The sequence below is a fragment of the Solenopsis invicta genome, chromosome 8, assembly GCF_016802725.1.
Source record: "Solenopsis invicta isolate M01_SB chromosome 8, UNIL_Sinv_3.0, whole genome shotgun sequence".
Taxonomy (NCBI): Eukaryota; Metazoa; Arthropoda; class Insecta; order Hymenoptera; family Formicidae; genus Solenopsis; species Solenopsis invicta.
In genome coordinates, this window is record NC_052671.1 from 17,165,602 (window position 1) to 17,237,690 (window position 72,089).

At 30.0% G+C, this 72,089-nt stretch overlaps 4 protein-coding genes across 6 annotated transcripts; 1 reads left to right on the top strand and 3 right to left on the bottom strand.

Annotated features, from left to right (window-relative positions):
- Window positions 1-20,697: 20,697 nt before the first annotated feature.
- Window positions 20,698-31,963, bottom strand: LOC105197183 (histone-lysine N-methyltransferase E(z)). 3 transcript variants are annotated; one of them, XM_039452612.1, is made up of 12 exons: window positions 31,699-31,963; window positions 26,958-27,271; window positions 26,633-26,884; window positions 26,342-26,558; window positions 25,014-25,037; window positions 24,709-24,809; window positions 24,459-24,636; window positions 23,645-24,019; window positions 23,079-23,369; window positions 22,824-23,006; window positions 21,290-21,455; window positions 20,698-21,208 (listed from the first exon to the last, which is right to left on the bottom strand). In XM_039452612.1, exons 1-12 carry the CDS (start codon window positions 31,832-31,834, stop codon window positions 21,148-21,150), a joined length of 2,298 nt encoding a protein of 765 aa, XP_039308546.1. In that variant the 5' UTR covers window positions 31,835-31,963; the 3' UTR covers window positions 20,698-21,147. The 3 variants fall into 3 exon arrangements, with proteins under 3 accessions (XP_039308546.1, XP_039308547.1, XP_039308548.1); XM_039452613.1 differs by having other exon boundaries at window positions 20,947-21,208; window positions 25,014-25,034; XM_039452614.1 differs by lacking the exon at window positions 25,014-25,037 and having other exon boundaries at window positions 20,947-21,208.
- Window positions 31,964-37,368: 5,405 nt separating this feature from the next.
- LOC105197181 lies at window positions 37,369-50,924 on the top strand. The gene is made up of 3 exons (XM_011163430.3): window positions 37,369-37,789; window positions 40,435-40,544; window positions 46,938-50,924. Exon 3 carries the CDS (start codon window positions 46,986-46,988, stop codon window positions 48,900-48,902), a length of 1,917 nt encoding a protein of 638 aa, XP_011161732.3. The 5' UTR covers window positions 37,369-37,789; window positions 40,435-40,544; window positions 46,938-46,985; the 3' UTR covers window positions 48,903-50,924.
- A 10,220-nt stretch (window positions 50,925-61,144) lies between these two features.
- On the bottom strand, window positions 61,145-63,141 carry LOC120358383. Its single transcript, XM_039452488.1, has 2 exons — window positions 62,922-63,141; window positions 61,145-61,533 (listed from the first exon to the last, which is right to left on the bottom strand). The coding sequence occupies exon 2, from the start codon at window positions 61,531-61,533 to the stop codon at window positions 61,165-61,167; it is 369 nt and encodes a 122-aa protein (XP_039308422.1). The 5' UTR covers window positions 62,922-63,141; the 3' UTR covers window positions 61,145-61,164.
- Window positions 63,142-65,234: 2,093 nt separating this feature from the next.
- LOC120358505 lies at window positions 65,235-68,664 on the bottom strand. Its single transcript, XM_039452924.1, has 5 exons — window positions 68,575-68,664; window positions 68,371-68,509; window positions 65,998-66,154; window positions 65,795-65,891; window positions 65,235-65,569 (listed from the first exon to the last, which is right to left on the bottom strand). The coding sequence occupies exons 1-5, from the start codon at window positions 68,622-68,624 to the stop codon at window positions 65,530-65,532; spliced, it is 483 nt and encodes a 160-aa protein (XP_039308858.1). The 5' UTR covers window positions 68,625-68,664; the 3' UTR covers window positions 65,235-65,529.
- Between the last annotated feature and the right edge of the window lie 3,425 nt (window positions 68,665-72,089).

The following is a 72,089-nucleotide window of genomic DNA, read 5'->3' on the forward strand; positions in this document are numbered from 1 at the left end:
CACAATATTATCAAGTTTGAACTAAAATAACTAAATCAATGAAGAACTTTACCTCAATGTTTAACTCTGCGTAGCGCAGACGTTCGTAACACAGCCAAAGGGTTACCCAACTTAGGTTAGGCGCTGCAATCAGTATTAACGAATTGCCCCGGTGCTCGGTATTACGAATAGCCCCAACATCAACTGTGCGCATTATTGCGTATGATAGACAAAAATAGACATCATACAGCAAATAGTAAACACAAAATGTTTCAAATGCGTTCAACTGGACACGATACATTCAAAGTTTTCAAAAATCCTTATTATCTTATTTAAATTTCGAAGAAATGCCGACTATCAGAAATTACTTCGACTGTCGCAAAACACATTTTTCACTACTATGACTTCAATATGACGCCGTTACCAACAAATCTTTGTTAGCAACATCGTTACATTAGGACGTGTTTACAGTATTTAAAGTAAATTTTTAATATGTACCCATAAAAAGATATTTCCAATTATTGAATTACTCCGTCTAACGATTTGCCTCGGTCTCCCCTATTACAAATCGAAAAATGTGAATTTATTTATGAAACTTACATGGAATGTTACGTAGGTATATAATTATTTTTCAATATAGTCACTATTCAGTTCCTTACATTTAGTGAACCGCGGGAACAATTTTTTTATGCCCTCGTTGCACTCGTTTCCCGCCAACTTCTTCGACCATTCGTAGTCCGCGTTTTCTACTTCCAAATCGAACGAAAATCGTTTTCTACTGAGATGCTCCTTTAGACAAGTGAAAAGGAAGAAATCAGAAGATGCAAAGTCCGAACTATAGAATGGATGGTTTAAAATATCCCACCCAAAAAGGTTGGAATGTTTTAAACCATCCATCTCACTGTACTGTAACTTTCAAGCAACACAACTCGAAAAGTACTTAATAAAAATAAACTTTCTTATAGTGTTTTGGAAAAGTCTTGAAATAAGCTACAAGAATATGCAATAAAAAATATAGATTATTAGAGAAGTATCGATACCCTTTAATTACAGAACTACCGATACTCTAATGTTGTATTTTTTATTACGTATTCTTATAGCTTATTTTGAGACTTTTTCAAAACACTACAAGAAAGTTTATTTTTCTTAAGTATTTTTCGAGTTGTGTTGCTTGAAAGTTATAGTACTCCGTAGCTTTCAAGCCTCACAACTCAGAAAGTATTCAACACAAATAAACTTCCTTGTAGTGTTTTGAAAAGGTCTCGAGATAAGCTACAAGAATATGTAATAAAAAGTTGGTAGTCCCGTTTAAAAAATTGAAGGTGTCCTTCACGTAATCTTCAAGCAACTATTCAAAGTTAAATTAATAACACCATCTTATAATGTAAATAATATAAATAATATATTAAATTAATATACATTTTCTTGTGAAAAATTCTATTAACTTTGCAAAAAAACCATTAGAACTAATATTGCATAATATTAAATTCGAATAGATTTCTAATCATTTCTAATAGTATTTTTTAGAATTTTTGATAGAATTTTTAAAGTAAGAAAATAGTGTTATAATACAATTTAAGTGTACATATATAAATAACATAAAAAGAATGTAATTTTGAAATTTAGATTCAAAAATAAACTAATGAAATGCACGTATCAACGTATTATATGTTAATTGTTAATTTTATTAAAGAAACATGCACAATTTATCTCCAAATTATGTCAAAATGTTATATTTCTTATGTCTTTTACATAATATTTGTGTATATTACTTTGTAATTTATTCATTTTGTATTAAATTAGCACTTTGTGCATATGATTCGACAACTTTATCCTATAAATTTTTTCTCTTTAAAAAATTAAAGTCACTAGAATTAATTATAACACTTATATACAATTGTTTTTTAAACTAACATATACATACTATTTAAAAATGTTAAAGGGCACGTAAGAATTATTGAATAATTTTTTTGTACTTATAAAGAAATAAAAATTAACCTAGTAGCGTCATAATTCAACGTATGTAGAGAAGATGCCACAAAACAATAATGCATGTATTATAAAATAGTGTAAACATAAAAATTTTGATTAACTTTTAGGACATGTAAAATGTGTTATATTTAATACAATCATTTACTTTGCAGACAATATTGTACATCGTAAAGATTACGTTTTATATCTTTCATAAAGTTCAAAAACAGGAATATGTGTGCCGTTACTATTATGTTTTATAATGATTTGATAATAATGTTACAAATTTTCATAACGGTAATGATAAGATCGATGGATTGGAATAGTCACTTTTGACAAGTTACTCGTTATCATTACGCGCTACTTATTGAAGAAAGTAATTCTTAAGATGGAAGCATGAATTTTTGCATAAAGTATAAGAGAATTAACTAATCAAGGTCCTTTATTTCTATCTTGGGAAGAGAAAGGATTCTGATTGGCAAATTCTCTTATGCATTATGAGTTATGCAAAAGTCTGCACATTCTCGGCTTTAATTTCGTTACCTAATGAATCAACTAACGAGTTACTTTTTTACAATGAGTAACGCGTAATGATAATGAGTTGTCAAAAGTGACACAATTTCAATCCTAGCATTACCATTGAGAAAAATTGTAACATTATTATAATATGATTATTATAAAAATATGTAAAAGAATATAAAAACGATAATTTGTTACTTATAACGTGTTTTCTGTTTCTGCTCGGAAACTATCCATTATTGATATCTATGATACTTTCTGTTCATCACATTAGAAACTTAGAAACTATAATTAATATATCATACGTGAAAACCACCTTAATTTACCAGGATTCAATTTTTCTATATAATTAATCCGCGGTTCAGTTTCATAACTATATGTGTTGAAAAATTTAACTGATACTAATTTCTCCGATAGGTACATTGTAAAAATATTACACAATAATGGTATAAAGATAAAAATTTTGCAATAATTACACTAAGATATATCACAATGTAGCAATTTGTTGAAATAAAATTTTTAAATTATATTTGTCAAAGATTAGAAAAATTTAAATTTGAAATATATATTTTGTAATTATTTAACAAACCATTTTATTCTTTATTATATCATATAAAATTTTTCTATCCATTTTCCATTTTTCCTGAATATGTAATATTTTATACTGCAATATTTCTATACTATAATTTAAAAATAATTGTTTATTTTTGTAAGCATATACGAGGTGTGTTAGAAAAGTAATGAGACTGATTCTTTTGTAACTATAAATTTTATTTTTTTACACTTCAAAGTTGTTCCCTTTAAAATAGTGCCCTTGGGCAGTTACACAGTGACGGAGACGTTGTTTCCAATCTTCATAGCAATTCTGGAAGGCTTCTGCTGGAACACCTTTCCGCTTGTCGATTACGCTCTTTTGGATATTATATAAAGTACAAAGTGACGCTCTTTTAAATGGTTTTTGAGCCGGTAGAATAAAAAAAGTCACAGGGACTAAGATCCGGCAAATAAAAGAGTTGAGGAACTACAGGAATGCTGTTTCTTGCCAAAAATTCATTGATGGAGATTGCCATGGTGCAGCATCCCTTGTGCGTGCAATGCCTGGTCGTGCACGTGCCATCTTTTTCCTGAGTCTTTTAACGACTTCCCGATAAAAAGTTTGATTAACAGTTTGTCCTGGAGGCACAAATTCTTTGTGGACGATCTCCCGATTGTCCAGAATATCCAGAAAAGCGTAACCGACAAGCTCAAAGGTTTTCCAGTAAAAGTCTTTCAGAACTGCTACGAAGACTGAGAACAACGCCTCCGTCGCTGTGTAACTGCCCAAGGACACTATTTTGAAGGGAACAACTTTGATGTGTAAAAAAAAGTAAAATTCATGGTTACAAAAAATCTATCTCATTACTTTTTTAATACACCTCATATATGAATTAATTATATTTCTAAACGTTTTATACATAATATAGCTACAAAATTTTTTTTAATTACTAAACAATTTTTTCAACTTTAATTTTGCAAGTATACCAGTAAGTAAGATAATACACTATGTTTTGTTATAACCTTGTCAAAATTAATTGGACAAACAGTTGTTAATATTTTGTAAAATATTTTGTAAAAAGTCAGTACTTTTAAATCTATTTTTATAATAAATGTGCCTACAAATTGCAAGTTGTTATTTTTATACAAAATTTTGTCAAATTATTTAATAAATGTCATTCTATCGAGACTTATTTGATTACAAAAAAAATGTAATTGTTTAGAAATATGTACTAAAATGAATGAATTCATGACGATTCCAAGAATGTTAAAAAAAGATGAGAGGATCGGTTGTTTATCTAGCATCAGTATCTGGCATTATATTGGCCGAGGGAAGTCACGATCGCAAGAGATCGTTAGAATTGACACGGAGTGGCGAGGGCTACTGGTATCGACAGGCCTCAACGATCAGGCCGTCAGCGTCTATCACGGTTTTGAATCGAGTTCGATGTTACATTCACAAAATCTCCTTACGGATGTGGACCGGCGGCGTGCAACGGGAATTTCATCAGCTGATGACATTATCGCTTACGCAAGCATTATGGTACAATCAATAGGATACGAATATATTTTAACTGTTTAGCAGAATCCGAAATTAGCTTGCATAAATGAGAAAAAAATATCAATCGTTATTTAGCAAAATACTATTGTAACAATATCTGCGATTATTATTTTTTATTCAGAACGGTACAAAGGAGTTAATTTGTGGAATGTACTTGGTTACACGAAAACTTTTCAATGCGGTACTAAATTTTTGTAGTTACAATGGTTCTCCCCTGAGTTTACTTTACTTAAGTTGTTGTCGCTGTTGTGAACTTTTCTTTCTTTTTTATTGAAGTTTATATCGCTTTAAATAGTAAGTATCAATTTTCACACAACAGATGTTGTGTGAAATGTAATATTTCTTTTTGTAATGTAATATTTTTTTCTAATATTAGAAACAAGTATTTATACATACATTAATCCTCAAAAGCTACTGTGGATGAATTTTTGCTCAAAAATTAATTCTAGTACAGTTTTTGTTATTAAATTTTAATAATTTAAAATAACATTTAATAAAATTTTTTGCGTTAAAAGTGTCAGTTTAAGTGCAGAAGTTAGAATAACTAAACTAGCACTATTCTAATACAATTTATATGTATGTATAGCAATTTATTAAATAGGCTTTACAAAAATGCAAAAAAAATGAATGATAGTATAAGAAAAAATATGAGTGGCATTATAGAGTTACGGTATTTGGGCTAAAGGCTCATTTAACACATTAGTGATAGATAAATTCAATAGATGTATCGAGAAGATAAAACATGTATATAAAACATTTTTTTTTCTAAATAATTACAAAATTACAATTTTTACTGATCTTCACATGTGAAACAGTATCTGAAATAATTTTTCTGTTACTCGTTTAAATAAGAAGAACATGACCAAAAAGACCTGATATAATAATTAAATTATAAACAAAATTCTTTTATAGAATTATTTCAAAACTATATTCTTTTATTATTATTTATTATACGCATCTTCGACGTGCATTCTTTTAATTCTATCATTACCGATTGTTTCGATAAATATTGCCATATACTTCAGTGGTTGAAGTGATTAATTATAAGACATCCGCCCAGAAAAGTTAGGAGGTTTCAGATTCGATCCTTGGATGAAGTGTTATTTTTCGCAACAGAATTTTTACAATGAGAAGGAGGTGGATAATAGATATCTGTTACCATCATTATAATTAAATTATCAATTTAGCACTGTGATATTATTATTTTTGTTCAATTTAAAACTATGTTTCAAGACTACGCCAAATAAATTTTTAGTCTTGTTTGTTTACCAAAGCTAGATCTGTATGTCAATATTTCTTGTATCAGTACAAAGATTCAGATCAAATAAAGCATATCTTTAATTAATATTGTTTTCACACATCTATCTACCCTTTTCTATTCATTTCAATTCATTATTTTGAATAAATGATTAATGTAAAATAGATATTAAATTAATATTGATAAATGTTAAAAAAATAAAAAGTAATAGCTGAAATAGGACCGATAAAATTGTCAAATAAAGATATCATGATTCTTTCATAAAGCTGAAAGAGCCATTATCGATCAACAACAGATCTTGGTGTTTAATAATTTTTCATATGAATTTTTATACAATTACTAAATCAAACTGCTATTTTTGCGATAAATTCTTTACAGTGTTTTAAAGACTTGTTAGCATTAAAATATTATTAAATTGCTTTATAATTTAAAGGGGGATGGTAAGGTTTAAAATTTTAAAAAATCTTTTTTTTCTACATTTTCCAATAGTATGATTTTTAAAAATAATTTCTTGTTTGTTTTTTTTTTTTAAATTGGCACAATTAAGTTTAGTAACGAGATTCTGTAACTCTTAACGACAATCTCAATATCGTTATAGAGAAAAAAAGGATAATATGGTACCTATTTTTATTTTATTGAACAACTTTGTTTATAATTAATATTTTCTATTGAAACTTGAACAATTATATTCGTCAGAGTGTTATTTGACAGATTATAGACTCAAAGTAATGAAATATTTATTATTTAGGACATGATTTATAAACATCTAATACACTGTATAATCGGTGGAAGAAAAAAAAAGTAGTTGTAATATCACTATCCATAAAAATAATTTTAAAAAATTAGTTTAGTTTAAAAGAAACCTTGTTACAAAATTATTTATTTTTATTTTTCATCGTTTAAAATTTTCCTGATTTAGAATTTTCCTGCGTTCAAAAGCTTTAGAAATACCATTAGAAATTTTATTAAAAATATCATTTTATCCCTGTTTAACATTAAACAATAAGCATAAAATGATGTCTCTAATGTTTCTAAACACCGCTCTTTAGAATGACAATCGATTTATCGAAGAAATATTTCGATATAAAAATTTCGCTTAAAAAACCATATTAACAAAATTGCATGTTATTGTTTTAACTTTGTATAACTCGAAATGTGTACGGCCAAATAAAAAGTTAAATAACACAAAAACACTCGAGTGTATGTACCTTCGTGTGATAATACACTCAAGTTTAAGAATAATGAGGAAGTATGAGTAATTAAAGATTGAAGGTGTACCTTGGAAAAGTTTGGAAGTGCTCAAAAATAAAAATGCCTTATAACAATTGTCAGTCATTATGTATTGGCATATTAGCATCACTAAAAAACGGCGGGATACTAAACGAATAACTCCATAAGCAATTGTTAGAATACGTTACCTAATAACGGAATAATTTATATGAAATAAATATTAAAATTTCGAATAAATATTAAATAATAGCCGTGTTGTTGACAGTAGCCATAATACCCTCTTCTCCTCTATCATTAAAAAAAATCTTCAGAAAATTATAAACTTAATTTAAGAATAAAAAAAAAAGCATTTCTCCCCATCTCGCCCGACGAATAAGACAAAATAGGAAGAAATGTCTTTTTTTATTTAGCTCTAAAAGTTATGCATTATTTCTTCTGACCACTTTCCTCAATCCGTCTTACGTTGATAATTTCTAACCATCCTACAACATAAAGAAAAAACGATGAAAATAGTGCTGTCCTTCAAAGGAAAATTAATTCCACTTTGCTGTTAGGTAGTATTAAACAAAAGCTAAAAGTAAAACTTTAAAAACGTAAATACAAAAACAAAATAAAAAGTGTCTTCCATCAGATGGTATAGCATCTTATATTTTATAATATTGTTTCGTAACATTTTGTAACAATTAATGTTTTTTATAACACAATATAACATAATCTAAGAAAATATTACATTGTATTGAATGTCTCAGAACCACTTATGTAGTCGAAAAATTAATGATTTTTTTTTTGTCGATTTATACACCTTAACTGATTTCGTTGTTCTGCAGCCAATAAGTTTTTTTTTCAATTCATTCATCAACCGGGACACTCGATGATATTAGTTTTCACAGATGAGATTATCAGACACAAGTCTGTTTAGACAATATCCGATTCTCCACGTCGCTAATTGGCTGTCTAAAGAAAAAAATTGCGCTGTGAATGGTTGTGGTCAATTACCAGACAGAATGCGCTGTGCATATAATTAGGTACTCTACTTTCCTTTGCAAAACATCTTGCCCCTTCTCGTCTAATCAAAATGATATCAATTTTCTAAACACCGACTTTAGTTTGTAATTGTGTTTCAAATAATCGGCGCATAGATTGTATGTACTGGTAATTGTTCACTGGTAAAAATTAACACGAAAAATTCTTTACAGTTTGTCTGGGAAGAGATTTCATATATGTTTCTAAAGCATTAATATTACATATTCTGATTTCGTAATTGTGTTTCAAATCCGATTTCAAATACACGGCATGCAGTTGGAGATTTTAAAAATTAAAAATTATTATTCGGCACTAAAAACCGCTGACACAAGTTTTCTGATCCCATGATGAAAAATATTATTAGGCACTAAGGTTCTGTTGTCGCAGATTGCGCTCTTTCACTTTTGTTCTTCTTTTTAAATAAATACCTCCATAAATCATTATTTTTAATAAGTAATTTATATGAAATAAATATTAAAATTTCGAATAAATGTTAAATAAATTTGTTTTCCAATCATATTCAATGTAACTGATTAATTAATGTAACATAAATATTAAATTAATGTTAAGTAGTATAAATGTTAAATAGAAGCTTTTTTAATTAATCATTGTAAATAAATTTTAATGCCAAATAAATATGAAATAAACGTTAAATAAATGTTTAATAAATGCTTAATAAATAGATATTTTCATAAATAAATTGTACAATATACATATAACTAATAAAAAGAAATATTAAAAAAGATTTAAAAAACATTGCCTACTGATTGAAATATTACATATTGTATTTAAATAACATAAACTGTGTCTTAAGATATAATATTATTACTGTTATTGAAATTAACGCCTATTATGTTAGTTTTATCGTGTATAATATACATTGGATATCTGATTCACAAGAAATAAAAGATTCGTATTTTTTTTTTTTAAATTCTGTTTTCAAGTCTACAGAAACAATAATCTCGGCATAGAATAAACATAAAATAATAATTCCAATTTCGAAGAAATTTTCAGAAATGTAGGCAATGATTCAACGAAGTTGGGGCTCGCCGTTGTGTATTATTTCAAGTTTCTGATCTTTCATCTGCGCGCTGAACTTTTCATATAAAATAATCTATCTGCATTTCGAATAACATTTATTTTTTGCGTGCAATAATCCTCCATTTCTGCAAAGTACTGAACTTAAAAATAGTATCATTGTTTTATTTAATCGTCGTAGAAGTCTCATAGATTATTGAAATGTGGAGAGAAATGTGTAGAATAAATAATATATCCTCTTGTGCACGATAGAAGTGGAGGAAGCTCAACTTCAATGACATATTCTAATAACGAATTAAAATTAAAGGTCCGTGGAGCTTTGATTTCTTATTGTAATGTGTAATGTGATGTTTTCGATGTGGTAAAGCTATGTGATGTTTATAGCCGCTATTTCGACATTCCGAAATTTACATTTTCGCTATAGTGAATGTATAGCGAATAGAGTTTACAACCGTTGTGTCGTTTTACATTAAATCAAACTGGCAGAAAATCATTAAAAGGTAATACGATCATTAAAGTACTGAAAGCGACAATCGAGGTGAAACTAGTAATTCGTTTCGCCAATAGGATTTTCAGTGATCTTCTCATTAAATTCTCATTGAATTTTATCTGTTGGTTCGTAAACAGTTTGCTATCTAATAGCTTTATTATATTTTACCAAGGTGTTTTGCCGATACTGTTACTTCAAATATAACGTAGTTTTATTTTCTTCATTTAATATAATAACTGATGTATTATTACAACATCATGTTATATTATTAATAAAGTATTGATAATGATATTTTCACCTTCATATTTTCACTACTTCCGAAGTGCTGAAAGTCTTGATTTTTTCTAGCGTATATATCAATTCTGAAATATTCTAACAAGAAAAATTTAACTCAAAAGTTCAAAAAGTTATAAAACTTTACAAATACATAGAGGATATCCATTGTGAATTCTAATCAACTATTTTTCTGCTATTCAAATTCACCCTGAAGGGTTAAATTCAATTTTCCTAAAAGTTGGTCCAGTTCTTGTTTTTGTTTTATAGTTAAACAATTATTAACATTTAAATCAGTCTTCTAATCAATAAATTTCATTAAAAGAAATAAATTTTTTTCATAAAATGTTGTATTATCTTTTGTTGTTTAATAATAAAATGAAAATAGAAAAATGAATCAATTTTCAGAGACTAAAAAAGAATTTATTAAATGTCAAAATAACTTCTAGGTGTTATTAAAGTTTCATAATTTGAGAAATTTTTAAATTCCAAGGGTCTTTTCCTGTAAGATTTTTAAGATTTCTTATTCTACAGTTTTCGAAAAAAAACTTATAAATTTTAAAACAGTTTAAGAGGATGCTAAAGTGGTGAGATTTGCCGACTAAACAAAGCCTTACACACATAAAATTTACAATATATACATATAATTATGTATAATTATATATTTTGTATATAATTATATATAATTACGTATAAACAATATTTTTTGAATATGAACATTTTTTCCCCAAGATAATTTTAAAATATAATATTAATATTGCAATAATCGAATATTTTTTGAGCCATAAATACTCCACATACATCCAAACCATTTTTGGCTTGCTATATAAAAATCTAGAGTACTGTGGAATGATATCGCTAATATCATCAGTATATGTTAATGGCACTGTTAGTGCTATCATCATTACGATTACTAATACAAATGCTGCACACAAACACAGAAATAGAGACAAGTAATGAAAGGATTAAGTCGCGTATAAAGCACTTTATCCGGATAAAAGCATTCGCTTTGTGCCTGAACCATAAAGCTTCATTTAACGAGAGCTGCTGTTGCTACTGCTGCTGCTGCTGCTAGTCTTAACTTCACATACATCGCTTAGCAGCTTCTGGAATTACGTGTTTTCACGTGGCGTGTGTGCACGATGACGTTGCACTCGTAACCCGCTCGTAACAATCAGGATTTGTATAAACGCATGCTGTTTCTCGTTATTATTTCCACGTACACGTCATGATTAATAACCGGCCGAGCGAATGATCAAAATAAACCGTGGACCGCACGAGAATTTGGAACTTGGCTCTGCTCTCCGAATCGTCTTATCGTAGCACCATTCTACACACGATGACAAAATTAGCAGCGAGAAACGTGTGAATTGTAACGTTTCCAGAAAATTTAAAAACTATTCATGATGTGAATTAAGATACGAGTTAATCTTTGCAGCTATCTAAGAAAAAATGACTACCAATTAATTGTTATTGATTATTTGATAATAGTTAAATTATATTGTCTTGTGTAAATTATATATTTATAAAATAATTTTGTGTGCAAAATAATAATTATCATCATAATTAATTATAACTTTGTATTAAAATAAAATATTGAATCATCAAAGTGCATTTATTAGAGGAGAAGAAGATATTATGTCGACAATATGGCTACTGTCGACAACACGACTACCCCTATTATTTCCGTTATTAGGTGACGTATTCTAACAATTGCTCATGGAGTTATTCGTTTAGTAGCTCGCCGTTTTTTACTGATGCTACTATGCCAATAAATAATGACTGACAATTGTTATAAGGCATTTTTACTTTTGAGCACTTCTAAACTTTTTCAAGGTACACTTTTAACCTTTAATTACATACACTTCCTCACTATTCTTAAACTTGAGTGTATTATCACACAAAGGTACATACACTCGAGTGTTTTTTTGTTATTTAACTTTTTATTCGGCCAAAACACATTTTGAATTATACAAAGTTAAAACAATAACATGCAATTTTGTTAATATGGTTTTTTAAGCGAAATTTTTATATCGAAATATTTCTTCGATAAATCGATTGTTATTTTAAAGAGCGGTGTTTAGAAACATTAGAGACATCATTTTATGCTTGTTGTTTAATGTTAAACAGGGATAAAATGATATTTTTTATGAAATTTCTAATGATATTTCTAAAGCTTTTGAACGCAGGAAAATTCTAAATCAGAAAAATTTTAAACAATGGAAAATAAAAAATATATAATTTTGTAACAAGGTACTGTGTTTCTTTTAAACTATACTAATTTTTTAAAATTATTTTTATAGATAGTCATATTACAACCACTTTTTTTCTTCCACCGATTATGCAGTGCATTAGATTTTTCTAAATCATATCCTAAATAATAAATATTTCATTACTTTGAGTCTAGAATCTGTCAAACAACACTCTAACAAATGTAATCGTTTAAATTTCAATAGAAAATATTAATTATAAACAAAGTTAGTATTCACTAAAATAAAAATGGGTGCCATATTACCTTCTTCCCCTCTATATACTTTCTTGAATATACACCTAACAATATAAAATTGACTTTTTCTTGATAAATGTAGATACTGACAAATTCGAAAGCCACTTATAAACGTGAAATGTTTCCAAATAATAAGCTTTAAATTTATTTCATTCAACAAATTAAGTTCACCTTTTGTAAAAACAAATTAATATATAATAATATTTATCGTCTGTTATAATAAGAAAAATATAGTTTACTCTTCTGAATGAAGAAATCTTACAGATGCTAGTTAGTATCAGTAATATTAAATTGATTGTCAATTTAATTTTGTGATATTACTTTTCTGATTCAATTTAAGAGCCATGTTTAAAACCAAAACGGTCCACAGTTTGAAAAAATTACCACAAAGATTTTGTTATGACCATATACTGGCCTTCCTTTACTGTATTACATACAATCGCAGTCTTGGTTAAAATATTAATTATTGTATAAAAAATAAGTTTTAACTATTGTACAAAAAATAAACTCGATAAATGGCAAGTAAAGAACTCTGAGTCTTATTCTATGACAAAAAAGGTTACACGCTGATCTAGACCTTCTTGAATTTTCCATGCGTGCCCTTCGCGTGCTAGTGTAAAAGCATTGTCGAGGAGAATCAACTTAAGAAGGTGAAAGTACAGAAACTTTGTTCTCTAAAAGAATCCTAAAGAAATTATTGTAAGACTTTATTTCATGAAGTTATAACAATTTAAAGGTCGACAATTTTAGATCTATGGGTAACTTGCTTCTGACAAACAGTATATTTCCTCCTTTGTTAAAAATTTCTTAGTGGACATACTGAGGGATAAGCTTCGCGAAAGCAATGTGTGAAAGTTAAGCGGCCTTACTTTTTCAAGAGTTGCCTTTATTAGAAGCTTGCATGGAAAAGGATACAACACAATAACGTGATTATGAAACACGTAGAAAGACGGAGGATCATATTCACATATCATCGCAAAACATTGATGGTGGAATACTGATATAGCGCTTGCAGTCGCGAATAGAAATGCGCTTTAAATCCACAGAATTTACGCTCGCTCGTTCGTTCCTCGCGGAATATCTCACAAAAAAAGAAAAGAAAAGAGAAAATATCTGGATCAAAGAGTCACAAGAATTAAACGCAGTTCTACGCGACATGTTTAAACAGATTCTCCTTGCCGTCACATTTATTGCGGTTTATGTGACGTATACTAATATATCTATATAAACATATAAAAAAACAAGTATTTTTATTAAAACAAAAATTTATTGAAATGAATACGTTTGCGCGTGTTTACGTGCAGTCTCGTAAACGGAGTAGCAAACGTGTATAAAATTATGCGAGAATGTTTTTTAAGACAAGAAACATTTTGCGAAGCATTTTTAACAAAAGAATATTTCTTATGATACTTAGAAATAGCACAAAATCGCTTTCATGCAATAAAACTTAAAACAAGTTTGTTTTTTATTTGTTTATATATATTCATAGTATATATTTATAATATATTATTTATAATATTTTATGTATATTTATAACATTTAATATATAATAATGTATAGGAGAGAAAGGGCTAAATCGGATCGTGTTCCAAATAGAACCTTTTTAATTTAAATGAATACGGTTAAGTATAGTTGCGTGCCATTTATAATGTAAAAAAATCCTTATAAGACACCAACCATGTGACAGCAGTTTGACAGTTCTCTGTCATAACATTCGTAGATCACATGCGAATGTATTTTCATTTAGCTTGTAAAAATTTTTAAAAAAAGAAAATTCTTGTAAATCATTATTTAAAAGATACTAAAATTTTGAAAGATAATTGGTTTAAGATAAAGAGTGTAGAATTCAAAAATATCAATTGTTTTGCAATCACTTTTGCGGTTTATTGTAAAATTTGTTCCAAATTTCGAAAGAATTCGTGTCCAAGCCGGACTTTTTACGTAGAAATTGCAACCTGATTGTAATACTGGTGATCGACCGACCAAATCTGACCCTGGAAATATTAAATTAGTAAAACATTATGAGTAATCAGACTCGGAATAATTTAATTTATTGATTTCAACTCTAATTATATAATAATGATATCATAAACATGACCAGCAAACATTTAATTATATAAACTGATACCAATTTCTTTCTTTTTTTGTTAGTAAAACTTTTACCTAATATTTAAAAAAATACATTAAAATCTTTTAAAATTCTATTTAAAAGTTGATAAAAATAAAAGTGTTTAATTTGGACCAGGGGTTGATCCGATTTGGAATCAGTGATTCCAAATTGGACAGGAAAAAGCATTCCATTTTACACTTTACATTACAGTTCAATACAAGTGAAAGATACATCAAAATGGTTTAAGGTAAAAATGAAGAGAATTAAATTATATTTCTAATGGCACCTTTGGTTTTGTAATTGGATTTTATTTGCGCCTTATAGACAGCAAAAATTGCAAATAGATCCAACTTACTCCAGTTTCCTCTAATATTATAAATATTATAATATACTATATATACAGTGGCGTGCAAAAGTTTTCGGCCAATAACATTTTGTACTCTAATTTATTTATTAAAAAACAACCTAATAAAATTTTCATAATTATTAGGTATGAGTATAAAATATAGTCAATAAAATAATATAGTAAAACAATGATAATTATAAAAATTTTATTAGGCTGTTTTTTAATAAATTAGAGTACAAAATGTTACTGGTCGAAAACTTTTGCACGCCACTGTATTTATAACGTTTATATTTATAACATACTATAAATTTTAAGTCTGATTAGGCAAAATTCTATCGGTTTTTGTTACTTTCAACGCGTCAAAACTTACACACACACACACGCGCGCGCACGCACGCACGCACGCACGCACGCACGCACGCACGCACGCACGCACGCACGCACACACACACACACACACACACACATATGTTAAATTTAGTTTATACACCCTTGAAAGAAAAATTGATAAAATGTTTCAATGAATTGATTACTATGTTAATGACTGATAAGAAATGTCATTGTTATATAAACTAAATTTAACAATCTTGATGCTTGGCTATTCCATTACAGATTGGTTAACTTTTCATACACGAAAAAAAAACATGTCACCTATAATTTTTTGATTGATATTTTGCAAGTTTTGCAAGTTTTGCGATATTTGATAAATTGAATTAATTTTTACAAATAAACTTTCATGCGAATTCGTAATAACGCCTAGAGATATTTTAACATATTGTTTTTATTATTAATAAAATTATTAAATAAAGTTTTTATTTTTTTATAAAGCATAAAGATCATAATTTTCTAATATTTGCATAAATTGCATTTATATTTTTAAATCTCATTTACAACAGTGATGTATCTCGTTTAAACTCATATAATAAGAATGTTTTTTTTTTCGTTATATTTTTATATCATCAAAAGAATAATTATTATCACAAATATATAATATTTATATAAATGATAAAACTCGTATATTATTGTATATTACGTAGTTTCGACTGTCATATTAAGCTATATTTTAATAATTGTGTATGTTTATAATAAATTGGAAAATGATAAATAATTCTTTCTAAAAGAGAACTTGTTGCATATCCGCGTACCGTATCATGGTTACGTATCAATTTAATGATACGAAACGGTACGTCTTTACATCACAGTATCAAATTTTTGATACAACAAAGCAGCACTCCTCGTCTACACTGTATGCAACGATAATACGATACGTGGATATGCAATAAGTCCGTATCCACCTTTAGATGTCACATAAACTCAATGCAGTTATGTTGTTTGCCTGTAATACATTTTTATTGCTATTTTTTCTTCCTCACCTACATCAGAAAAGCTTTCTCAGTAATAAGTAACGTTTTATAAACTTTAACACCTTAGAATGTAGAATATTAAATTTGAATTTAACTATACGTGTATTTTTATTAATATTAATATAACTATATGTATCATCTATATCTAACATCTGTAATCGTTAAATGAAACAATCATACGTATCTATTATTTAGAATAAAATAATTATACTTATGTAACAAATTGCAAATGTAATGTAAAACATGATACAAACTGCAATTTCAATGCTAAAAATTGAGCAAAACAAAATTATGAAAAAATTATGAAAAATATCATATTTGTTTATTGTAATAATTTTCAATTAGACCCGGAGATTATCAAAGGCACCATGATTGTAAAATATTGACATCAGTTCTTTTTTATATGCGACCGTGTGTTGTATAGAAAATGTTAATTTACACACACACACACACACACACACACACACACGCGCGCGCGCGCGCGCACTTAAATCTACGGTAATAAAACAATCACACGCGCGTGCACATATACACACATACGTAATTAAATATAAGCATATAATTACATAATGCATAAATGTAAACAAACAATTAATATGTAATGTAATTATAAGTAAACATAAGTATATAATTCTATATAAAATTTAGCTAAAAATGTTTTCTTCTTTTTGTCTACGTTCTATATATACAAAAAAAAAGTAAGATTTGAAAAGTAATTTTTGTATCGTTTATGTATGAATAGAGAATACAAATAAAGAAAATAGAAAAAAAAGTACTTATGGACATATATATAAATATAATAATTAGTATACATTTTATTTATATATTATATATTTAATAAATATTATTTATGTAAACTTTTTTCTATCGGATCATATTTATAAAATTATTATATAATTATTATACACATATAAATTTTATTATTTTATATACATAGATACTGCACAAATTACAGCACATTGATAATATCTAATTATCTTCAAAGTTTCTTAAGAAATAATTATGATGTGGATTAATATTCTCCTACAATATTTAACATTAATCACAGTTTTAATCTTGTTTCTGAGAGTGAGTAATTAAGATCAAGGCACTATCATTACTTCCTGCAATTTTAACACGGAGTGTTCCTGGTAATTAGTTACTTTTTCAAAAAAATTACCTTCCTCCTCCATAGTCGCGGACGAGATTTCTTCAGACTTGGCCTCAATCCAAATTGGTTTCTTCCTACGAGTCGAGTATCATCGACGGAGAGACGACGCTTTTCACGCACACTTCATCTTCTTCGCGACATGCTTATCCGTTGCGTGTGTTACACGTTTCCGAATCTCCCGAATTTACTGTACAAGAAAGCGATTCGATTTCGCGTTACTCGCTCTCGTGCATATTGAATTCCAAAGTGGATCGCAGGTGAATCCAATACACGCGTGTAAATATTTACCCCCGATGTCGTATCCAATTAAATTTTAAACACGCGAATTTTCGCGATTATCATCGCTAGGCGCGCAGCTCCCCGTTCGACAATATCATTATTAATCTTTCGTTCGTTCCCGATTTACTTTCCTTTCTTTCTTTTTTGGCAAGAAGAAGCGGCAAAAATGTTCACGCAACTGGTTCACGTAACACGTACAGGTGAGAAATTGTGTCGCTGGTGCAGAATTAAGCTTTTTAGTTCACTATAAATCAATTGCGAATTAATTCCCGAGTAGATTCAGAGATTGAAATAGTTACTACTTTAAATGTAACCAAAATTTAATTTAATATTGCCGTGTTATTTTTAGGAGATACTTTAGATCTGCCGAACCGAGACTTTCGACAAACTTGCCGTCCAACCGCTTTCGCAGCCGCGAAGCTTGCAACTGGTGGCCGAATTCCCACGTCGAGATCGTCGAGACGCTTCCCTACAATCCCTTCGCGGTAACTCCGTTGTAAGCTGCGCGAAAGCTCGTCATTCGTGACGCTTTAATCCAGGCGTGAGAGAGCCTCTTGCAATTTTCGCGCATTTACCCGTGCCTTTGACGCACATATAATACCCTTTCATAATCACTACATTTAAAATTAATTCGTAATTAATTAATAAGATACGAAAAAATCGATTGTATCAAGCTGAAAAAATCTGATAACATTTCACAATTATTATGTACCTTTAATTATTGAAAAAATTATATGTGGAAATCCATACGATTTTCTATAACAATTTGAGCCAAAAATCTAAGTCCTATGTGGTAACATTATGAATTACTACGATTTTTTATAGAGATATGTATCAAAAGTATAGATTGCGTTGATTTTTATGTATATATAATTGTACAAAGAAATACATGTCAAATATATCTACATATATAATTATAACTGTTAATTCACGGTACTCTCAAATTTTTATTATCCATTCAAATTGCGTAGACTACCAAGTCATAGGACACCAATATTGATTGATCTCTAATCGTACGAGAACTAGTACTTTGTAATGAAAGCTTTCTGTTAATTAATACATGTCCATACCTAGCTGTGATAAATTAGTTCAATAAATACGTGATAAAAAAATAAAATATTTGTATATATAAAATGTAAAAATTAGTAAAAACTGTAATTATATATATATATATATATATATATATATATATATATATATATATATAAAACTAAAACATATTTTTTATAAATGAATATAAAATGACAGTTTTTACTTATTTTTACATATAGAATAGCATAAACAATTTTTCTGTTATTCGTTTTAATATATTAAATAACAATAACATATAAAATATACAATGATATAATATAGTCAATTCTACCTTTTATATACAAATCTAATTTATATATATATATAAAACAATCCATATATGAATTCTTATTTATAAATGTCCACGTGGATTATAGGACTAGATTTTTGGCCGCAAAATTTCGATTACATGGAATCCCAAATGAATTGGGATCTACATGGTTTCCTATAGAATAAATGTATATAAATTTTCATGTACCGTATGAATTTTCATGGATTTTGAATATTCTATAAGGATTCTTACGTGGATTCTCATATTTCTACAGAAATCCATTTTCAATATGGTTTTATTATGCCCTAAAATTCGTAATTTGATCTTACACGGTAGAAAAACATTTTATATTTGTTAAAATTGGTCTTTGTTAAAATTTGAACATATTTAAGTTAATATAATAATTTGAATATTTTGTATTAAAGTGATATTTATTTTTTAATGGTAAAATAATAATTTACGGATGAATAAACAAATAATATAAAACAATGTACTTTTGATACATAAATTCAAAGATAAATAAATAAAATATACGTGTAGTTATATTATAAATGTTAATTTTACTACAGAAGAAAAATATTTCCACAAAAAAATATAACTTTGTTTTACTAATTACATAATATTTGTATTACTTTCTACTATATTTATCTTGTGTTAAATTTAATACAAAATCCTTTTCTGTGTAACATACAATATAGATACAATATAGATAACAAATAAATAAACACAAAATGTAATGTTGAAAAAAGAATTACAATTTTTGATAAATGAAATTTTTATATCTTTTAAGAATTTTTTCTATAACTCTAAAGAATTTTTCATATTTTAATTTTACGAAAATTAAAAAAAAAAAAATAATTTAAACCTCTTTAGATTTTATAAATTCTTTCAAAAATTATAAAAAAAATCTTGACAATTTTATAGAATCACAGAAATCATATATTATATATGCATTTAGATACATACATATACGTATGTAAAAAAAATTGTAGGTATATATATATATACACACACACACACACACACACACACACACACACACACACACACACACACACACATAAGATTTTTTTGTACAAAAAATATTTTCCCCACACTTTTGAAAAGCATTTCCAATTCATATAAAAAATCTATGAAATTTTTTCTATAAAATAATGTTTACCAAAAAATTGATTTATTATACGTTTTCTGAACTTATTAAATAACATAAACCTCGTACAAAATAATATCATAATGTTAATATCAACAATATTACAATATTATAGATATCAATAGAAAATTTTTTGACTTTCAATTTTTTATTTTCTTTTTATAACTTTTACTGAAATTATAAATTGTGTATGTTATTTATTGTTATATTCTCCATGTTTCGCACAAAATACAAATATTTTTTTTCTTTTTATGAGGTACAGTTTGTAAACCTGTGTTGTAACTGCAATTTGACTATGGCCATTAAAATTACTTTAATTCCTTGGTTAATTAATTAAAAATTAATTAATCAAATAATTACATAATTTTTATAAAACAATTACTATCTATATTCTCATGACACCGCATACACATATGTATATACATGAATAAATATGCAGTCATTTTATTTTATGTACACAAATTGTAACAAAAACATTCGTCCTTGTAAATATAAATTAATATAGGTTACACAAAAAGAGTACAGAAATGGCTTGAAATATTTTTTAACAAATTATACAGATACGACTAAAAAATAAGATTGTTAAATACTTTCAATAATATATTTGGAATTATCTCAGTCTGTTTACAATAATGTTACAACACAAACTGATTTACTTATCTATTAATTATCCATCGTATACTTATATTTTACAATTTTATTGCTTTTCTCATTTCGCAATATTATAATAATATTGCTACAGTACTTTCTTATATGTTAGATTATGATAATCATATAAAACTAATATATAAAGAAAAAAGGAATTGCAAACAGTCTATTAATGTTATAATACTAAAAGATTTGTTCTATTTTTATTACACAAAATAAAGACATTGATTTTAATTAATTAAACAAAGAAACATATACTTCCATTATATTAACAAATGAATCAGACAAGTGTTTATTTTGTATTTATTTAATCTCCAATGTTTCAGTAGTATAACGTATATGTGTTTTATATATATGTATGTATATATATAAACCCTTAAAGAAATTCCATTTCTCGCTCGATACCAACAAATTTAAGTTGCTCCGTTGGTCCATATCTAAAAATTGTTACATTATTAACGTTACAATTTATACAGTTTCAAGCATGCGATGTATCAATTAATATTACAATAATATACCTGTAATCAAAAAATAATTCTTCACCAGGTTGGATTGCTCTCTTGGCAAAAATACCTATCCTGTGGTCACCGTTCACCATCATTACTTTCGCATAACAATTAGGATTTATCGAATGATTAGCGAATCTGATTTTATTTCCTTTTCTTGTTGCATCAACGACAAAATCTAAAAAATTTGCAAAATGGTTCGTATTAAAATTAAAAATAAATATGGATAAAAGTCAATAACGAGATGTCAAATATAAAATGCACATATGTATATATATGCACGTATGTATATATACATACATATATATATATATATATATATATATATATATATATATCAATTTTAGTCCTGTTTAATGTTTATATAAATATATTATATATAAATAAATTATATATATGTATATAATTTATTTATATATAATATATTTATATAAATATTAAGCAGTACTAAAATTGATTTAACCTCTCACATTTTTCAACAAATGATATTAGAAAGAAAGGGTTAATAGGAGTTAACGTGATAAATGTGCAATTCTTCTTAAATTAATTTCAACTAGCATTAAATCAATGCATTTAAACGTTTCGATTATAAATTTTTGGTTATCTTCACTAAGGTATGTTGAAATTTGATGCGGCGATCAGTCGATAATTATGTCACTAGTAATTGTATTAAAATTAACGCTACAATTACCGCGCTGACTTCTATTAGTCCGTTCTGATATCATTTAATAAAACAAAACATTTTAATTTCATTAGGAAAAACCAAAAGTAAAAACACGCTTTTGAAATGTAGTTGCAAAAGGTAGTCCTTTGTGTTCATATTAAGAATCCTAAATCTTAGCTTCAAACACATTTTAGTTTTCTCAAAAATTAATAAAATATAAAAATAATGAAGCTATTGGATCCACTAACTATTTGGCAGTATGATAAATCTTAAAGAAAGCAAGAAAAAGATTAAATATCATAATTTTCCAAGCTTAATCAACTTTTCTCAGTACAAATAAATACAATATGGATCAATGCATTTTCATCACTACAGTACTGATTAATCTCGACAGTACTGATTAATAGCGTTAACTCGGATAACCTGTATTCGCATTAATCCAATTTGTATCTATATACATCAGAAAAAATCAATTAAGCCCGGAATATAGTAATATTTAACTTTTTTCTTCTTTTTTTAGTTTGATTATTCTGCTAATCAGCAGAATAGTCTTGATTAATTAATCTAATAATAACTTTAAAATTTTCTATCAAACATTTTCATTTTCAAACATTTATTATCCATTTTTTGAAACTAAGAGTCTGAAGCTAGGATTTAGGATTGTTTTATATGTAGAACTACCTTTTGCGACAAACTGCATTTCAAAAATGCATTTCTGGTTCTCCTCTTGTTAATCTGGTTTAATACATAAAAGAAATAATAATTGTTCTAATTATTGTTCATGCTATTTGTCTTTGTTTTTGTTTATTTAGAAAATATCTTTTAATTTATCTTGTTCTTAATTATTTGCTCTCTTTATGATTATTAGTACATTGTACTTACCATTATTGAGATTGAAAAGAAAACTACACATATATTTGTCGTACACCTTTCCTCTTCTATCGGCTTCATCTTGACTGATAATTTCGCCGCAGTATTCCGAGATAAATTCATTCTTTGCCGCTGACTCTTTCAGGAAAATCCCCCAACCTGCTACGTCTGAGGGTGCCATCAGGAGATGCTTGTCTACAAATATTTTTTTTAATGTATCTTTATTATTTCTAACAAAATAATACGTTTAAAGTTTATTATTCTTACGAAGGCCTCGTTGTACGCTGACATTCTTGCAGGATATTTTAGTGATATGAAATTGATCAGCGCCACACGTTTGACAAAGATCCGGGTCACATTCTCTCACTGCCAAATAACACGGGCATTGTTTCGTGTTGCACTGAGCTTTACACCTACAACCAGGAAATCGATTTTGGCACTCGCTACTACACTGACAGAATTTCTCGCAAAAGTTCTGTGCCTGTATGCAGGGACACGAGTTGTCACACTGACGGCCCGGATGATCACAAGGCGCAAAATTATGCACATGATTAGCACCTGTCAAAATAAATAATTAGAAATCGAAAAAAATCGTAATTTGACCTTAATTGATATTTATTAAAAAATGTCATTATTGATATTCGTGGGTTTAGTGTATTCAACTAAAACTTTAATGTATTTTAAAGTTAACGTAATTAAACTTTTTTTTTATTTTGAAGGTTGAATTGCAAAGAATAAAATTATGTAACTTAAAATTACCTAAGATAAAAAACATCTACTAGCCCTTTGAATTATCATAATTAGATTAAAATTTGTAAAATCGATTCATGTACCTGAATCTTTCTTAAGTTGTATCTTTCTGCAGTGCATGGACCACAACCGGTGCTTTTTCTTCTTTTTTCGCGGTGGTGTGAAGTCCTTCAGATTTTCTATAGCAGGAATATCCGAAGCCTCTTTTTGTGCAAATTCATACACCTCCTGGCAAGTTTTTGTTAACATTATTTGTGCTAATGCGCACGGATTACCAGGCAAGGCTTTGTGAAGAGCTCGGAACAGGCTTTGTTCCGAGCCCGTCCATGAGTATTCACTTTCTGTCTTAGTTCGTTTGCCAATTCCTAACAGTGTGAAGGGTGTCTGATTTTCAGGTTGTGCTTGATCCTCCATCATTTCTTCGGACTTAGGGTTTTTATTAACGTTTTGTTTAAAATCTAATTTGAATAATAAAAAAAATTCTTAGAATTTTATTTAAATATATACATAATATCTGTAGCAAAAATTTTAATAAAATTCTGATGATATTTTGTAAAATTTTATGTTTATTTTAGTATATTTTAAATTCATCAAAGTTTCATGAAAAATTTATAATAATTTAATAAAATTTCCTTATTTTTCCATTAAATAATATTAATAATCCTTCGTATAAATTTTGTTACACTTTTATTAAATAAAATATCCATTTTTTATTAAATTTAAAAAAATTATATATTTACCCAACTAAACAAAATTATATATGTATATATAATAAAATTTTGTTACATATATTCTCGAAATTTCAAATTTAATAAAACATTAAGTTCATCAAAATTTCATCAAAACTTCAATAAAATCTTTTTACCAGGAAACTTGATAATGGATTATAATATTAACCTTGACAACTGCCTCCTTGACCGTATTTATTACTATCGTTGCTATCCTCGCTGCTCGCTTCATTTCCAGAATCCACACTTGCTTGTTTTCGTACTTTCCTAGGACCACCGCGTTTCTCGTCGCCTTCTTCTTCTTTCGTATCCGCTGCCTGTGCTGCCAGCTTTTCCTTCATCCCATCCTACATAAAAAATTAGAATATCAACTTTGTATTTCAAAAAGACATTGTGCTGATATATAATGTGTAACATACCAAATGCATGTAACATTCTGTCCCGCAGGGTTCCGAAAATGGTTTTAAATCGGGTCCTTTCCGTTTCAGCAAATTTGGACCTGGATGGCAAACTTGAAGACCTACAAGCAACATCATAAACTTACTATGAATGTACTCTCGTCGGCTGATTCTGTATAGTGTTGAATGAAGAAAAATTTAGTAGACAGCGATGAACGATGAATGAAATATGATTGCAGATGAGCCCTTGACGATGCCTCTGTGCTAAACAAAAAAAAAGCTTCCGATCGATAATGCATTAGTTTGTATGCAATGTTGTTCTTTACCTTGCGGCGAGGTCCCCCTGGCTGCTACGATAAATCAGGAATCATAAATTATTGTAATTAATAAACTTTTAATTTAGAACACTTAAAATATTTTACAACACTTTAGTAAGTTGTATTTCAGCGAAGTATTCTTATATTATTAATCTACTTTATTTCTAAAAATACTATATTATTATTATAAATAAATAAGCAGAGTTGGGCAATAACTAGTACAAAAAATTAAAAATCAAATAATAAAATTAAAAAGTTAATAATTTTTAATCATTTCTTAATAATTTGAATTAGATTATTTAAGTGTAATCATACAAATAAGTAAAAAGCCCCAATTACAGTCAATACTACGGTTAATAACTTTTAAATTAAATTTAAATAAGTTAATTTTAAATGACTTTTAAAGTAATTATTTTTTATTAGCGCAAAATCAATATTTAACGAGAAATATTACTTTAAAAAAATTCTTATTTGAATAGGTGCACAGACTTTTAGACATCATATCTTATATGCTTTCATTTGATTGGCTGATATTGCTGTGACTTCTATACCCGCTACACTGTAGAAGAATCACATTAGTTAATATACATCTCACTGTATGTACATACATACGCGCTGCTCGAACATAACTCAAATATTGTGAAAAAGCATTTTAGTTTTATCCCATAGTTTTGATAATAATATACAATGTGTAAGAAAAATCAGTATCAACTGCTTCGTTCTACTCACATATAAGGTATGACGTCGTGACTAATAAAAACGCGTCATCAGATTGGCGTTAGGAATTCAAATTTTCCCTTTCTTTGATTGAATACATTTCATGTTTAAATAATATAAAATTCAAAAATTACTAATTTTTAGAAGAACTACGAGTTTATTTACTCAATAAAATTTCAAAATTTAGAAAAAATATTAAAACCAGGTTGAATTAAATTCAAATAAGTTTTAACTTCAACTAGTTATTTTTAAAACACCTAAACTTTAAATAATTAATTTTAATTATTAATTTATAATTTTAAGTTAAAAATTTATCTATGTAAAAGAAAAAAATAAATTTTCAAAAATTATAAAATTCTAATTTAATACAAGTACACTGCTTTTTTAAATTAATTTTTAATCTAAAGTTAATCTTAAAGTATCTTTTAACTTTTTGTTTATGCAATCTTAAATATAACTAAATTAATTTTATAAGCTATTAATTTAAAAATTTGGTCTTAAAACATTTTTAACTTACCCAACCCTGATAATAAGTACCACAGACAATATTACTTTTTAGGATTAATGCTTCACAAAATACAACTTAAATAATTAAGAAAGTTTTATAACAGTATACTCACGATGTAAGAAGCAGTCGTACTTGAAGCATCTTCTGCAGAACAAAGTATGAAAAGAATGCATTGTTTGTTCCCTAGGTACACTTCTTGCGTTTATACCATCTATATTAGGCGTACATTCTGGTGGCAAAACATTTGGATCAGATCTTTCAGTCAATTCAATATACTTTTCTTTTAATTCTTCAGGTCGTCCTTTATCGGGAAACATGCTCGATATTGCCTAAAAATAATAATTATAGAACAATTATGTTGTAGGATTTAACTAATATTGATTATGGTATTTAATTTATTTACATTAAATATATGCATCGATGGAAATGGAGTAACCGCTGTCTTCCCATATTCAGTTTTGTCTAACTTTGTTTCAGATTTTATTTCAACATCCTTCTTCTCATTTTCTTTTTGATTTTCTCTTTCCTTTAAAGGTTCTTTCCCTTTCTTTATTTGTTCTCTGTCTTTATCATCTTTTTCATAATTTGCTAGAGCATTCACTAAATCAACGAAGATGGAGTCGTCCATAAAACCTGATTCTCTGTCGCCGTGCACCTGCAACAATAAAATTAGTGACAACAAAATTTATTGCGCAACTACTAATGCAAACTTTGACTATCCTCAGTACCTTGCCATCATAATTTTTTATAAGCTCTTCAATAAAAGTGCCATCCTGATCCAAAATCTCATCGCCCATATAAGGAATGTTATGCAAAACAGTTTCATCCTCTACCATAAAGTTTTGCTGAATGGGAGCCCATGTATACATGGTTGGTATAGGAGTCACTGCATTAATTATTTTTACAGGACAACTTTGCACATCGCCGTCAGGACTAGTAATTTCAGCTTTTTTCATGCAGGAAAGATGGGGTGGAACGTCTTGCATTGCTAACCACATTGCTTTTCCATCTGTCCAGCGTTTTTGTTCAGCCATAAGAAGATCTGTTCAATAAATAATCTTAAATATTTGTTACAATACAAAGTTGCATGCTAACATTAACAAGTAGCTATTATCATTTTTAGTATTACAATAGTACGTTAAACTGATAAAAAAATTAATATAGAATGTAAAAAAATAGATAAAACCAGAAATTTAATAAATTTTTAAAATGATATTAAATATAAATTAATTTAAATTTATATACATCTTTGTAATTTATTAAATTAAATTAAAAATAATCACTTAATAATAAGTGAATTCCAGAAAGGAAAAAATGCTGCAAAAACATGCAAATCAATTCGTTTTTTTTTTTTTTATATCATACAATGTGTGTGTATTTTGGTTCAAACGATTTAAAAGCAGTGATTCCAATCACTAATAAACAGTGCTCTGGAGCCCCCCCCCCCCCCGGAAGAGTCTGATCAAGAACGTAATTCATTATAAGGAACCAAATAAAATATTTATTGCGGATTTATATTAACATCAATTAAATAACTCAAGAATTGGAACAAACATGTTCATATACTAGCAAAAGAGAACGTCCTGTGAAATTGTTGCATGACAACACCAAGTTACACTTGTTTCTAAGACAAAAGGCATTATAACAAGTCTTGACTGGGATGTCTTATAGCGCCAGCGTATTCACCAAATATAGCTTTCGGATTATTACTTGTTCCGATCAATGCAACATGCTTTGTCTGACATGCACTTTTAATCAGTAAATGAAATCCGAAAATGGTTTCATCATATTCGAAGACAGCATTTTTCCAAAATAAAATTCGTAAGTTACCCGAAATATAGTTTGAAATTATAGAAAGTAACGGCAAATATTTTAATGGTAACATACTGAATTACTTTCTTTGAATTATTTTATTTTAAAATAAACTTTAAATTTAACCGAAAAATTTAAATTATTTATTTGAATAATTAATAAATATGCTATAAAGATTTATCTATGTCTGTATATATATATATATATTTCTATTTACTAATCTAATGAATAAGTTATAAATTTTTATAGTTACAATAATGTTATAATAAAAAAATCATACAATTTACTAATTATATATATGTGAACTTATTTGTGTGTGTGTGTATGTGTGTGTGTGTGTGTGTGTGTGTGTGTGTGTGTGTGTGTGTGTGTGTGTGTGGGTGTGGGTGTGGGTACACATATATACATACATACATACATACATACATACATATATACATACATACATACATACATACATACATACATACATACATACATACATACATACATACATACATACATACATACATACATACATACATACAAATACAATTACTTCAGATTATAGAGAAAATAAAGATTAAAAATAAACATATTTGCTATTATTAAATTCATTTTCACATGCACTTAATAGCAACATTTTCTAAAATATACTAGAGAAGATCTAATAAAAAAAATTATTTTATATTAAAAAGACTGATAATTTTATTTAACCTAGGATCAAGATTAGAGAAAGTTTACAAGATCAACTTTTTCTTAAATAAAGTGTTTTTTACAGGGTGTTAAAAAAAATCATTTATATGGTCGGCATTTATATGGTAGTTAGTACATATAAATATTGATTGTGAGTAAAAGAATTTTAGTAAACATAGGTTGAAAGCTGAATCGTTTCTGATATAAACATTTTTGTATATTAGTATCATGAATGACTATAACTATCACAAATAATGATTATTAGTCACCACAGTTCATTATTGTAGCTCTATATTACATTTTTTACAACATTATATTTAATTTATATTTATATTTTCGTCATAACATCCTACTTGTAATGGTTGCGTTTTGATATACATTGCTAGTACTAAAAATCTGTAGTTCATGTTATGTATTCTATAAATTTTCAGTACTGGCAGTGAATTTCGTAACACTACACTAATCAAAGAAAGAAAACTGTAAGGTATCATATGGCTTAGATCAATAATGTGTACACACACACACACACACCAATAATATTTTTTTGGTACTTTTAAAATTTTAAATCATAAATTTTAACCCATCTACTAAACTTCAATTCACAAGCTATAGTCTTAAGAGAGAGAAAAATTAAGAGAAGATTATTTAACAAATTATTGATGAAAACAGTTCTTTGTATACTTTTATACATATGTTGGTATGTCAATAAACATGTCAATATGTTAGTAAACTCTTAAATGAAACATTTGATCATTTTATTATCCATTTTTTAACCTTTTTGTGAAAAAGAAGAAACATAAGTAGGCTATACTGAATATCCAAATCTAATCAACGATCTAAATAGCACTTTTTCTAAAAACTTTTACTGTACCTATGTAAATAAACTGAAATTGCTCCATATTTGGAATTAATATTTTGAAATGTTTTCTATTTTGAATCTGCTCAGTTTTTATTTTTGAATTTGTCAGTAAAAAATTAGAAAACAATTTGCAAATCTTAGATAGACCATGTAGGGTACAGTTACCTAACTTAAAAATGATTTTAGTATTTTTTTTTTAAATCATAAATTTAAAATACAAAAAATTATATAAAAAATACAACAAATTATATAAAAAATTCTGGGAAACAATTATACCAGGAATGTTACAATAGGTTGATAGGTTCTGAAGTTCTCAGAACAGAAGAACAAGAATGTTCGATTAATTTATTAGCTTTAGAGTTGTGAAGTAAATATATAATTTTAGTAGCTTTAAAATTTAAAAGCGAAATATCTCAAAAACTGAAAGTTTAACAAAAAATTTTGTATAACAATAATTTTGTTCAAGGAATTATAAAACAAAAAAATAAGGATTTCTGTTTTAAAAGATAAAGTAAAAATTTCTTTCTGATCTTGATCTAAAATCAAATAAAGATCATCATATGGTTGCTTCAATACTGAACAATTTTTGTCTGAACAACTTTTTAAATTAGACCTTACCCTGTAAGAATTAAAATAAGGTTCACTCTGTAGATAGACACACACACACACACACACACACGCGCGCGCGCGCGCGCGCGCACGCACATGCACATTTATATTTTATTTTATATATATACATGTGCGCGCGAGCATGAGAGAGAAAGAGAGAGAAAGAGAAAGAGATGGAAAGTGAGAGAAAAACAAAGACAGAGAGAGTGTGTCTGTGTGCGTGTACACTATAATACATGTACATGCAAGGTGAATCTTATAATTGTAGTTGGTGTCTTCTCTTATGGCAAAACATTGACACAGGAGTTAAAACTCACCCTATATATATATATATATATATATATATATATCTTTTCTACTAGAATATTGTAAAAAATTTTTATAACAAATAAAAATGACAACAAAATAATTTAAAAATAATAACAGTAAATAAAATAATATACTAATTATTCAACAAACCCTCACATATAAAATTAACAAATAAACAGGAAAATAAAGCTGAAAGGTCATCTGCAGTTATGAATGTGTGAATTTATATAACAATTAATAATAAATTTTTTAATGAATTGAATAAAGATCCAGAGTTCACAAATGTTTTAGGTCAGTTTTGAATCATTACATATATATATATATATATATATATATGTATGTATGTATATATATACACACGTGTGCGCACAAGCATAAGAGAGAGAGAGAGAGAGAGAGAGAGATAGTGCAATTATATAATACTAAGGTTGTTTCATATCTTAAATGATACTTGTGTTAACTCATCACCATATTGTATTAATAATTCTAAGCTATTTAAATGATAACTTTCATTGGAATAATTTTTACTGCAACATGTTTTTTAACATTATCTGCTTGATGTTTGAAGAGATTTATATACATTATTATCACTTTTTGGGCCTTCATTGAATTCTTACACAAATGCATATAGAAATTCTAAGAAAAGAAAAGATTACTGGGGCATTTTTGGAAGAGCAAAACTATTGTAGTATTATATAATTGTGCTGATAATAGCTCAAAAAGGATTAAAAACATTCACAAACATGGACCTTAATTGTAATGGAATTTCATTAAAAGATTATATATTAATTGTTTTATAAATTCATACATTAATAACTGTGATTCTGACAGCCCTGTTCTCTTGTTTATTTGTTAATGATATTAAAGAAGCAACCTACAATGTATTCGCTAAACCAATATTATGTTTTATATAAAAATCTATTCATAATTTGTATATGAAATTGAAATACAGATTAAAAAGGTGGTATTAAATTTGCTTTTTATGAATAATAAATTTGTGTACTTTTTATTTTTTCCTCTTTTTCTAATATTTAATTAGAAACTATCCTATTTTCGACAAACGCATTCATAAATTAAAGTATGATATGATGCAAATGCACTAAACATCTATTTTTGTAAAAGTACTGTAAAAAAAAAAAATATATATATATATATATATATATATATATATATATATATATATATATATAATATATAAAGCTTACCTGTCATAACCTTACGATTCTGGTTCCACGCGATCTTAACTTCGTCCGCTCGTTTATAACGTTTCATTTGCCGCAATCGCATATATTCCGATTTTACTCTCTTTCTCCATTCTGCTGAAACTTTAGCTTTCGACATAATAACATAAATATACAATTCTCAAGCACGAAACTAACAGACGCTATTCTATATCAAACAGAAATCGCCATTTGGCCATTGATCGCCATGACAACTGACAACGCTCATAGGCTGAGTTTCATAAAGCCCATTCCACATAAAATGCATGGTATGGTCTATTACACATGAAAAACATAACAAAACATAAGAGTAATAGACCAATGAACATCCAACATAAAAACACCATATTTATATACATAAATTCTCATTGGTATAGCCTCCTTAAGGGCCTCGCACATGAAATACATAACAGAACATAAGCGTAGCATAAAGCCTCTGAACTAGAGTCCTATATAAAAAGAGAAGCGACATTGAACTCCCACCACAACCTTCAGTATCCAATTGAGTCCTCCATCGCCGTTTTGGGACCGCTCTAACGTCATCAAAGACCATTCGTATCATTCTGCAAACAGCTGTGGTCACAATATGGCTGCTCGCTTAGCCAATCAAGTATCAATCAGATTACCAATCAGAGCTTCGGACATCAATGTCGCTTTTCTCTTTATATAGGACTCTACTCTGAACCAAAAGGAATCTTATGTAAATTAATATGGCGACTTTATGCTGGATGCTCATTGGCCCATAGGTCTTATGTTGTGCTTACGTTACGTTATGCATTTCATGTGCAAGGCCCTTTATGCTATTCTTATGTATTCTATGTATTTTATATAGAATAGGCTTTATTTTTCACTATTAAAAGATTTCGCACATTATATGCATAACATAACATAAGCACAACATAAGACCGAAGCACCAACGAGCATCCAACATACGAGGTGTGTTCAAAAAATAACGGGAATTTTTAAATTTCGCGGGTTTGGAGAGTCCGACAGTCAAATTTTTTTTTTTGTTTATGTTGGTATACATGCCCCTGAAGTATACTGAAATGTTGAGCTGTATTCATTGTTTACACACATGTTTACTTTGTCTGTGGCAGCCGCTAAGGTTACACTAGAGTCCTATATAAAGAGTAGAGTCCCTAGAAGTAGAGAGTCTGGACATCTGCCCATGGTGGAAGGGATAGCATGGTGTGTGCAGTTCGGCTAAACCACGCCCACTTTTGCTCTGCAAGGGCTATAGTTAATAAGACAGGCAACTGTGAAAAGTAAAATTATTTAGTGTCAGCCTGTTGGTATGCTGGATCTACCTTCTTTGTTTCACACATGTTAGTTTCTCTTTCTATCCTTGTATGTATATTTTCATGGCTCGATTTACATACGTCAGAAGGAAGGTGTGATTTGCATGTAAGTGATATTTTTTAATATTTTACAATTGAACAAGTTTGTTGTTATATCAAAATTAAATATTAAATTGGAAAAACTTAATAATAAGACAAGCAAATACAGTTATTTTTGTTCAGTTAAATTCTGAGCGTCCTCATTATTGTATAGATTTTTAGCAATAAAAAGTAAATAGGTAAAAATTAAATAAGTAAATAAATAAATAAATAAAAAATAAAAAACAATAAAATTAAACCTAAAAAACATATAAAAATATAATAATACGAAAAATTTTGTAGTTATTAAAAAAATAAATATATATTAACAATAGACGCCATAAAGCAGATATGGATGGGGCGCGTGTATAGCAATATAGATATTTTTAGTTTATTTCTGAAAAATGTGTCTTCGAACTATAACTTCACCATACATGTTTGAATTTGTTGTTAAATATGCTATAAGTTTTGATATAAAGTAAATTTTAAATTTTTCAGAAATTTAGAAGAGAAGGAAAATTTCGAGAAAAATAACATTAAAAAAAATCTAAACAAAGTGTTATAAAATACATAGAAATATATAAAACTTTTATTTAAAACTTTTTTTTATATTTTTTACCATTTCGATGGTATTACTTAAATATTAAGATTTTTTAATTCAGAAATTAAAAAATCAATTTATTTCAAGAGTGTGTTTTATCCTCTTGACAATTATATGGGCCCGTTGTTATACATATAAAAATACGTGTCCCACATTTTTATCTGTATTACAACATATTAAAAGCTTGTCAATTTCTTGCACACTCTTACGCTGTTTCCTATTTCTTTCACACGTGTTCTTACGATGAAAAGGAAATGGAGGAAACTAACCGAATGAACCGAATCTTCGGTCAAAAATTAGTGTAACACTTCACGTGCATAACTGTTCCCGATAGAAAGAGAAGCAGATACTTGAATAAGTGCATGAAACAAGGATAGATGACTCAGCATACCAACAGGCTGACGCTAAATAATTTTGTTTTTCACAGTTGCCTGTCTTATTAACTATAGCCCACCGATAGACGAAGAGGGCTAATTTTTAGAGAGAGACACGCGCGAACTGCACACACCATGTTATCCTTCCATCATGCATCTGCCCCTAAAATGTCGGTGATGAATATGTCAGTGTATGTACGTGAGGTTTATGTGTGTGTATGTTTATCATTGTGTGCACTCGACGTGTTGTATACTGTTATCGCATTGGCTAAAGAGGATTAAATATGGATCCGTATTGGTGCTGCCATTTTAGGTGCACAATCACGTGCATCCAATCACATGGAACTCCGAGATGTCCAGACTCTCTACTTCTAGGGACTCTAATAAAGAGTAGAGTCCTATATAAAGAGAGAAGCGACATCGAACCCCCACCACAATCTTCAGTATCCAATTGAGTTCTCCACCGCCATTTTAGGACCGCTCTAACGTCATCAAACACCATTCGTATCATTCTGCAAACAGCTGTGTTCATAATATGGCTGCTCGCTTAGCCAATCAAGTATCAATCAGATTACCAATCAGAGCTTCGGACATCAATGTCGCTTCTTTCTTTATATAGGACTCTAGGTTACACGTGTTTTTATGAGCTCGGCGATTTTCGTTTCTGAAAAAAAATGGATCAAAAAATTTGTATCAAATTTTGCGTAAAAAATAACATAAAGTGTAACAAAGTGTTTGAAATGTTAACAAAGGCTTATGGTGAGTCTGCTATGAGTAAAACAAGAGTTTACGAGTGGTATAATCGTTTCCAAGATGGCCGTGAAGACGTTGAAGATGACGAACGCCAAGGACGCCCCAGCACATCAAGAACCGATGAAAACGTCGAAAAAGTGAAAGAAATGGTTATGAACAATCGCCGAATCACAATCAGAGAAGTCGCTGATGATGTTGGCATATCAATTGGCTCATGCCATGACATTTTTTCGAATGTTTTGGGTATGAAACGCGTGGCAGCAAAATTTGTTCCAAAGTTGTTGAATTTTGAACAAAAACAGCGGCGAATGGAAGTTGCTCAGGAGTCATTAAATGAAGTCAACGACGATGCACAATTACTGAAACGTGTTATAACAGGTGACGAAACATGGGTTTACGGATATGACGTCGAAACTAAGGCTCAATCGTCCCAGTGGAGACATTCTGGCTCGCCAAGACCGAAAAAGGCTCGACAAGTGCGGTCGAACGTGAAGGTTCTGCTCACTGTGTTCTTCGATTTCAATGGCATAGTGCATCATGATTTCTTGCCACGAGGTCAAACGATCAATAAGGAGTACTACCTACAAGTTCAACGCCGTTTACGTGAAGCGATCCGAAAAAAACGCCCGAATTTATGGAAAAACAATTCATGGCTTTTGCACCACGATATGCACCTGCTTACACTTCATTGCTTGTTCGTGAATTTTTGGCCAAAAACAATACTGTAATGAGCCCCAGCCTCCATATTCGCCAGACATGGCTCCGTGTGACTTTTTCCTATTTCCAAAAATAAAGAGAACCTTAAAGGGCCGTCGTTTTACAAGCATAGATGACATTAAAAGCGCATCGCTGAAAGAGCTAAAGGCTATCCCAAAGATCGAGTTTGAGAAGTGTTTCGAGGATTGGAAGAAGCGCTGGCATAAGTGCATAATATCTAATGGTGACTATTTTGAAGGCGACAACATTAATGTAGACGAAGAAATAAATATTTTTTTCAAAAAACGAAAATTTCCGGTATTTTTTGAACACACCTCGTAAAGTCGCCATATTGATTTACATAAGATTCCCATTGGTCCAGAGGCCTTATGCTACGCTTATGCTTTGTTATGCATTTTGCCTGTTCTACAATAATAGTAAACACAAGACCGACCTCCATGACCTCAGCTGTCGGAGTAACAAATATAACAATTTTGAAGGTGCCATTTGTTTGCTAGTCGTTTGCTAGTATTTGCATGTTTTTTTGTTTTGTTTGCATATTAATTAGTTTAAACAAAAAATCAAAATTAAAATTTGGACAAGTAAAAAGCCGTTTTAGCCTTTATCTCATAATTTCCTAAATAATTAAGTGTCGAATCGTTTGCTAGTCGTTTGCTAGTTTTGAATATATAAGTATTATTCTAATTATATTGATAAATAATGTAATAATTTATTTATTAATAAATAGAATTTCTGTAGTAACTTTCTAGGTGACTCAATGCGCATGAGCTAGTTTTATCCCAAGTAATATCTGTGGGTGGCATAAAATCAAAATTAAAATTTGGACAAATCTGAGGGTCGATCATGAAAGTTTTTCCCTTGGGCGGAAACGTGAAAAGTGCATATCTTTACCATTGAAGTTAATGGAGAAATTTTCCACTTTTCACGTTTTCGCCTTAGGGAAAAAGTTTCATGATCGACCCCCTGGACAAGTAAAAAGCTGTTTTAGTCTTTATCTCATGATTTCCTGAATAATTTAATGTCGAATCGTTTGTTAGTTGTTTGCTAGTTCCGAATATATAAGTATTATTCTAATTATTTTGATAAATAATGTAATAATTTATTTATTAATAAATGGGATTTCTATAGTAACTTTAGTCCTAGTAACTTTCTAGGCGATTGTGTCACACGCTCAGATGCGCTAATGGACCAATCAATTTTCTTATTCATATGGTTATACAGCTATGCAAGAGGCTAAAGGGCCTCGCACATAAAATGCATAACATAACATAAGCACAACATAAGACCAATGGACCAATGAGCATCCAGCATAAAGTCGCCATATTGATTTACATAAGATTCTCATTGGTCCAGAGGCCTTATGTTACGCTTATGCTCTGTTATGCATTTCATGTGCGAGGCCCTTAAAGAGCCTCGCACATGAAATGCATAACATAACGTAAGCACAACATAAGACCGATGGACCAATGAACATCCAGCATAAAGTCGCCATATCGATTTACATAAGATTCTCATTGGTCCAGAGACCGTATGCTACGCTTATGCTCTGTTATGCATTTCATGTGCGAGGTCCTTAAAGTCCCATGGACTGATATTTTCCGTGTAACGCGTAATGCGAAACCAATCAGAAGCGTTCTGCGTCTTTTGTTGAGCCTTTTTATAAAGTTGATTGGTTACGCGATATGCGTTACGCGAAAAATAGCAATTCATGGGACTTCAGCCAGAGTGTGTGCTTTCCGCTATACTTTTCAAGTTGGTAAGATATGCTATTATTTCTTTACATTGGTACTACACTTTTCCCTCCACTATTTCTGACATCAGTGGCGTTGAGTGGTATTAGGCATTACAGCGAGACATCTATTAGTCGCATCTTTGTCGTTTGTCCGTGATTGTGGGTATGGTGTTTTCCGGTCATTTTGTTATCGAGTATGTTAAGTTAGGTTATGTTAAATTTTATTTTTTAATATGCGAGCATAAATGAAATACACTTAAACTGTATATTCGTATATATAGATATATATACACACACGTGATGTGATTCTCTAGAGGTATATTATTATCAATCTTTCTAAATCCGAAACCTTTGTTCCGAACGGAAAGCACAAGTGAATAAGAGTTTAAATGAGATAGTTGAATTGATTAGTTTGTGAAATTATAGTAAGTGTTCAAGTAACTGTGTGGTTTTACTCGCAACATCGACAAGATACTAAGATAGATCGATGCCTTATGGAAATTTGGCTGCCAAAACTTTAATGGTTAGTTCATGATATTAATTTTATGATTTTATTATTTTGATTCATATATCAATTATATATACATATACGTACGATGCATTATTATTTTTAACTTTTATTTATGTTAAAACTTAAAAACGAATTTCATAATTTGCACTTAAAGCCATGCATATTACAATTATAATAGTGAGATTCACAAAAGGATATCAGGAAAAATCCTTATCATTCTAAATATCAATCTTTTGAAATAATGAGAATAAATGTTTAACACATTGAATAAATGACATTCAAATTTCAATATCGACAGTACACATGATTATATGATACCTGGACACATGATTATATGATACCTGGACACATGATTATATATCACACTTATTTGGTTAAACTATAAATTATATGTAATAAATGATTTATAAATGCTTCGCACAAATTCCTTAAGAACGTTTTTGCCACTTGATTTTGTAAGGTCTTACAAAGTTGCTCCATTTTTTCTTGACAATGGTATGATTTTTATTATTAAATTGTTTTAGTCAAGATCTGAACAACATTTAAATTATCAACAACTTTATAATAAAACAATTACTCCATTGTCAAGAGAATAATCTTGTGAGCAATTCATGTTATCTTAATAATTTGATTTAGCTGAATGAAAATCAGTATCTATTATAACTATTTTAGACAGTACTTCTATTGTTATATTATTTATTTTGGTTAGCTGTTATAAGATTTGAACAATTATGTTGCTTGATCGTCTTCATCACTTGCATATTTATTTTCATTACAATATAAGTATGCGACAAATATTTGTGTGTATTCGTTTATTTATGTACTGTTTATTGTACCAAGTGTCTTATTGCACAGTTTGTAACGCCGATGTCAGTATTGTTAAAAAATTTTAGTAAAATTTTAATTGAAATGAAATTTTGATGAAATTTCAATAATATTTTCAAATTTTTATTGAATTTTATATTTATTTTAATCAATTTTATAAATATTTTGATCAGTGAATGTATGCAAAAGTGCAGGTATTCTGTATTGACAGTTTAACTACATTTTATTGATATTGTAATCAATTGTTGATAAAATTATAATGAAAAGTTACAAATACTCTGTAATGTTAAATTAATTCCTTGAGCTTTATGCATTATTCTGTTAAATTTTCTGAAAATCTAGTTAATGCTGAAGGGTAGCATCTGAAAAAAATCCTTGGCTTATTTTTTATAATGAAAAAATTCTACAATAGTTCTTTTGTAGTTTAATTTGGCATTGCAAAAAAATTGTTAAACTTGAACAAAACAAATGTTTTCAAATATATTATGAAATAAAATAGTATTTTGAGATATATATTTATAGAACTTTTTTTCCTAAAATATGCCAAGTAATACCCTCTTTCTAGTTCGTTCTTCAATTTTAGTATTACCGAATGCAAGATCTGTCATTTATTATTGTCTCACAATAATTGTTTTGTTGACCACAGTTTATGTTCTCTGAGCGAAATGTATGTAAAGACTCATTAGAGTATCTTTTTTGTTAGGTTTTCAGTTATACATGGTCAGTGTTGTTCGTGTCTTAACTCTTGTTTTATATTCTTTGAGTTTTTGTAGATTTATTTCCTTTTATATTCAAAACAATTAGATCAACTCTATTACAACAAAATGTGATTTGATATTTCATTTTCAAAAGTTAGAACATTTCGTAAAATGATCATTTGCATGTTATCTTATTTTTGAAGCATATCCGTGTTTATTTCATTTACTTCTATTACATTTTTACATATTTTTTCATTATGTTCGTGGAAAATTAACTGCACCACATAATTCTGCAGCTAAAAGCTCCTGACTCCTTACGCGGCCATATTGAAGTGTTGACGTCATAAGCGAGAAATAACACATAAAAGTTTTAGCCGTGGCATTTGTAAATAAAAAAAATTTAGATAAAACAATAATAAAATCTTATTATTGTTGCCCTAAAATACTTGTAAAAATGAGTCTTGATTATGCTTTTTCCGCCTAACAGTCAATAAAAAAAAAGGAGTGGAAAATATGCTTTTAGGTATAAAATTCAAAGGGACTTTATTTGCGGTCCATTTTTATAAATTTGCTAAATACGAGACAAGTCACATTTTTGCAATGAAATAATAAAATACATAATAAACACATAATAAAAAAATGACATGCAAGACAAAATTCCATCGTCAACATGTCACGTTTTCACGCCTATTGGTTCTAATTTTTTTCGCGATATAACATCGCCACCGTCAATGTGGAATTCTCAGGAGTCTGAAGCCTTAAAAGCTATAAATAAGCAAATGTTACTTTCTGGCTGGAGGCAAAAATTGTTCACTTTTATATATTCTTTTTTATTCTTTTGTGCACGTGCGATATTGATATAGTATACTAGTATAGTGACGTTAATAATTTCATAAATCGTACGTATTGTAAATCATATGTATTGTAAATTATATGGTAAGTTACTATTTAGTCAGTAAAATTGATGACTTTAGTATTCCCTTAAGACATCTTTTAGACACATTATCTAAAGAACATCTTAATGTTTAATATGTCTCATGTTCCGATATCGGATATCACGTTGTCTGGAATCGAAACTTGAGTTACGAAAATTATGTAAGACTGGCGATTTTTAACAATATTTTGTTTTAACAGTATCTTGTTGGTGCCCGAAGAAATAAGAGAACGAATGTCATTAGGCTGTGTTCATACATGTTACATCGAATAAGATACTTCACAACAATAACGAAGCAAGATATATTTTGGTAAGATATTATGAATAATCTATTTAAGAAAATGTTTTCTTATTTTTATTCCATTGTATCACATTTTCATAAAATTAAATTATTTTAGAAATTTTTTAATCTTTTACAGAAAATAGGGAATAAACATTTATATATATATTATAATTAATAATTAAATGGACTTATTTACATATGTACAGACACATGCAATATATGTAGCCTCTCTATTATAAAAAAGTTAATTTTTTTCTAGTTAAAAAATTCCGTTTCTTTTCATAATGTTAAAAAATCGTGACTGATATAATTAAATCAATTTAAAAATAAATATATAATTTGTATGTAATATTTATACAATTGTGCCAAAAATAAAGAATACATAATTATAAATTATTTACCATTATAGGTATTTTCTCTACTTACGATTACTTTGACTTGAAAATTTTCAAATTTATTAAAACGGCATGTTCTATTGCGTAATTTTATTTTTTAATCACTTGTTGAAGTTAATCTATGTTTAAGCTATTAATTTTATATAATAAAACAATTTTTAAACCATGAGACTGAAAGGCTTATGTCAATTACAGCGGTTCTTGGTGCTAAATAATAATTTTTAATTTTTTAATTTTTACAATTTCCAACTCAAACTGAGCGTCGCATATGCGTCGGACTTGAAACACAGTCATAAAGCCGGAATAGTAATATTAATGTTATAAGAAGCATATGTACATCCCGTCTCCCCGGAAAACTGTAAATTATTTTATTGCGAAAAGATAACATCTCAGCCAGGATTTGAACTTGGATCTTCCGAATTCCGTGCAAGTATCCAACCACCGAGGCATGTGATGATATTTTCTCGCAATGACTATTATAAGTTAAATGAACGTCCTTTTTCAGGCGACATATATTAAACAATGATATGTTATATTAGACTGACATTAATGATACAGTGGACTGAAATTAAAACAATTTTTTCTTAAAAATATATAATTCTTTATGATATATATTAAATATTTTTTTTTAAATTATATTTTCTTAATAAAAAAAAAGTTTTGCTATTTTTTAAATTAAAATTTATATAATAGCATTTTTAATAATAAAATAATTGTTTTCTAAAAAAATATATATCATTAAACATGAAATTAATTGAATAACAATATGGAGTTAAGTGTACTAAATTGCTGCTATAATAAGATAATTGTATTACCTAGTATCCAATATGGCCTATTTGCTGTTTCTAAGTAATTACATGATGAATTTAACACTAATATGTTGTACAGGCTGTCAGTGTGACTTGTTTGCAACAGTTGACTGCTTAGTTTGTTTATTCTATAGTTGACAATGAAATTAAAAGTTGAATTTTCTTGATTGTGTTTCTCATGACCTAATATTTCGTGAGAAAATTGCTGCTTTTATGCCTATCAAATGATTATTATTAATCTCCGCAGTTCATATTATTGTAGCTATATTTTTATACTTTAAAACACTGTATTTAATTTATATGTTTATCAATACTCTGCTTATAATCAAAGAAAGGTAACTTTGTAAGGTAGAATCAATATAGCTTAGATCAATAATGAATATACACACATCAATATTTGGTACTTTTATTATTTCAAATTATAAATTTTATACCACTTATTAAACTGCGATTTCCTTTAAAACCATAGTTTTAAGAGGGGAAAATCAAAACGAATTAATTGTTTATTTAATGGATTTTTAACGAAAATAATTCTTTGAGTATTCTTATATGTCATTATGTTAATAAAGTTATAAATTTATAAATGTAACATTGGATCATCTTTATCATCCATTTTTTTAACACTTGTTAGAGAAAAAAGGAAAACAAGTAGGCTATATTAAGTACATATGTACTCAATACGACCTAAATGATACTTTTTCTAAAAATCTTTACTGTACCTCAATATTTAAAATTATCTTATTATTTTAAATTATTATTTAAAAATGTTTCCTACTTTGACTATCAGTTTTTAATTTTAGACTCAACAAAAAATTAGAGGTAATTGCCAAGTTTAGGTTAAATACAGGGGTTGGACAAAATAATATGAACACCTATTCTGACTCCGAAAAATAGGCGTAATTCAAGAGAGTGTAACTTTGTCAAAAATGATTGTAAAAAAATAAAAAAAAACATTTAAAGCTTGAAATCTCTAGTTTTGAAATTGATAAGTCATTAAACGATTTACAGATTGTTTACGAAGTTACGCGGATTTAAATGGGGATGCGTTAAATCTTAAAATATTTTACAAACTTTGCAAAGCTCCACGACGCGAAATAAAAATTGCATGCAAATGCGATTTACAGAATTCGAAAGCGTGAATCTTTACCTTTAATTTGCGTTTTTGTTGAGCGTTGTATGATTTTTATTTACTGAATTATACAATATTGAAGCAAAAGAGGCCATTTTTGCTTCAGTGTTGCCTAACTTCATATTATTTTGTCCAACCCCTGTATTTAGACATTTTTTAAATTAATATATTACTGGCATGATATTAAATAAATAAAACATTGATTTACGAATCGGCAATCTCATCAGCAGAAATAGAGGGATACCTGTTTGTGTGTATTTGTGTGTGTGCATATTTGTGTATGGCTTGCGTGCATGTCAGCTAACGCGTTTAAATTTAATACTTTTAATATTAAACTTTATGCGATGATTTGAATAATGATATTTTGTGCTTCTGGGAATAAACCAAAAGTTAAAAAAACTGTAAATTCTGAGATTTTAAATTAAAATAGTGGCAAGTAAGATATCGTCTATTGCCAAGAAATATCTTTAACTATTATAAAAGTTTTTAATGGATAATATTCTTGATACATTTTTTCTATGGATTCTTATATCAGTTGAAATAAAATTTTTATAGCAAAAATTAGATTGGATCTGTTTTCATAAGTTTTATCTTTTTATATTTTCATATGTACTACTTATAACTTTTACCATATATATCTTGATAATGTTAAGATTTAAAGTTGAGATTTCAAATTAACATTTTATTGAAATAATTCAAAATTAAAGAAAAGATTTTATCTATTTTTCTTTCTGATTAAATTTTAAATTATATTTCAAATACATAAATTTATATTATTTTTATTAAAGAAATGTATTTCTAGATTACTTAACAAATTTTAAAAATTATGAAAGTTTTTTCGGTGTTTTAAAAATCAGTATGACTCATATATAAAAATGAAAGAAATAAAAATAAAAAAACAAATAAGAATAATTTGTTTTATAATAAAAAGAAAACATTTTTTTTATTCTTTGAAATACTTTAAGTTTTGAAGATGTAGTAAGTTTTGAAGTTTAAGTTTTGAAGAAATTAGCTGATTTTACGCGTAATTACTAGTTTTCAAAGTATGTAACATTGTCGATCCATAAGATTAGAGCATTATATGTAATCTAATTTTACTATCAAGTCGATATTGCGCAACATATCTGACAAACATAGGTGTTTCCTCGAAGAAGCATTCACCGATTGATGAAAATAGAGTGACATAGAAGTGGCTCAGTGGTAAATGTAGGAGCGCGTCAAATTTTCAGACTATATTCCACGAAGTAGACGTCACCGCTATGCGGTACTGTCGTTATCGTCTGCTGTACCGATCTTTGCCAAAAGTGTTTTTCTACGAACTTCTATTTCGATATACAGAGCAGAAGCCTTCGAATGGTATAGAATTTATATATTACATCTAATTAAAGTTGTTGTTGATATTAACCAATTTAATTCATAAAAATGTTATACAGATTGTTCCATTATTAATAACATTAAGATAAATGAACATTATATATAAATAGTTTAAAATCTAAGAAAAAGATATATTCATTTTTTCTGATTGTATTTTAAATACATAGATTCATATTATTTTCATTATAAAAAGACACTTTTAGATTTAAGAGTTATACGACCTTAGTGAATTAAAAAATCGGTTCTTTCTCAATATTATGGAAAACTTTTATTTCAAGAGATAGATATATAATGTATTTGTTATAAAAATATATATTTGTTTAAAAAGAGTGAGGTGTAAATTTAAATTATATTGAAGAAGTATTGGTAAGCTATAAACGCATTTTTCTCAAAACATTTTTTAATGCGGTAGTCACGATAACTCAAATATGATTTATCTGATTAATTTAAAATTTTAAAACAATATTTTTAATAACATTCGGCATTGATTCACTGAGATTTTTTGATTTTTAATTTTTTTTTTTTTTTTTTTTACAATTGAGATTGGGAATGTTACCTTACAAATATAACGCATTACCATTAGCATTACTTTGTGTAAAAAGTAATTTGTTATTATTATCGAGAAATAATACGTTATCGTTACCATTATTTGAAAAATAATTGTTTGTTACTTTTTCATTACTTTTTTTGTAATGTTATATAATATAAGTCATTCGATTTTAAAATTTTATTACTTGATAATTATTGTTAAATAATAAATTTTAAGACTTGAAACTTTTTAAGTTATTCTGTGTATACAGAGTAAGCTTTTCTTTATATTACATTAAACCTATCTAATAATTTTTCTGATTTACTTTTTAGTATATTAGACACTACAGATGCTGTTTAGTTTTTTATTGTTTACTTTTTGAAAATGAATTACATTAAGGTAGTACACTAGCGAATTGAAAATAATGAGAATTTCTTGAAATTAAAACTATACATTGTACTAGACGTTGACATATTCGTGCAATTACAATGAGATTGACCATCAATATCGAAATATAAGCAATTAAAAACTACAATTGTGTTGGCTACGCTCATATAGCACAAAATATTTTTAAAATATATCTATGTTTGCTAGATCTTATAAAAAATATATTTTCAAAAATAATCTGGAAATAATCGACAGAAACTCTTTCATAATTTTTTAAAAATATTTTTCATAATATTTTTTGAGTTTATAAAAAATATTTTTGAAAATATTTCTAACAGATTTTTAAAGTGTTACTATTTTCATTTTTTAAAATTTTTTTAAAATATTTCTTACAATAATTTTTGGAAATATTTCATAATATTGTGTGCTGTATGGGAAAGTTCATAAAAAAAGTTGCGTTTATTTTGGTAATACCTAAATTAGAAATAAAATCGAACATGAAGGAGCATGAAATAGATATAATGAAAAAAATATCATAATTTTTGCGTGCGTGAGTACGTGCATGCGTAAATTATTAAGCTTATAGAAATACAATATATAACGTTCTAGTTCGAATGCTTTTTAAATGCAGACTATATTATATATATATATATATATATATGTATAGAGAGAGAGAGAGAGAGAGAGAGAGAGAGAGAGAGAGAGAGAGAGAGAGAGAGAGAGAGGGGGGGGGAAGAAGAGGGTATTATGGCTACTGTCGACAATATGGTTACCCTTATTATCTCCATTATTAGATGACGTATTCTAACAATTACTTATGGAGTTATTCATTTAGTAGCCCGCCGTTTTTTAGTGATGTTAATATGACAATACATAATAAGTGACAATTGTTATAAGGCATTTTTACTTTTGAGCACTTCTAAACTTTTTCAAAGTTCACCTTTAACCTTTAATTACTTATACTTTCTCATTATTCTTAAACTTGAGTGTATTATCACACGAATGTACATACACTTGTTTTTTTTTTATTATTTACCTTTTTATTTAGCTATACACATTTTGAGTTATACAAAGTTAAAACAATAACATGGAATTTCATTAATATGGCCTTTTAAACGAAATTTTTATATTGAAATATTTCTTCGATAAATCGATCGTCATTCTAGAGAGCGGTGTTTAGAAACATTAAAAACATTTATTTTATGCTCGTTGTTTAATGTTAAACAGGGATAAAATGATATTTCTAACTAAATTTCTAATGGTATTTTTAAAGTTACTGAACGCAAGAAAATTCTATATTAGGAAAATTCTAAACAACGGAAAATTAAAAATACATAATTTTGTAACAAAATACTTTGTAACAAATACTTTTTTTTAAACTAAATTAACTTTTTTAAATTATTATAGATAGTCATATTACAATAACTTTTTTTCTGCCACCGATTATGCAGAGCATTAGATTTTTATAAATTACGTCCTAAATAATAAATATCTCATTACTTTGAGTCTAGAATCTGTCAAACAACACTTTGACGAATGTAATCGTTCAAGTTTCAATAGAAAATATTAATTATAAATAAAATGATTTAATAAAATGAAAATAGGTGCCATGTTACCCTCTTCTCCTCTATGATTGACGATGATTTATGATCGACTTACAATTAAAAAATGCTTATAAGATATTTTTACAAAAGAAAATGTATTTTTCATAAATATGGTTACAAATTAATTCAATATTTTAGTTATTTTTTTATGCTAATAGCTTTATATGAATTAATATCCATTGTATTATTTCAGATCGAAGTGCTATGTTGATAGCAGTGATTCAATTGCGAATATACATACATGATGCTGAGAATGGTGTGTCCAAAATGCCATCATCGCCTTCCAGTTTTGGGATGCTGTTTAAAGTGGAATGATGAAACTAACCAAAAAAAAATGAAGAAGGAGAAGGAAAAAGATGATAAAAAGGAAAAGGAGAAGGATGAAGAGGAAACGGAAGAAATAAAGGAGGAAGAAGAGGAAGATGAAGATGAAGAGGAAGTGAAGAAGGAGACGAAAAAGGGAGAGAAAGAAAAGAAGATGGCTGCTTCTTTCTGTTCAACAACAACAACCTATTATGTTAATAGTCTCCCAGTGTCATCGCACGGTTACACCACCAGTGGCAGTAATTATTTTATCAATCCATCTACAAATATTCATGAGCCTACCATTTTTCAGTCACATACTGTCAACTGCAGTCCTAATGTTGAAATTGCTGGTTCTGATACAATAGAACTTTTTTATGACTACGATATACAAACGTCGTCAATAAAACAAAGTCCGCTGTTAAAATCACCTCTATATCAATCAAATGATCAAGATTCTTTCATTACAATGACGGAGAATTTTAACTATAAGATGGCACCTTCGGAACAATGTGTTGTGACTACATGCGAGCCTACCGGCGGCAATGTTACAGTTACTACATCCGACACACAATCAGGTGGTTGCCTAATACAAAACACAGAAACCGAAATTCTGGTGCAAGCTTCGCAAATCAAAATTCAACCGAAGCTTACTGGCGGCGGTTGCCTTGTACAGAAAAAACTGTCTGCTGAAGATGAACGATGGACGACATCGAAATATACCAAGAACTTTGCGCTTGTCAATGATAATACTCATCGGACGTTTGTTACGTCTTCAAATGATTGTTCAGAATTGTCTGGGAACATAAAACTGTTATCATCTGGAGCAATAAAAGATAATGGGAATAATGAAATAATAAGCGCTGGATCAAGGCAGCGAAAAATATCAAATGTGATTAAAACAAATAACTGCTGCGATTGCAAAGGTACACTTCAGCAGAACCACTGCCAGTATCATAGACGACTGTCTGATGCATCTTTCACAGATAATCATAACTCTTTGGTGCTGGAGCCTATTCATAACAGTGTGCAATTTCGAGTGAACGCTACTGTGCAGCTACCCGCAAATTTGGGTCAATGCACGGTAAACATCACAGCGACAACGGCAACACCACCGAACCAAGTTGTAGCGATGAAGTTACCAGATCGTGGTAGAAACAATTTTCATGGAGGTGGTATTGTGCAACCGAATGAGTTGGATTGCACAATAATGAATCGAATTGTTGCAGTTGAAAACAGCAAAAATCATAATAACATCGAGCAAAGAGAAGAAACGTCAACCTCGGATACTATTTCAAATCCACTATCTTTGTTAATACCAACTTCTTGGGGTTTAGACACAGATGCAAATAGATTGCGCGAAGTAAAAAGGTTACTTCAGATTTGTGGTTGGTATCATGAAGGTATTAGTTGGCAGCAGAGTGAAAACCTCTTGAAAGACGCGTCCATAGGTCGATGGTTGATGAGAGATAGTTCGGACAGTAGATATATTTTTGCGGTATCTGTGAAAACAGCCAGAGGTCCTGCTTCTATTAGGGTGCACTATTTTCTAGAACAGTTTCGGCTTGATGCCGAACCAAGATTAGCATTGGCAATGCCGTTTTTCAATTGTCCTATTAAAATGTTGGAGCACTACGTCGAATATTCTAAGAAGATGGATGAGCATCGTAGAGAAGTGTGGGTCGATTATAGTGGACAACTATACAGTCAGATTTATTTGACCAGCCCTCTGGTCAAAGAAGTTAGATCATTATCGCATTTGGCCAGACTTGCTGTGAATCGAAGCAAGTTGCCTACTGACTGTTTACCACTCTTAATTAAAAACTATATTGCAGAGTATCCATATACACTTTGAGTGTGTAATTACATCACAATGCGTTATCTTCCGATATATATGTACGTATGTATATATAATATATGTATACACACACATATATACGAGGGGTGTACTATATTGATTTGCACTTTTAAATTTCCCTACGATCCGCATTTTGTCCAGTCGTGCCTGTCACTTCGTTAAGACCACGATCCGCTAACAGCATTAGAAGTGCAATCCATGCCCACTACAGCACAGTTTCCTCGCTTTTCTCAGTAGCCGAGAGGGCAATATGAAAAGTGACCTTCAAAAGCAGCGATGGACAACGTAGTTTCTGTGGCAAGAAGGTGCAAGTCACCGCTAGGACTAGTTCACAGGCGACTGCAGTGGTGCAGTGTGCGGAGAGCATGCCTCGTCCCAGAAAACCGTTTACAACTGGATGCAACACTGAGAAGATGGCCGTACGTCAACAGAGAAAGAGATCAGTGCCGGATTAGTGACCGTGACGTAAGCCAACATCGCTAAGGTGGAAAGGTTTGTCCTGGATAACAGGCGTATTATCCCTGCGTGATCAGCATTTTGCCAACTCCGAAGATCTGCAAGCCACTGTCCAAGCGTGGGTGCGTAACACTTCAAAAAGTGGTATTAGGAGGACTTGGAGAGGCTTCCACATTGGTGGCACAACTGTATACAGCTTAAAAGAGACTGTTGAGAAAAAATCTACCTATCAAGTTGTAACTCCTCTATGTGTAAAAAAAATAAAGTCTAAATCAATTTGGTACGTCCCTAGTATATATACATGTATATATTTGCTTTTATATATATGTACCCAGATAGCAAAATCTGCAAACATATTGTGAGTAAATTATGCTACCAATTTTTAATGATAAATGCAACAAATTTTATACACAATCTGATATTTGACTATGTCGACAAATGATAATCAGAAATATAATAAAACTGCTAACATGCTTTGCCAATAGATTGGCAAAAATCAAGCGAAAGCAGCTTTTACTTAATTTTTATTGCCAATCTGTTGTTAGATTGCTCACGCGCAGATCATTGATTTTTGTGATCCATGTCAGCAAGCTGTTGACAGATTCTAAGAAAACTGATCAAATAAATGGTTAGGAATCTATAGTTAGTACCGGGATTTTCAGTTATGATTGAATTTGTTTGTCAATCTGTCAAACCGCTAGTTTTTGGTATCTGGAATATATGTGTATATAAGTAAGAATTTATTTTTATATACTGTAATATGGATTTCTCTAATGACTTTTTTTTTATAATGAACCAATTATTTTTTAAATTGTACTGATTACATTATGTGACATGAATTTTAGACCACAATCCAAACAAAATGATTGTTATAGATTTTTTGTCACTGAAAATGAATCTGCGATAAAATTGCTCTATTACGTCACATTTCAAAGAAAATAGGACTTAAAGATGCCAAAAATGGCATTTTTTTTTTAGTACTTATGAAAATAGCTAAAAAATGTGATGTAATAGAACAATATTTCATTTAGGGATTTGTTTTCAGTGATGTTAAATCTATGAAACGTATTGCACTAATTACTTTATGCAAAATTTATAGTTATGGATTAAAAAAAAGGATGATAATGGTTATGCTTATAATTACCTGAACAATTTGTCTATTATAAATCTATGGGCAAATATAAACAATCATTTTTTTATAACGATGGAAGAAAAATAATACAATATTTGTTTTTTTTCTGGTACAATTTAATAATGCTATTAAATTTTATTAAAATCAAATTTTTTATATATTATTTAAACAATCATTGTTTAAACTGATTATATTTGACACTTTTTACCATGCGTTTGTCATTGGTAATCACAGAAATCGTTATATGCACGTATTTGAATTGCGTAAGCAGACCATTTCTTCTTTCTTTTAAGGTTCTTAACTTCTCGCACGGGCATATTAAAGTCGTCATGTCATAAGCGAGAAATAACAAAAGTTTTCGGCGTGGCATTTATAAATAAAGAGAATTTGGATAAAACAATAATAAAATCGCTTTAAAGCACTTGTAAAAATTGGTCTCGACTATTTTTTTCTCCCCTTGCAATCACCCCGTCAGCCAAACGTGAACAAACAGATTATTCGGAGAGTCTGCTATCAATTTCTGTTGCTAGAAAGTCAACAGATTTCACACAGACTCTACAATATTTGCGGTGTCAGCAAACTGCTGTTAGAAAGAGGAGGACAGAAACTGTTGGCATTTAATTCCAGCAGAAATTGAACAAATAGTGTTGACAGTTCAGTTCAGTTTAGACAATGTTGGTACCCGTCCCAATATCGTAACGCGGGGACGATACGACCATAATCCAATAAGTAAAAAGACACAGGAGGGAGCATTTGGCGCAACGATTGGGGATGGAAGTAGCTATATAAAGTGGACGCTTAAGATGGCTGCTTAAGGGCGCCAATTGGCTTAACATTGTAGTTCTCTTTCTCTCGAGCTTTCCCTCTCTTTCTAATATCGTTACAAAAATTGGACACTCAAGATAGATCCATGACGTGCATCCGTCGCCCGTTTAGCTTACCCCCACTACCGATGTAGTCTCTCTTGTATCTTTTTACTCATTGTCATAATCTTATTGCCATAATCCACGGGGGTGACACTGCTTATACTTTGCTATGCTTTTACGCGTCCCTCGAATGTCTCCTTACGATCAAAAAATCCGCAAAAGGCGCTAGTTCCTACCTGCATCCTTTGATTTGACCGATTTGGCTGACGCATAGACCTGCTAAACATTAAAACGATTAAAACTGTTAGAAAGCTTTATTCGGTCTTACAAGATTAAATTGTGTTTTTTGAACCTGCATTTTCTAGTAAAACAATAACTTTCAAATCGGTTGTAAGCGTTGTAAGGATGCAGGTCGATTTATGCGCCACCAAGCGGCGTAATGTTCCCAAATGAGACAAAATCTAGACGCGTAAATTTTAGCAGTGTCACCCCCGTGCCATAATCCAAAGGCTAGGTGTGAAATATAAAGTCTTAATGTGTAAATAAAATCGAAGTTGTAACTAAAACACATATAATTGCCGATCCTGATGCAATCGGCGGATTCAAAAATATTTCCGGTAATAGACGAACACGTCCGCACACGTTCGATGCCCCAAACTGTTGTCAGATTGGCGGCAGAAATTAAGCATAACCTGCGCAACACAATCTGACGCCAGACTGGCAGCAGAAATTGAGCACCGCGTGCTGACAAGACCCGGCGTTAGATTGGCGGCAAAAAACAAGTAGGATCTATGCGACAATCTGACAACACTCCACTCCACTTCACTCCAGAATACTGGTTCCCGTCCTTTGAGAGAAGCACAGAGACGTTACGACCATTCCACACAGATAGACAATGCATCAAAGCAAAAGTCTCTGCTTAAAATCCAAGTCCAAAGGTAAACATGACACTAGTTACAAATGAAGTTAAATTCCCCACGATTGAGGGCAAGCTGTGGGAATTGAAGGAATGTGATGTTGAATGGCATAAGGTTTATATTCATGTTTATGTCACAAGTGCAGCGAACATGATTTTAGGAAACCAAGAAGGAGTTGTATAGTTTGCTGTACGGTTTTTGGAGAATCATGAAAATGTTAGGGGGATAATCTCTTTAATCTCAGCAAACTTTTTTCTTAGGTATCTGAGTAGACTAGCTGATTTGTCAGTGTGTAGGGGGCAGTAAAGACAACATGATTTATATCCTCCCTGCCTTCCCCGCACATGCAGTCGGATGTTTTCACGATGTTTTTCCTGGCCAAGCTGTATGAAAGATTGTACTGGTCGCTGCGAATCCGATTTATCACGACAATGTTTTTCTTGAAATGTTTTTTTGTAGTATCAGGGTTTTCTACCTTTATTTGAGTATAATCTCGTGTACATCCTACCTTTGGTTCTCCCGGCCTCTTCCAGGTATCTTGAAAATTTTCGGTTTTTAACAGTAACTGCTTCGGCGTAGAGATCTTTGTGAAGGATGCGGAATTTAGGCTTGTGACCATTGTGAGCTGCTTTTTTTGCAGTATCGTCAGCTATTTCATTGCTAATGATACCTGAATGTGAAGGAATCCAACAAAGTAGTACTCTGATGTTCAAGAACGATAATATAAAGAGTTCGGCTTTGATGCGAGCTATGAGATAGTTATTCTGGTAAGACTTATAATTTTGGACGGCTAGCAGCAGGCTTAGAGAATCAGTGAAAATGGTAGCCTTGGCCCACTTGTGCTCCTTGACAATAGCAATGGCTTGTAACATCGCCCAGGCCTCAGCCGAGAAGATGCTCACGCTAGAAGGGAGTTTATGCTTGACGAAGAGGTTTATAATGGGAACGTAAATTCCGGATCCCACAAGTTCTACATTTCTCATAACAGATCCATCCGTATATATTGCAACCGCGTTGTCCGTGTAATCTTCTTCTAACGCGCGAGCATGGGCAATGCGAAAGGAGAGATTGTCTTTTTCTTTGATGTTTACTAAAGAAACATTGACTTCTGGGCAGTAAAAATTAGCTTCAAACTCGCTGTTCATGCTAGGAAGAGATTTGAATGTATGTATGGTCTTAGATAAGTATTTAAGGCAGATGAAGTAATTGAACAGCGTTCAATTACTTTATATTGTTTTAAAATTGCTAATTTTTTATTTCGCGAGATTCAGACATAAGTTCAAACAAGCTCTCGAGAGCGACACTGTTGGAACTAGCCAAGCATTTATGAATATATTTGCGGGAGATCATTTCAACTCTAATCCTGAGGGTAGGCTTGCACGCCTCACTTAACATAATGTTTATGGGGGTGGAGTTACAAAATCCCAAGGGCAATCTAATCGCGCGGAATTGCAATTTTTGGATTTTGCGAAAGATCGTTGAGTTGTTTTGGTATGAGAAAATTTGACAACCGAATTCAATTGCACTGCGGAACATGGCTCTACATATAGTAAGAAGAGCTTGGGGATGCATTCCCCATTTCACACCAGTAAGAGAAGCTATGACGTTCACTATTTTACGCCCTTTTTGCAACGAGTAAGCAAATTGTTCTTTTTCTGTGAGGCATCTGTCTAAATGGAAGCCCAGAAATCTGATCGAGAAGAGCCTTGAGATTTCGCAACCTTCTATCTTTATAGCTCGAAGCTGGGAAGCTTTTTTATGTCTGTCGAAAACCATGATTTGGGATTTTTCAGCGGATATGTCTAAGCCTCTATAATAAAGATATTTATTAATTCTGTTGAGGGTGAATTGGATCCTGCTTCTAGCGATCGTGATATCTTTCGAGGCGGATATCACGACTATGTCATCTGCGTATTGCAGAATTTTAGTGTTCTTGCCCAGCAAATGAGAAATGATTGAATTGAATAAATAGATATGAATCATGTTTCTGAATCCGCGAAAAAGTATTGAATTTTATAGAAACTGAACACATTGAATCCATTTCCTATATCTCAAATTAAATATAATTCTGTAAGAGCGGGCCGAAAGGATTTCAAAATCCCGCCTCACAAAGGAGAGGAGAACGTGCGAGCCGGAAAATACTAGGAAAGGAAATATCTCGTCACGATCCCTCGTGTGTCAGGAGCCGGAAGTACCGACGGAAAGGAGGGTAACACCAGGAGTACAATGGCAGAACCGACTTTATTCACCGGTCGTGTACAGAAAAACGTGGCGGCCATGCCGCACTTGACGAGAGCTTCGACGAGTCTGCAGGTGCGAATTCATGCAGCGATAAATCGCTGACGACTTTCCCCTTCTACCTTGATTTTCCCCTTCTACACATATTTGTGCCGAATCCGTTGGAATCCGTCGACAAATCGTCAGAAGTTCAACTTGGTTGAACTTCAGCGACAAGTCGACACAATTGTGACCAGTATGGAATCTTCAAATACCAATTTAGGAACGGATACGTGAAAAAAGCTATGATCCTGACGGTCTTTTAAGAATGAAGCTACCCAATACTGTTTCTTTTTGTAATGCCGTTTCTCTTGTGTTTTTTACAATTCCAACATTATAGCAGTTGTAATCACTATTCGTCGCTTTTTAATTGCTCTTGCTACTGCTGTTCCCAAAATATTTGCGCATTCAGCAGAATACACCTTATTTGAACGTATTGTCACTTTCATTTTTCTTCACTCTTCAATTTCTACTAAAAATAATACTTATTAATCTGTAATTATTAACTAATAATTTACTGAGTTGATTGCAAAAGGCGCAATAGGCGTTTAGTGTCAATAGGCGCAATCAACTCAGTAAATTCCCACATAGCACGTAATATTTCTGTGATATCACAGAATCATTGCAATATCACAGAAATATTACATATTACTGTGAAATATCACAGAAATATTACTGTGATATTACACAGTGATAATGACATTGAAATATTCCACTGATATCACAGAAATATCACAGAAATATTACTGTGATATTACACAGTGATAATAACATTAAAATATTCCAATGATATCATTGCAATATATTGTTGCAATATTTAATTCCAAAGAACAAGGTAATGTCAAATGACGTTTTTATTATGTCTTATTAATGCAACGTCACTATCTCTTTGATTAATTTCGATATTTTTAGTATCCTTAATATTCTTGGTAATTTCGGTATCCTATAGAAGAAATCAACTTACAAATAAAATAATTATGTCTTTGCCCTTTCGTGGAATAAAAGTGAAAGTTAAGAAAAAAAGTTAATTAACTTATTATTAGTTTAGATATTTACTTAGTTTATCCCTTAAACTGTATATATGTATAAACTATAATGTTCGCTCTTCTGTAATCTATCAATTTAATTATTGCTTTACAACTCGATCAATAATGATTTTATTAAAAAATTACAGAAAAACCTTTGTATTTGTCTTATTACCATTTATAATTTTTACAGGAGCACAAAAATCGATTTTAATTTTTAAAAATTTTTATCATAAGGTATTTAAAAAAAAAATGTTTACAAAAAGTTTTGTTAATACACATTTAATATTCACTTGGCAATAAATATTTTAAAGTATATTTAGAAGTTTTTGAAAAAAATATACATTTTTACGTCGTTTAATATTTACTTCTCGGTACATTATTTTGTGAAATAGTTTATTCATTAATATTGATTAGACTATTAAACACCACAGTAAAAGGTTTTTCAAGTTTTTTAAAATATTAAATTTCCAACAAATTTTTCTTTAGATTTCATTTTTTTTCAACTCTATTAAAAAATATTCTTATATATATTCTATCATTAATTAGGTATTTTATAATGTTCATTAATTATATGTATGTACATAACATTGCGGCTCGGTCACCGACCGTCACAACATACGACGAAACAAGTGAGCGCGTGCACAGCCGCTATGCGGTCCCGCCGTGTGTATAAGACTCCACGCAAACAAGTGAGTGCTGGCACCACCGCTAGGTGGCCGCGCCGCTGGAGACCTTCTCGTGAGTCAAGTGCAGCCACAGGTGTTATATCTAGACGCCACTGCGGCCGACCGAGCCGACTCACCACGACTCACTAGCTCACACTTCAGTGAGATTTTAAAGAAAATCGTTGCTTGTTGTAATTTGGAAACAAATACTCGTTCTAATTTTTTTCCCAATGTGACGTCCCTTGAAAAAAAAGTTGATAAACTTGTTTTAATGAACTGATTTCTGATCAGTAACGGATTATATTTTGTCAGTTAACTGATAAAACATCATCAGTTACTGATCAGTAATCAGTTTATTGAAACAAGTTTATCAACTTTTTTTTCAAGGGGTACGTGTGGAACGCTGTTCCACATAAAATTTTATATTTTTACATGTAAATAATATTTTGTATTGTTATTTAATCTTGAACATAAATTAAAATTATAATTCCAATTAAATCTTTTTTAACAAAAATGAAAAAGGATACAAGAGATTTTTTTTGTAAGTTAAACATTTATTACGTTTACATTATTGTATTGTTTTAATAAATATAATTATTTTTTTCTATGTCTAATATATATTACATATAACAATATGAAAATAACATTAAGAATAACAATAAAAATAAAATAAAGTAAAATAATTTATTTATTTAATTTCTTGCAATATTATTTAAATATCACATAAACATCACAGAAATATTTTGAAATATGACAGTAATATTATTATGAAATATCACAGTAATATTACAGTGATGCGTTTTCGCGGACATTTTGATATTAGTGTGATATCACAGTAATATTTCGTGATATTTCTGCAATATTTCATTTGTAATATTACAATGTAAAAGTGATATTGCTGTGATATCACTGCAATATTACGTGCTATGTGGGTTATTAGTTAATAATTATAGAGTAATAAGTATTATTTTTAATAGAAATTGAAGAGTGAAGAAAAATGAAAGTGACAATACGTTCAAATAAGGTGTATTCTGCTGAATGCGCAAATATTTTGGGAACAGCAGTAGCAAGAGCAATTAAAAAGCGACGAATAGTGATTACAACTGCTATAATGTTGGAATTGCAAAAAACACAAGAGAAACGGCATTACAAAAAGAAACAGTATTGGGTAGCTCCATACTTAAAAGACTGTCAGGATCATAGCTTTTTTCACGTATCCGTTCCTAAACTGGTATTTGAAGATTCCATACTGCTCACGATTGTGTCGACTTGTCGCTGAAGTTCAACCAAGTTGAACTTTTGACGATTTGTCGACGGATTCCAACGGATTCGGCACAAATATGTGCAGAAGGGAAAAACAAAGGTAGAAGGGGAAAGTCGCCAGCGATTTATCGCTGCATGAATTCGCACCTTGACGCTTGCGATGATACACGATAGAGACCGCAGGGGCGCGCTAGTGAGCCTCGCAGGACCAATTGCATGGCGGTATATCTCTCAGGTGGTTCGCAAAACAAATTGGGGCACGAGACAGAAGGTCACGTGACCCACACAGCCAATCAGGCAAGCAATACGCAGGCAGCAATCCGCTTACAACGCCACCGCAGTGGCGGCCGATTTGAAATTTATACCGAGTGAGCCGATTGCTCACTTACAATTCATTGCATTTTTTTCACGTGGATCATTCAAATGGAATCTACGTAAGCAAAACAATATTTTTGTAATATTTTCAAAAACAATTTTTGCAAAAAAATTCCATTTTTTGAATTTTTTTTTGGAAATTTTTAAGCGGTTACCTATCGAAGTTGCGACTCCGGTGAACGTTGCTTGACTTCTGTGATCGCTGCGAACTGATCCCTCATGATGATCTGTAAACACTTTATGCTGATGTGTATACATATAACTGGTAGATCAGGTCAATATACGTTATTAAAAGAATAAAATGTGTATAATTAAAGCACATTATTTATATAAACAAGTATAAAATTATAGTTTTTTTTATTAATTTCGCAAATATAGAATAGTATCTGGAATAACTTTTCTGTTATTTGTTTAAATAAGAATGCAGTTAGAAAATATATGTCAATATAATACAATAATTAAATATAAAAAAATTTTCATTAAAAAACCAATTTAAAAATATTCTTTGCTCATTGGGATGTAGATCGAAGTTTCTTTATATATGGACCTATTTCGTCTATTGATATGAATATTTATGTTTCTCAACAATACATGATGCACACAGGACTACAAGACCGCATGGCTTTTTCTAGACGTCCTAAAGTCAACATTTGAAGGACGTCTGCAGACGTCTATGCGAAGTCGACTTCCAGTCAACTCTGAAAGCCTGACTTAGAAAAGTCGACTTACAGTTGACATATGAATGGTTTTGCTGTTAGGGTAGTTAAATATAATGAATATGATGCAAATGGCCAACACACAATTACGGATTCAAACGAATGGACGCACGTTTATTGCATTGAATATTGAATATGATACCAAAAGCAAACGCTCAATCCACAATTACAGATTCAAACGAATTGGTCGCACGCTTTACTTTTATTTACATTGAATAAGATACAAAAAGCAAATAGTCAATCCGTAATTGTTGATTCAAATGGATTACAGATAGAAAACGGATTCAAAAAATCCAAAAATTTGATTCAATTTTGTTCCATTTAATAATCCTAAATATTTTTTAATTATTTCTTGTTTGCTGGGTGACTACGCAGTGCCCGATGTTTCTCAAGTATAGTTGTGTTCATTATAGTTGCGACACTTTTTCTTAGAAGCGTCTCTGAACACGCAACTATAATAAGAGAACATAATTGGTTCTTACCACTGAACTCAATACATACAGAAAAGAGCCCTATAGAAATCGTGTGTAAAAGGCCGGTCAGAGAGAGAGGTTTCCATTATGTTGGCTGTTTCTTTTCTTCTTAAGCTTTTGAAACCCGCCATTTTTGATGGTACAATCATATCTACAATCATATCTAAAAGTTAGTCAAACCTCCTAAAGTGCCTCTGAATCGTTCTCTGAACTCATCAGTCAGCATACTTTTGACGATGCTTATACCGCTAAAAAAAGAGGCCTATGACAGAAAGAGACAACTAACATAACGTAACCCTCTCTCTTTGACCGCTTTTTTCCGGCCACGGCTCTTTTCTGTATGTATCTTACTTGTAGATCTAACCAATTACGTTCGCCGTTCAATGAGCAAGGCTACATTCCAAAAACCATCGAAGAAAAAGTGTCGCAACTATAATGAACACGACTGTACAAGTCGAAGAAACGAGGGCTCAAAATGTATCCCTGCGGAGTGCCTTTTCTGGCCAGCATTGGGCCACGAAGCTGTTCCCCAATTACAAAAAATAGTTTCCTCTTTGCAAGCAGATTTACAATAAATTGTCTAATACGCGGTGGAAAACCCATTTCCTCCAAATCACTGAATAAAATATTCGGACACACATTGTCGAATGCGCCTTTAACATCTATAAAGGCGCAGACTACGTACTTTTTAGTTAGAAAACTAGCGCGAATAAAACTAACTAGAACCACCAGAGCGTCAGCGCATGACTTAAGTGGTCTGAAACTGAGCTGAAAATCAGGAAGTAGATTGCGAGTTTTTACATACCAACGTAGTCTATAATAGATAACTTTTTCCATGACTTTCAGCAAACACGAAAGTAGAGCGATCGGACGCACCAAAGTGCCCTGAGGCTTAGGAATAAAAATAACAAGGGCCGAATTCCAGTCTTCTGGAAATTTACCTCTCGAAAGAGATCATTGTACAATTCTGTAAGAATAGCTACATGTTGAGGGGGGAAAGCTTTAATAACATTGTTATCAATCTGGTCCAGACCAGGTGCTGATTTGTTTTTTATGGAGGCAATAGTACAATGTACTTCTACTGTTAACTCTTTTTCTAATAGATTTAGTGGGTTATTGGAGTTTTGAGGAGTCATATGATTTTCCGGCAGGAAAGGTCTTTGAAGAGGACATTCGTACAGGGATGTGCACGACGGAGGGCACTACTTGTCAATTGTATCGCTCCCCAAGCAACATTGAGTCGACTGTTAGTCGACTATAAGCCGGCAGAAAAAGCTTACAGTCGACTGTAAGTTTTGACTAATTGCCGGCTTATAGTCGACTAATAGTCGACAAATGTCCCGATAATTGCCGGCTTTTAGAAAACCAGTGTAGTCGACTTTTAGTCGACTGTTTCTTGCCGACTGTCAGTCAACTTTAATTGCTGACTTTAATAGTCGACTTGAAGTCAGCTTTTAGTTAATTTCACATCGATTGTAATTATTATTGAATTTTCATTGAATATATTGGCATCTACACTAAAACACAATGTAAACGTTACCAAATAGTAAAATAATTATTTTTTTATTAGTTTACGATTTGATAACTTCAACATTTTGTGTTTTAGCTGGGATGTCAATATATTCAATAAAAATTCAGAATAATTACAGCCGACATAAAATTGACTAAAAGTTGACTTCAAATTGACTGGTAATTGACATAAGGATATGCTTTTTAAAAATTGTATTCTATTTTCATTGTATTTGCAATATTTTATTTTATTGTCACACATACATACACATATAGTTTAAGCGATTTTTTGTAGTAAGCAATACTCGCAGATTTGTCATTAAACTTTACCAATGTAAAAAACCGTTTTTGTAAGTCACATATGTGAAAATGGGAAAAATATTGGGCAAAAGTGAAATTTGTTATTATTCATTTATATTAACTGTGTAATTATGTGTAACAATATAAATAGAATTAAAGTATATTGCATAATGAAAATAGATATTTGGTGGAAATATATAATATATCTAGATACGGATGTAGAAAAAAAAAACTAAAAAACTAAAAGAAAAAACAATAAATGTAATTATATATAAAATATATTTATTTTTGTGCAAGTAACAAACGCAATCGGTCACCAGCTCGTCGCAGCCAATCTTGCATCAATAATTCTATCTCGCTGATAGTCGCCTCGCTATTCTTCATAACAGTTTCTACAATACAAATGTAATCATCCTCCTCATCAATCCATTTCTCCTCAGGTAATATATTGTAATCGTTAACATCATGAATAGTCTCATCATCAGGTACTACTGAGAGCTCTTCATATGATTTTGTCAAATTGCATTCTTCATTGGCGTTAATAGTGTCCGAATTTTTATTTTCAGATGTGTCAGTACTGTCTTCTCTCGCGTATGCACAAAGACGGCGATTTTTTTGCCGTCTGGATAACTCTTGAAAAGCTTTTGGCATCTGTAGTAACAATTGATTTATACACTATGATTGAGTATAGGATAGACGTTCGGCTTATGACATTTACGTAATTTGTAGCTTATCATAAATTTTATTGAACTGTAACATGATAGACGTTTTATATTTTAAAGCTATTAATATGTTATGATTCTGTATCTTTTTATGTTCTTGTAAAAGATCTTTATTAAACAATAATACATATACTCTAGCCATCAGCCTTTTACAATTTTCATCTTAATCAATGTAATGAAAACAGGAAGCTGGTTGAAATAAAAAAAGAAAATAATATAAAGATAACGTTAATAAATTGAATGGAGTTCAAAGACAAATAGATATAGCAGCACAAGCTCGGTGACTTAAAAGCTCAGAATCTCCTTTTCAAATTAATTTTTTATTAATTTCTGTATGATAATTACATGCTAAGCTATTGATTTATTAGGGAATATTTTCACAGGTGTTCTCATATTTTTGACTGGTGCTGTAATTTAAAAAAAAGAACTTATACAAAATTAAAAAAAAATATAATAAAATATAAAATATATGTATATACAAAACTGAACGGCTTTTAGTAAATAATAACAATATACAATTTATAATTATACATGCAAATTATGTGTTTTTTTTTACTTATTGCCTTTTAAAGTGGACTCTACATCATTAAAATTTCTAATTCAAGACACGATTGGCTGATTACTGTATCTTAAATCTATGCTAATTGCTTTTCCATGTGATTTATAAATATACAGAAGAGCTAATGAGGACACAAGTATAAAGCTCGAAATAAATATATAATTTTTACAGAAATGCATATAAAGATTCTTCTGTAGACAATATTAAGTATGTTTACATATGTATATTTAATATTCTATCTACTTTATGTTTTTATATTATTGTTTTTTAAGTTAACTATGTATGTTTTTCAATAATAATGAAGGTCTAATAAGAGCATGTTTAATTTTTATAACTTTATATTCCTTATGTCTTCATCCTAACACAAAAACTGCTTGTTCAGCTAACATCAAACCTATATCAATTTACGAGTAAAAAAGGATTTTCTAAATAATGCATATATAACAATATTGTTAAAATTGAATGTACAAAAGGGAACAAAGCAGCAATGTTATAATTGGAAGGAACGACATCGAGCAGCCAATGAACATAACCAAAAATTATTATCACATGCGAGGACCATTATTAACATTAACCTATAAATAACTACATAACAAATAACAATTTTCAAATTGGTATATTTGTTTATATAGACGATTGTACTGCAGAATAAATCAGAATTAAACAAATATTTTGTTGAACCACACTTAAGTTGAAAAAACAATATAAATTCTTTATGTAATTATATTATTTGATATTAATAATTAATATTCGCTTACCTTGCAGTTGGATTATTCGCGAACGCTATACACTTCTGTTTTTTGTCTACGCACTAAATAATAAAAATATTTACGAAATTTACACTTGTTCACACTCACCGGAATGGAATAAGAATAATAAGAACAAGGAATATATAGGTTATAGACTGCAGGACTGCAATAGCTGACTGCAATAGTCAGCATCAAGTCGACTGCAATAGTCGGCAAATAGTTGACTGAAAAAAGTCGACTTACAGTCGACAAATAGCCACTAATGTTGCTTGGGTCTGCTGTCGCATCGTTGGCTCTAAATCCTGAACAGCATTATTATTATTCATATTTCTTTTTTTAAATTTTTTAGCAATGGCCCAAACGTAGGCCGATGGAGTTTTATCATTAAAAGAGGCACAAACTTGTTTCCAACTTTTTTTTTCTCTCGGAATAAAGTTTTAGAACACGACCGTTTAGTGGCCAAATAGAGCTTATAATGTTCTTCTAGTGGATATAGTATGTAACGTCTGAGCGCCGACTTTCTTTCTTCTACTGCAGTCCAGCACTCCTCATTCCACCACGGAGGAGAGGCGCGGGACTGCTTTTTATTAACCGTTTGTGGCTTGAGGTTCTTGTTAGAGGAGAAGTTATACATAATAGTTTTGATTTGTAAGACAAAACAGTCATATTTTTCTAATGTGTCTGGTTTGTCATTAAAGTTTTCGCGAATGTCAGAATGTGCGAGTAAAGAGTTAAGTACGTTTAATTGGTCCCTTTTCAAGTTTATTATATATGAGAATTTTCCAGACCTTACGGCCTGTCCCTCTATCACGGTCACCACCAGACGGTGGTCGCTGCCCCAGCTATTCTCCTCTGTGTGCGAAGAGCACAGGACGGCCAGCCCCGATGACGCGATGGCCAAGTTTATCGTGTTGTCATTTTGTCCCGGCCCCCTGATTCGAGTGGGCCTGTTCTGGTTGAGAACTACGAAGTTGATCTTGTCCAGGACGCTCACTAATCTGTTTCCGGCGCTGTCCCTAGAGGGGCAACACTATCTGTCGTGATAAGCGTTGAAGTCTCCAACTAACAAGGGGAGGACCAGGTGAGAGACCCTGGGATTTTGAGTTTTTTTAGTTATTTTGGAGACGAAAAAAAAGTTTACGTCTCCCGGCGTTTCATCGAATAGGCCTTAGTTTCGAAATAATAAATTTGTAAAAATTGGCCATACCGCGGCGCGCCATATGAGCCTTTCCGGTAACTGTTCTCGCAACCAGTGCAGTCGGCTGCGTGCGTTAGGTGCTTGCTTCACAATCGTAAGATCCGGGTTTGCTTCCGGACGTGTGCAATATATTTTTTTTTAATAAATGTATTTATTTATCTTGATGATATTAATATATATGCAAATTTCTAAAATAGAAAATTTAATTTAATATCATTTTCTAAACTTCAATTTAAATTTAATTTGAAGGGAATTTGAATTCAAGTAATATTTGAAATAATAAATAGGTAATAATAATAATAATATATAAGTTATTTGAACTGGATAACATATAAAGGCAACGTATCTAAATTTTCAAATTGTTTAAATTTAACACTGGTAAAAGAAGCGGATATAAAATGGTAAATAAACGAGAGGTTTTTAATCTCCTTGCAGGTATGTAGTCACCCGCACAGCACGTAATATTGCTGCAATATTGCAATATTGCGGTAATATTGCAAAGATATATTGCGGTAATATTGCAGCAATATTGCTGCAATGTCTAATGTCCGCGAAAATTCATCGCAATAATATTACACTGCAATATTTCAATAATATTACTGTGATATTGCTGCGACATTGCAGTAATAGTGTATTAATATTACGTAGTGATATTGAAATAATATTGCTGTAATATTGTTATAATATTGCCAAGATATATTGCAGTAATATTGTAGTAATATTGCTGCAATGTCTAATGTCCGCGAAAATTTATCGCAGTAATATTATACTGCAATATTTCAGTAATATTACTGTAATATTCCTGCGACATTGCAATAATATTGTATTAATATTACGTAGTGATATTGAAATAATATTGCTGTAATATTGTTGTAATATTGCCAAGATATTGCAATATTGTAATATTGTCAAGAAATATTGCAATAATATTGCTATAATTTTGCTGCAATATGTCTGTAATATTCTCATAATATCACGGTAATATTGCTGCAATGCCTCCATAATATTTATACAATATCCAGTAATATTACTCCAATGTCCCCATAATATTTGTACAATATCACAATAATGTTGCTGCAATGTATGTAAAAAAATATGTATAATTACTTAATAAATATAAACAATTTTACTTTACTTATTTATTTTATTTCCTTAGTCAATATAACTTAATTATCACATTGTGCAACGTAAATGTGTACTTATTTATTTTATTTCCTTAATCAATATAGCTTAATTCTCACATTGTGTAACGTAAATGTGTACGATACAAATTAAAAATACAATTACGTGTCCGAATAAGGTTATAAGTCTAAATAAAATTTACTTTTCAAAAAACAGCACTATAAAATTTATAAATGTTAAACTCAATACTATAAAACTTTTATATTAAATTAATATTTTTTGTTAAATTATTTTATGTTAATTAGTTTTGGCCGCCTCCAAATTTTCCTTCTTTGTTCTGAAAAGAAAAAAATAATTAAATGTACAAAACACATGCATAAGTAGGATTATAGTCATGTGGCCACTTTTGTTATAATTTACTTATAACATGCGGTGACATTTACTTTTCACAGTTGTTGAAATGTATATTAATTATTATTGTTTAGTTTTTTTTTATAGTACTTTAAATGCTATAAAAAGAGTTTGGGCATAAAGGGTTAAAAAGATTATGTAATGACATTACCTATTTCTGGATAAGCGAACAGGCGCATTCGCTAGCCACTTGCCCATTTGTTTCTGAATATAATCTTCTTTACTATTTTCGCAAGCCATTATCGCTTCTGAAAAATACAATACTGTGATGTTACATATAAAAATGTTTCCTTAATATATTACTATAGAGAATCATAAATGAAGATTTTAAATAGATTAAAAACAGATACTTGCCAATGCACGAAGTTACTGTAAAATCCAGTAAAGCTTTTTTTTTCTGTTTACCCTGCATACTAAAATTGGATGCCAACTCGTTCGTAAAAACTTTGGTCATTATATTGTTTGTTAAATCTTCTACGTTTTTTCCGCCCCGTTTCATAAGTGCGTTGATCTGCAAAAGTTATTATTAAAACAATATTTCAAAATTTTCTGTTGTAAATATTGCTTACATGAGAAATGTTAAGCTTTAAACATTCAATCTATATAATGAATGTTTTTTCTTAATTGATTTTAATTCTTTTTTATGATAAAATGAACACTTGTTTTCAAACTTTTAAATATATTATATTTTAGTATTCTTAATTAATGTATGAGAAAAATTTTTTAAATTACTTTATGTCATCTATTTATATAAATTATAACTATTAATTTTCTTTTACCAAATAAAAATTTTACAAAATAAAGTATCTAGTATGAACATATATGGACATATTTCGTATATAATTACATATATTTATATATGTTCATATATGGAAAACTTTTTACCGAGTTGTAATTAATTTGACTACAATTTTTAGTTAATTTTATATCGCCATTGTTTTTAAAGAACTTATATTTATTTAAAATAAATTTAACAGGATTTATAATATTAAATATTAATGACTGTAGATGGCAAATGAGGGTTTATGTGGTTCTTAATGTATACTGGTATAAAACCTTATAGTTTATTTAAAAGACATGTGCCTGATTCAATGAACGTTTTGGTTCAAATTCAACAATCGTAAAAATTGGCAGTAGTACATTCAATCTCTCAATCTCGCATGGGAGTCAAAATCCTAGTATAAGTCAGTCACAGTCGGATACTCAGCCAATTAAGTAATTAATGGACTGAGAAGTCCTATATGTGACAACCAAAAATTTTAAATTATTATGTCAAAAATATATAAAGTAAGATTATCAGTAATGATGCAAAGCAAAGGACGAAATCCCATTATTAATATGTATAACAAACAGTAGACAAATTATGATTGATCAAATTATACAATAAATAAGTTTTAAAAAAGAGCAATAAATAACTTAGTCAAATATGAGGCCCACCATTGAATCAGGTACATCATGTCTTTTATATAAACTGTGTGATTTTATACAAATACACATTAATACGCAGTAAGAACCACGTCGACTCTTGTTCGCCCTTTACAATTATTGATTTTTTATATATAAAAGATGGAAAGTAAAATCAATTAAAATACTAAGAAACGTTTTAAATTAAAAAAACCTAAAAAATTCTGTTAAATTTATGAAAATTTCTTAATCGATATCAATTGATTTTAAACATGTGAGAAAATTCAGCAGTTTAATTTGAAACATATATCTACAATAAAATATGATTAAAATAGAAAAGTCCAATAGGACTCCTATTGGAGTCCAATGGGAATCCAATAGGATTCATGCACTGGTTCGAATTTACTTTTTTTTCTAAAAAAAACAGAAATTTCATACATTCATCTTAAACATGTAAGATGGCTGATAAAGAAAACTGCTGTACACTGAAAAAAGAGCTTCGTAATAGCTACGAAATGTTAAGTGAAATAATGCCAATTAAATATTTGATTAATATAATCAAAAATAATTTTATCTTCCTAAATATGTAGTAATTAAGTATAAATAAATTTGGTAATACTTACTAAATATTTAGAAAAGTAAAATTATTTTTTGGTTATATTAACAAAATATTTAATTAGCATTATTTCACTCAACATTTGTTAGCTATTACCAAACTTTTTTTTCAGTGTACGCGTGTGTGTGTTACATGCAGCAGCCGCGTGTCAAAGAAATGACAATCGTCACACACATATATACATGCACAGAACTCGCATGCAGCGGTGCTCAGCGTGCGACACGGGATCATGCACGAACTTCCGAGCCCTAGTAGGGCTCCCGTGTCGCACGTTGAGCACCGCTGCATGTGAGTTGTGTGCATGTGTATATGTATTGTTATTTCTTTGACACGCGGCTGCTGCATGTAACACACACACACACACACACACACACACACACACACACACACACACACACACACACACACACACGAAGTGTGATGAGGATATATCAACACAATTCAAACAACGCAATGATTGAAGTTTTAAGTACTGATGTACCGTTGTGGCTGAAAATTGCAACTACTCTATGTATTTACTCTATGTATCACTCTTTCTTTCGACAATTAAATTTACACTATGTTTTACTTATTACCTCGAGCTCTTATAGAGCCGAAATTGCAATAAAACGTAGCAATATCTTTTAACATTTAACAATTTAACACTTTGAGGTTACGAGTACTTTAGAAGTCCATGAAGCTGTTTGTTAATTTGAAATAATTCTTACCTCGGCAACATTTTTTATTCCGTTATTTCCTCTGTCCGCGCGATCAACACTCGACTGGAACGACCGGCACAACAACGCGACTTCCTTTTGTCTCGTCAGCCTCGTGGCTCTCGTAGCTCGTGTCTTCTTCTTCTTTTGGCTGTTAGATTTCCAATTATTAAAATACTCAAAATACCATATACTTTCAAAGATATCAAAACTTACCAGCTCGCCGCTCGAGTCACACACGTACGCACACACGGAAGCATTAACATGCACGCATCATCGTGCACGCATCAGCACGCATGATCGATTGTTGCGCAAGCGCGTTCTGCATGGGAGACTGCGTTTGGCGCTTGCGGCGGGGCGTTTGAAAACATTATTTGTTCTTGGCTACAGTCAACGTGACGTTACAAGGGCTTCGAAGCATTTGAAGCAATGTCAAAACCTCGATCCTTATACATTCTCAGTTTAAGATGCAAGAAAACAATGATAAGTATTACATATATTACATATATTTTATATATATATTTTTTTTAATAAAAACTATATTAATAAAAACTACATATATATATTTTTAATAAAAACTAACTATTAAAAAATAAACTGCTTCGTATCGCATTAATATCGTAAAATATCGCATTAAGAAATTTATATTTTTATGCCTGTGTTGTGTATATATTTTTACCAATTAAGTATACAAAAATAAGTTTTAAAAATTTCCAAAAACTGATGACTGGAACATATTTTAATAAACGTGTTTAAGTTTTAAAATATGCGATGAATTGTGTAGTGATAAGTTGGTTTACAAATATATAAAAAAGTTAATTTCTAACTTATATGCAAAGTTTAGTCTATTTTTAGTGTCATTTCGGCAAAACTACGATTTAGCACGCAATATTGCTGCAATTTTACATCAATATAAAACATCGCATTTTAATATTCTGTAATGTCACTACAATATTGTATTGCGATAAATCATAATACAATATTGCTACAATATTACAACAATATTACAGTATGATACATTGCATTCTAATATTTTTTGCAATATTGTATTGTGTATTGTGTTACAATATTATTGTAATATCACTGCAATATTGTACTATGATATATCATATTGCAATATTACAACAATATCAAAGTAATATTACAGTGTGATACCTCGCATTCTAATATTGCTGCAATATTACTAAAGTATTGTATTGTGATATACCATGTTACAATATTACTGCAATATCACTGCAGTATTGGAATATGATATATCACAATACAATATTGCTGCAGTATTACTGCAATATTGTATTGCGATATATCATGTTACAATACTACTGCAATATCACTGGAATATTGTACTAAGATATATTATATAGCAATATTGCAGCAATATCAGAGTAATATTACAGTGTAATACCTCGCGTTCTAATATTGCTGCAATATTACTTCAATATTGTATTGTAATATACCATGTTACAATATTAAATATTACTGCAATATCACTGCAATATTGCAATATAATGTATCACAATATAATATATTTGCAATATCACTGCAATATTGCAATATGATATATCATATTGCAATATTATAACAATATCAAAGTAATATTACAGTGTGATACCTCGCATTCTAATATTGCTGCAATATTACTAAAGTATTGTATTGTGATATACCATGTTACAATATTACTGCAATATCACTGCAGTATTGGAATATGATATATCACAATACAATATTGCTGCAGTATTACTGCAATATTGTATTGCGATATATCATGTTACAATACTACTGCAATATCACTGGAATATTGTACTAAGATATATTATATAGCAATATTGCAGCAATATCAGAGTAATATTACAGTGTAATACCTCGTGTTCTAATATTGCTGCAATATTACTAAAGTATTGTATTGTAATATACCATGTTACAATATTACTGCAATATCACTGCAATATTGCAATATAATGTATCACAATATAATATATTTGCAATATCACTGCAATATTGCAATATGATATATGACAATACAATATTGCTGCAATATTACTGCAAAATTGTATTGTGATACTTCACGTTACGATATTGCAGCAATATTACTGCAATATTGCAGTGTGACGTATCACATTGTAATATTGCAGCGATATTACCACAATATTACAGTGTGATATATCACACTGTAATATTGGTGCAATATCGCTGCAATATTACAATATCGCTGTAATATTATTGCGATATTGCAATATTGCTGCAATATTGCTGCAATATTACGTGCTGTGTGGGCATTTACATTCACATTCACAATCAGATGTTTGTTTATTATTCTTCTTTTACGATTAATTATTTTAAAAACTAGAATTTTAAAATACGGTTAATATTATTTCCAATTAAATTTTAAATTAAACAATTTGAAAATTTAGATACGTTGCCTTTATATGTTATCCATTCCGAATAACTTATATGTTATTATTATTATTACCTATTTATTATTTCAAATATTATTACTTGAATTCAAATTCCCTTCAAATTAAATTTAAATTGAAGTTTAGAAAATGATATTAAATTAAATTTTCTATTTTAGAAATTTGCATACTATAATATCATCAAGATAAATAAATACATTACTAAAAAAAAAAAGAAAAAAAAAATATTGCACACATCCGGGAGCGAACCCGGATCTTACGATTGTGAAGCAAACACCTAACGCACGGAGCCGACTGCACTGGTTGCGAGAACAGTTACCGGGAAGGCTCATATGGCGCGCCGCGGTATGGCCAATTTTCACAAATTTATTATTTCGAAACTAAAGCCTATTCGATGAAATGCCGGGAGACGTAAACTTTTTTTTCGTCTCCAGAATAACTAAAAAAATTGGGATCAAAATCCCAGGGTCTCTCACCTGGTCCTGCCCTTGTAAGAGGAGAAAAGGAATATTATTCGCTAATTCAAAGATATTACGAAGTATGTGTTCAGGGGTGTAACTTGAAGAGTGTCAGTATAGGTTAATGACCAGTAGTTTTTTGGTGTTTAGTTCAACTGTGATGCCCTGAATTTTAATTGAATAATGTTCATATTGTTTTAAGTTTATGATTGAAAATGGAAGATTGTTTTTAATTGCTATGGCAATTCCTCTTTTTCCCTTAGAGGCGATATTCTCTCTAATAATATTGTAACCTTTAATTTAAAGTTGTGTGTTTGGTAGTAGAATCGTTTCTTGGAAACAAAAAATGTCCGAATAGTTTATGACGTCCTGGATTATAGGCAGTTTACTTCTAATTCCTTGATAATTCCATTGCGCAATAATTAAACTTTTATGATTAGAATTACAAATATCTTTAATGAACATGCTTGGGCTTGCTATAGACAGTGTATTAAGAGATTATTGAGAACTACAGTTATAATTACTGTTTGAATTTGAACGCGAATTTGTAGAATTAGGCGAGATTACTTGTCTAAATCGGTCTTTTTCGAAAGTGTGCTCATTTCTAACAAAGTCATAGTTGTAACAAAATTTATTAAAAGCTTTAGTTGCTCCCGAGATATCTCCCCTGACTAGAAACGGGAGAATGTCGCTGCGTGCGAAATCTTGGAATGCTGCCCAGCAAGGAAAGCCTTGTGCCTGTAGAGTTAGTTGCGAGTAGTCGTGTTCGTAATGGACAAGAGTGTCCTCACTTCTTAAAGCTAGTCCCCTGTTACCTGAGCTAGGGATCCTGCCATCGCTGTTAATGAGCGCATCGTTG

Bases quoted from the DNA above. Each gene is read 5' to 3' on its own strand.
- LOC120358383 (XM_039452488.1), bottom strand. From the start codon at position 61,533: ATGCCAAAAGCTTTTCAAGAGTTATCCAGACGGCAAAAAAATCGCCGT.
- LOC105197183 (XM_039452612.1), bottom strand. From the start codon at position 31,834: ATGTCGAAAGCTAAAGTTTCAGCAGAATGGAGAAAGAGAGTAAAATCG. The intron at 26,559-26,632 runs GTAAATAAATTA...TATTATTTTTAG, and splicing joins CATCGATGCATATATTTAAT to GCAATATCGAGCATGTTTCC. The intron at 23,370-23,644 runs GTACATGAATCG...TTATTTTGACAG, and splicing joins ACAACTTAAGAAAGATTCAG to GTGCTAATCATGTGCATAAT.
- LOC120358505 (XM_039452924.1), bottom strand. From the start codon at position 68,624: ATGTTAATGCTTCCGTGTGTGCGTACGTGTGTGACTCGAGCGGCGAGC. The intron at 68,510-68,574 runs GTAAGTTTTGAT...GAAATCTAACAG, and splicing joins GTGACTCGAGCGGCGAGCTG to CCAAAAGAAGAAGAAGACAC. The intron at 65,570-65,794 runs GTAATGTCATTA...TTTTCTTTTCAG, and splicing joins GTTCGCTTATCCAGAAATAG to AACAAAGAAGGAAAATTTGG.
- LOC105197181 (XM_011163430.3), top strand. From the start codon at position 46,986: ATGATGCTGAGAATGGTGTGTCCAAAATGCCATCATCGCCTTCCAGTT.